At 43.9% G+C, this 72,089-nt stretch overlaps 1 protein-coding gene across 1 annotated transcript; it reads right to left on the reverse strand.

The window, feature by feature from the left end:
* Window positions 1–20,137: 20,137 nt before the first annotated feature.
* Window positions 20,138–49,739, reverse strand: Anxa5 (annexin A5). Its single transcript, XM_052731296.1, has 13 exons — window positions 49,623–49,739; window positions 49,464–49,500; window positions 37,388–37,472; window positions 35,993–36,087; window positions 33,469–33,582; window positions 31,999–32,089; window positions 29,061–29,140; window positions 28,633–28,689; window positions 24,862–24,955; window positions 24,008–24,103; window positions 21,912–21,970; window positions 21,577–21,699; window positions 20,138–20,636 (listed from the first exon to the last, which is right to left on the reverse strand). Exons 2-13 carry the CDS (start codon window positions 49,470–49,472, stop codon window positions 20,574–20,576), a joined length of 966 nt encoding a protein of 321 aa, XP_052587256.1. The 5' UTR covers window positions 49,473–49,500; window positions 49,623–49,739; the 3' UTR covers window positions 20,138–20,573.
* Window positions 49,740–72,089: the final 22,350 nt, after the last annotated feature.

Below are 72,089 nucleotides of genomic sequence, written 5' to 3' on the forward strand. Positions count from 1 at the left end.
TTTTACACATATTCTGCCTTACTTTTTATTCTTATTTATTCATTATTGTAACTATTTCCTCCAGATTGAAGCACTCCCTTGTGGAAGGGCAAAGGAGACTCATGAAGCTCACAGAAAACTTACAAGACTCATGAAGTTTTTCCCTAAGGTTTGTATAAGCAGGAAATAATCAGCTTGGGGAGAGAAGGCTCTGTTTTTCAGGCTGCACAGGGAGGTCCAGAGGTACCACTTTTCCTGAGTCCTCACCTGGGGTTGGCTTTTTGGTAATGTGACTGTAGTAGAGTCACCTATAAGTTCTTGTAAGTAACACCAAGAAACTCATTGGTTCAAGAAGGACTTGAATGAAATGATTTTTTTGATCTGTGACTGCTTTCTCTATCAGAGTTGGATAGAAATAGATTCACCAGGAAAATGCACACAGCCTTAACTGATTCAGAGCCAAGAGAGGAGTTGCATTTCTGGGTGCCAGATTCCTCTATACTCCAGTAAACAGAAAAGACTGTTTGGAAATTGTCAAAATGTTATTTGTTATGTCTGTGTTATCATCTTTTAGATCTTTAACTTTTCAATATGTGAATTTATGATTGTGTGTGTGTTCAAGTGTGAGTGTTCATATATGTGCTTGCCTTAGTCAATGTTCTATTACTGTGAAGAGACACCATGACCACTGCAACTCTTATAAAGGAAAACATTTAACTGGGGCTGGTTTACAGTTCAGAGGTTTAGTCCATTATCATCATAGTAGGAAGTATGTCAACGTGCAGCAGACATGGTCCTGGAGAAGGAGCCCAGAGTTCTACATCCAGATCAGCAGGCAGCAGGAAGAGAGAGAGACACTGGGCCTGGCTTGTGCATTTGAAATCCCAAAGCCACCCCCAGTGACAAACTTCCTCCAGCAAGGCCACACCTCCTAATCCTACTCTTTAAGCATTCAAATATGAGTCTATGAGGGTCATTTTTTTTCAAACCAGCACAGTGCTTGTGTGTGTTTGTGTGTGTGTGTGTGTGTGTAGGAGTGCACTTGTATATATGTGGCCATGCATGTGCATATGGAAGCCAGAGTCCAACACTGGGTGTTGTTTCTCAAGCACCATCCACTGTTTTTTGGGGGCAGAGTCTCTCACCAATTGGATCTAGACTGGGTGGCCAGGGAGCCCCAGGGATCTCTCCATCCCCACAGCTTTGACATTACAAAAATGCACCACTATGTCCAGATTTTTCTACAGGTTCTAAAGATCAAACTCAAGTCCTCATGGTTCCACAGTATGTTGGTCATTTTTTTGTCACTGTAATTCAACATGATGACCTAAAATGAGTTATGGTTAAGGAAGAGTTTATATCAGTTTACAGTTCCCGCAGGAGAGTCTGTAATGGTAAAGATGACATGGCATCAGGCAGCTGGAATGGAGCAGAAAGCTAAGGGATCTCATCTTCAACCATTCGCAGATGGAAGAGAGAGTGAACAGAAAGTGGGGCAAGGCTGTGAAGCCCACCCTCAGTGATGTGCTTCCTCCAGCAAGGCTCCATGTCATAAGCATGCCATAATCTCCCAGAACAGCACCAGCAACAGTGGATCGAGTGTCCGCAACATAAGCCTGTGTAAGACATTTCTTGTTCAAAGCAACACAAATAGCAAATATTGTATCAACTGGGCTATTTCCCAAGGCCCCAAACTTGTTTTATACTATTATAATATTAAGACTGGTCATGGTGGCACACACCTTTAATGCTAGCACTCAGGAGGCAGAGGCAGGTGGGTCTCTGTGAGTTCAAGGCCAGTCTGGTCTACATAGTGAGTTCTGTAACAGTCAGGGCTACATAGAGAGAGTCTGTCTTGGGGGGAGGTATTATTTCTATAATGATTAAATGAAAATTTTATACTCAAAAGTCCTTCGTGTCTTCTAAGTAAAAAAAAAAAAAAAAAAGATTAGATAATCACTGTGTGCTGAAAACCTTGAAAGAATTACCTTGTACATAATCTGTAAAATCAGTTCAGGATTAATTTCCAAATAGGGAAAAATAGGACAAAATACTGTGATTCTTGTGAATCACATTGAAAATCTGATGAAATCCATGAAATAATAATCTCCATATTATAAGGGTTATAGTTGCCCCAGATGGATGAATACAAATTTTAAAGTATGGACAAATGCATAGTATATACAGTAACAACAAACACATTTAAAATAACCATGCAAAACATGATTTTACCTCTTTCCCAGTAGCTTATGCGTATTTGAAAACAATGCAGATTTTATAGCTTTCATGCCAACCTCAGCTGGCTTTGGATCCCTTTTTAACCTCTCTTCAAGAATTTGCTGAAATGAATTCTTGACAATTGATCAACCTCTATGATTCAATTTTCCAACACAAACGCTTGACTGAAGCTGTTTACATAGCATTTGTTGGAGCTTTGATGTCAAGGCTGGTTAAATCATCTCTTTGAAGCAAACTTTTGTTCTTGAGCTTTCAAACAAATGGAAACCTTCACAGGAGACCACGGCTTATGATAAGAATGTATCATATTGAATCATTCATTATGGTATCAGAGGAAACTAGTGTCCCCAACATCTCCCAAGCTCCAAGCCCTAGGTTTCTTTCTTTTATTTGTAGATAAGATATATGATAGACAGACAGATAGATTATAGACAGACAGACAGATACCTAGATAGATATAGATGATTGATAAGATAGATAGACAGACAGACAGATAGATACAACAGCCATAATGGCAATTTTAATAGGCCTTATTTATTTGACTGATATTTGTTTATCTAATGCTTAAAAGAAGATGTGTTAAAAAATTTGGAAAATAGATGAAAACGTTGAAAAGAACAAAAGTCATCTATAATTTTACATCACTTTTTACAAGATATTTTATTTTTTTATGCTGTTTTCCAGTATTTTGTTATAAATGCCATTTATAAATGCACATAATATATGCACAGAATTTAATAACTACTACAAACAAATCCCTTGGTAACTGTTCTCCAGGTCAAGACGGACAAAGCTACCCAGGCCCTCCATCTGTCTCTCCACAGTTGCGGGTTTTTCTTCCTCGATATGGAATCACCAACTTGACATTTCTGTCTGTGGTCACCCTGGCTTCTCATTATATTGCCTCAGTATGTGCTACTAAAAATAGGATTTCAACTTGCCTACTTTTTAAAGTTCATATAAACAAATTTGTACGAATTTTACATCTTTATTCTTACACTAGGAAAGATTAATTCACTGTAGGAGCCAGAGGGGTAGAGGACTCCCAATGAACATGGCCTACAGAATTAACTAAGCGGAGCTCATAGGGGCTCACAGAGACTGAAGCACCAGCCGTGGAGCATGCATGAGTCTCAGCTAGGTCCTCTATGTATGTGTTGTGGTTGTTTAGCTTGGGTTTTTGTGGGACTCCTAACAGTGGGAGTGGGGTGTCTCTGCCTCTTTTGCCTGCTCTTGGGACCCTTTTCCTCCTACTGGGTTGCATCATCCATCCTTGGTATGAGGCTTTGTGCCTAGTCTTATTGTATTGTTATGCCATGTTTGGTTGATATCCCTGGGGCCTGGTCTTTTCTGAAGGGAAACAGAGGAGGAGTGGATCCTGAGGAGAGGAGAGAGAGGAGTGGAGGGAGGGGAAACTGTGGTTGGGAAGAATTAAATGAGAGAAGAATAAATTTTAAAAAAGAAAGATTAATTCACCTTATTTGATGGGACAAGAGTTTATTTTCATTGCTGTGTACTATTCTACTTCAAGAAAGAATGTATTAACCCAATTCTACTCTAGGCAGGTGTATGGGCTTGGTCTACTATTTTTCTCTGTCATTTGCTTTCTTATGGAATCACAGTCTCTCTAAAATTTTATATCTACTTTATCATTTAACATTTCAGTACATTTTTCATATTATAAAAACTTATTTTAAAATATTTTATCTAATTATTACATGACATTTCATTATACATACATATCATCATCTATCCAACCAGGCCTCAAATGGTTTGCTCGAATTCCTTCCAACTACTATAAATAAAATTATAATGAACATTTTATGGTTGGAAATTTTATTTGCATTTCAACATATTTCCTTAGGTTATTTCTAAGAAAATATAATTATCATGTCTGTACAGAGGAATGGTACTAATGTATTCTTATCTTGTGAATAAGATTATTTTGCCTCATTCTAGCCAGAATTAAGTTAGTCAGTTAGTCTCTCTCTCTCTCTCTCTCTCTCTCTCTCTCTCTCTCTCTCTCCTCTCTTTCTCTCTCCAATGATTTTGATTTAAAATTTGACCTTTACTTGACCAAAAAGTATTTTTTAAAAAAGACCTGTTGCACACAAGAAATATCTAGATAAATCACACCTTCATAAAGAGGCAACACGTCCAATTCCCCTGAAATGTGGCAAGGTCTTTGATGCAGCAGGGGATACAAGGCACGAGGTGCTGGGGAATGTTCAGGAACAACCCGTTCAAGTGAGTCGTCCTCAAGATCCCTCCAGCAGGTGACAAACCACCCCAGGGACCCATGCTTAACATGCCTTCCTGTTTCCCACAAAGGAAATGAATTTCTCCCGGGGAGAACCATCTACTGTGTCTTACAGCTGCAAACCTGGGGTGTGGAGCCTCATTGTAGCAGGGATTTTAAAGTCTTTCGTGTCTGGTTTGATAATCATCAGCTGAGCTTCATGGGTCCTATAAATGCTTCAAATTGCCTCATAACAGTGAAATGCAAAACTTCCACGCCATATTATCTTTTTCCTGGGTCACATGGAAATCTGAATTTTAACTCATTTTTCATATTAATAAGAATTCCAAGCTTTAAAGTGCTTTGTGAGTCACACCTCCACTTTTGAAACCACAGGAGACACTTTTAAGGCAAAACAAACAAACAAACAAACAAAAAACAACAAAAGGCGCCCACAGTTTTAGGTTTCTATGGCAAGCACTTCTCTCTCTTTAGGCATTTTTGTTCGTTTTGTTTTGTTTTTAAGACAAGATCTTATCATTTAACTATGGTGTGCCTGAAACTCACCATGTAGACCAGACTGGTTATCCTCCTGCCTCTGCCTACAGAATGCCAGGATTACAGGCATTCACTACCACTCCAGGACAGATAGATGGTCCTTTGAAGGAGCAGCTCTAAAGCATCCTCCTGCCTCATGTCAACTGCTCATCAAAGGCTCTCCCACCTTCCAGTAGCACTCAGGGGAAAATCAGTCCTCTCCTTGCTGGTACCACCCCTCCACTGTCCCCAACCTGTCTCCCCACAGGGTGGACCCAAGCAGTCCCTCCCCTATCTCACCAGCCCAAACTCACAGGGGCCTCCCTCAGCTCGGCCTTGGAAGAACACAAAGTCAGCTGCTTCTTTTTGGGTGGAAACAGGGAAAAATGATGTCAGTGTTACTTCCCAACGAGCCTTCTGTAGCAGCAGCAGCAACCAGGAAAAGCAAGAAAGCAGTGACAAGTGTATACACAGAAACAGAACCCAGCAATAGAGTCTGATAAATGAAAGTGACAATTTCCTTGATTATATTTTAATAAAAAGAGACATTGAGATCAGATATTCTTATCCTCCACTAGCTCCTTGAGAATGGCCTCACAGGATCAACCACATTTGTTACTCATCAGGTAATTGCCATATTCTGCACTTGCCTGTTGCAGCTGAAGGCAGGGGATACCGCAACCCCATGCTGAGCATCTCAAGTATATCTTCTCTATAATTAGCCCATAATCCGAAAGTAATCACACCGTCTTCACTTTGCAGCTGAAGAAAACAGAGAAATCATAACTAGTGACTGATACAGGAGGGTGTCAAGGGAGGTCTGGCTCCAGAGACATGTTCTTACTCAACCCTATCAATGTGTGTTGGGTATCTCTTCTCATAGTTCCCATAGCAGCAAAATGATTGTCAGTCACGGTGCCTCCTGCTGTGAGGATTTTCCTTTTCCGTGACACCCATCTAAAGTAGATACAGCCAGAGTCTAACCAAGACCCTCACCTTCACTTGCAGGTGAGATAAGGACAGTTTCAGTGACATCAATTTATTGGAACAAAAACGTTTTACTCTTGGCCTGATGAAAGTACTTTACTTATGAAAGTACAGGGAGAACAATGAAGGGTTATATAGACTCTTTGTTTCATTTTAGTGTGTCTGTTATGATTGTGCTCACTTGCCGGGTGATGGTGGTGGTGCTTTAGACTATAATAAAGACTGAATTTAGGATCACCTGCATGCCAGTCAAGGACTCTACCACCGATCTGAGATAAAGACAGTTAACACCCTACACAATAAAAATGTTTGATGGGCATCCATGTCCAATATGTGTTGAAAAATTCAACTGTATTTTTTGAATGACACGAAGATATACTGTATAAAAATCACTGCAAATGTTTATTGACATTAAATCAACGTCCCCCTTTTCATCTTCACCTCTCTGCCACCCTGTTTCACCTTCAAGGGCAATCGAGTCCAGCCCCAAAGATGGAGCCTGGTAAGGTCTTGAGAGCAGGTGTACTGCTGGGGGCCTCTCCAGTAGACAGAAAGTTCCTCCTAAACCAAGACTACTCTCTCACTGAAAAAAAGCCTCATTGCCGACTCTTATTTGAAACTTTTTGAAGTTCTTATGATCTCTGAAATCCCTAGATCTTCCCAACAACTTCCATTCTACTCTCATAACATGCACATTTATGTTCATGTGTATGTAGGTGTGTGTGTGTGTACTTGTGTGGGGTTGCATGTGAATGCATTTGTACATGCACGTGGAAGGTAGTGGACAACCACAGGCATCCTTAGGCACTACCCAACTTGAGTTTTGAGACAGAGTCTTTCCCTGGCCTGTGGCTCACCTTGTGGCTGGCTGGGTAGGGAGCCCTAGGGACTTCATGACTCTGCTCGCCAGCACTGGGGCTGCAAGTGTGAACCTCCACACCAGGATTTTTCTTTTCTAACGTGGGTTTGGGTGCTCAAATCCAGGTCTTCATGCTTCTAAGGCAAGCACTTTGGTGATTAAATGATCTTCTCAGCTTTCATGATTATTTTTATTTTTGAACAGAAAAATGGGAATATCAGAATCTGTTTTGAAACGTTTTGTCTTCAAAGTTTATTGTCTGTTTGATGATAAAAGTACACATTTTTCTAATCAGAATGACAACGTGTCTCTCTTATACATAGTTTCAGCCTTGTGTTCATCAAAATGGAAAATAATTAGATCAATTGCCAAAATATTTGGGTTCTCCAATTGCACAGACTGTTCTGGGAAGAGAAGGATGTGCAGCTCAGAAACAGCTTGAAGGCTTACATTCTGCCAGAGGAAAGATCCAGAAGATGATAAAGACTATGGAATCATGAATCCCCGTTTCCTGCAGGGTAGAGGTAGGACACACAGAAACACAGGCTCGCTTTCAGCTGGTGGAGATGGGAACACTTTAGACACAGGACTGAGGCTAAGCTGGATCTTGAGAACTGAACGAATTTTCATTGAGGAAAGAGTGAGGAGGAGGAGGGTTTTAGTAGTAGGCTGGTGAGAGGGAAGCCGGGAAGGGGTAGAGTAGAGGTGGTGGCTGGACTCTGGACAGCAGCGGAACTGTGGTGACCTCAGGAGGAAAGAAGTGGGACACAGGGTTAAAGGACTCTGTGTGCCACAAAGGGCCACAGAGGCAGTGTTAAGAGACTGACCCCCAGAACAAAGGATTCACTGAAGATTTCTTGGCAAATGTAGGCATAATGGGGTGGTGCTGGGTCAACAAACTGGAAAATGAGGGCACAATTTTTTAAAATTTTTTTGTTAGCTCCCCAAATTTTCACAGAAATTCTCCTCAATTTTTAGCTCCCTCCAATTTTAATACCACAAATAAACTATGTATCTTTTATTCTCTGTGTGTGTGTGTGTAAGTGTGCATGCGTGCTTTCTTTATACATAAGAAAAATAAGATTATTTTCAACCACCAAGCACTACTTTACCCTTTTGGGAGGAACTCTGTTCCTGAGATGCTCACATTGCTGATTGTGGAGAGTTGGAGGGTGCCTAAGTGTGTACCACAGAGGCTCATTTACTCTCGTAGGGCTAAGGTGCCAGTGGATTTGAGATCTTGTGCAAATTTATTTTCTGGCCCATTGATGGTGCCTCCTCTCTGCATCCTCCCACAAAAAACAGGGAGCCTGAGTTCACTTGGGCCTATTTTAGGAGAGCTCAGTTCCCAACACCATCACTTTGGGGGTTAGGAGTTTAACGTTTGCACTTTAAGGAATGAGAACGTTCAGACCCCAGCAAAGGGGAGCATACTGTCATATGGGACCATAAACTCCTTCTGAACACCTCTGAGCAGCTCCATCTAGGAAGGAAGGAGTGGAGCGGAAGAAGGCGGCCAGTGAGAGAACCCTGCTGAGGATACAGTGTGAAAAAAAAATATGAGTTTGCAACAGGAAGGCCACAGGGCTGCAGCAGGGGGTCACATGGAAGCGGCCTAAAGTGGAGACTACCTCAGTGGAGATGGGCAGCGGACTATGTTATGAATTCCCAAGGAGGCACATATGTAATCAAAGGGATCAGGGTGGGGGTGACTTCTGGTTGGCAGGAACAAGCCGATGTTGAAGGCGGTAACACAGGAACAAGGAGATTGAATCCCGGGGCCAGCGGGACAGAAGAGAGTCCTATGGCACGAGGACTGATGGCGGCCAAAGAGGAGCACCAGGACCTGGCTGTCAGGACACCCCCTGGTCACATCACTGAGAGAGGCCTGTGATTTAAGACCTTTTGTACATTCAGATGGAGTGACTCAGCAAACAGGAGGAGGGCTGAGTCATCCCAAAGGCAAGGGAGCTGGGTAAGGCTGGCAGAGCTCCTCTGGGGGTGGTCAATGGCCACCTCAGCTCTTAGAAGTGATCTTAGGCAAGGTGTGGTGGCACACACCTTTAATCCCAGCACTCAGGAGGCAGAGGCAGGCGGATCTCTGTGAGTTCAAAGCCAGCCTGGCCTACAGAGACAGTTCCAGGACAGACAGGACTGTTACACAGAGAAACTTGGTCTTGGGGTGTTGCTAGAGTTTTCCTGCCTGGCCCACAGTCAGGACAAATCTCTCTCACCTGCCAGTCCCACAGCCGCTCAGACCCGACCAAGTAAACACAGAGACTTATATTGGTTACAAACTGTATGGCCGTAGCAGGCTTCTTGCTAACTGTTCTTACAGCTTAAATTAACCCATTTCCATAAATCTATACCTTTCCACGTGGCTCGTGGCTTACCGGCATCTTCACATGCTGTTTGTCATCATGGCGGCTGGCAGTATCTCTCTGACTCAGCCTTCCACTTCCCAGCTTTATTCTCCTCCTTGTCCCACCTATACTTCCTGCCTGACCACTGGCCAATCAGTGATTTATTTATTGACCAATCAGCAACACTCTTGACATACAGACCATCCCACAGCATTGGGGGGAAAAAGTCATCTTAGAATGTTCAAGGCAGCGGTCTAAGCTGCAGACCCCACAGTTCTCTAAAATGAGAGTAAAGACAAATCCTGACATCAAAGATGAAGGTAGAGAAACCATCAATCAGTACAGAGACACATCATCAAATTACTGAGAAAGGGAAATTGAAGGCCAAAGCACAAAGAGAGGAGGCCACAAATGACAGACAACTGTCACTCACAGACGCCCAACAGCACAATGGTGAGGATAACAAGTGGAGTCTGAGAGACGGGAACCAACTTAAAACCTGGATATTACACTGTGAACACAGGGAACTGACCTGGGAGCTCAGAACACCCCTTCTGCTAATTCTACCCTAACCCTGGCCAGGGAAAGACAGGGAAGGAGGGATAAAAGAGAAGAACTAAGTGGGGAAATGTGCCTTTTCTAAAAGATTGATCCATCTCTGGAGAACCAGGGCCCTCGGGTATAACCATCAAATGCAGGCCTCTAGAGGCCCAGATGCCACAGGTGTACAGCACGCTGAGTGATAAATCAATCCAGTAAGGGTATGAATTCTCCCGGGAAGAAACCCCAGGACGAGAGTTGTGGGGAAGGAGCCACAGAGTTCCCACTGGGCTTGGCTATTACAAACACTTAAAAAACAGTTAAGACGAAGCCGGGCGGTGGTGGCACATGCCTTTAATCCCAGCACTCGGGAGGCAGAGCCAGGCAGATCTCTGTGAGTTCGAGGCCAGCCTGGGCTACCAAGTGAGTCCCAGGAAAGGTGCAAAGCTACACAGAGAAACCCTGTCTCGAAAAACAAAAAAAAACAAAAAAAAAAAACAAACAAACAAATAAACAAAAAAAACAAAAAACAGTTAAGACAATCATATCCCAGCCCATACCTCTGGCAGAGGCCTCTACACCACCAGAGGCCAGGCCAGAGCCCTGAACACCAAGACCTCCCCCCCCAACCCCCATCTGCCCAGCATAACCTCGGCAGCTCCACCTCTCCTTGTCACTATGTCCTGGCCCACATCTCTGAAAGGAGCCTCCTACCCTACCATAGGCCAGGCCTCCTGCCTGAAAACCATAACACACACACACACACACACACACACACACACACACACACACACACACCACTGCCTGTGCCTGGCCAGCATAACCTCAAATACCCCACCTCTCCTTGTCACTATATCCTGGCCCAACCTCTAGCAGAAGCCTCCTATCCCAGCAGAGGCCAGGCCAGTATCCTGAACCACAGAGGAGCTCCAGCTGGTCAGAGGCCACACAGAAAACCAGAACTCCAGGCTCAAACTTGGACATCATCTCCCTGCTGGACCAGAGGCCATCCAGGCCATCAGAAGTCCAGCTCCCAACTCAGGCAGAGACCCTCTACTCAACTACAGTCACAAGACCAGAGAGGGAACCAAGGAAGAAAACACCCATTCAACAAAAATAAACCCAGAAATTGGCACCTAAACCTATAATCATTCCAAATTCAGATACTAAACTTCAGTGTAAGAACACAAACAACAGCCAGGGCAATGTGGCACCACCAGAGCCCACCATCCCACTACAGCAGGCCCTGAGTATTCCAGCACAGCCGAAGCTCAAGAAAATGATCGCAAAACTACAGAAGGACGATAGAGGTCCTTAAAGAGGAAACAAGTAAATCCCTTAAAGAAATCAAGGAAAAGACAAAAAAATTAGAGGAAATCAATAAATTCCTTAAAGGATGCCAAGAAAGCCAAGAAAAAATAAACAAATAGGTGAAGGAAACAGTTCAAGTCCTGAAAACAGTAATAGAAGCAATAAAGTAAACACAAACTGAAGGAATTCTGGAAATAGAAAATCTAGGTATGTGAACAGGAACTACAGATGCAAGCATCACCAACAGAATACAAGATATGGAAGAGAGAATCTCAGGCACTGAAGACACTACAGAAGAAATAGATATAGTGGTCAAAGAAAATGTTAAATCTGAAAAAATCCTGACGCAAAACATGTGGGAAATCTGGGGCACTATAAAAAAACCAAATGTACAAATAATAGGACTAGAAGGAGAAACCTTGATCAAAGTCCCAGAAAATATTTTTAATAAAATCATTAAAGAAAATTTTCCTAACATAAAGAAGGACATGCTTATAAAGATATAAGAAGCTTACAGAACACCAAATAGATTGGACTAGAAAAGAAAGTCCCCTCACAACATGATAATCAAAACATTAAACACACAGAACAAAGAAAGAATATTAAAAGCTGCAAAGGAAAAGGACCAGTAACAACGTATAAAGGAGACCTATTAGAATCACATCAGACTTCTCAATAGAGACTCTAAAAGCCAGAAGGGCCTGGACAGATGTGCTGCAGACTCTAAGGGACCACAGATGCCAGCCCTACAGAAGGTACTAGAAGGAAAACTCCAACCCAAGGAGGTTAACTACACTCACAAAAACACAGGCAATAAATAATCTCACATCAGCATAACCCAAAGAAGGAATACACACACACACACACACACACACACACACACACACACACACACACACACACACACACACAGACACACACGTCATAAGATTGCTATAGTGGTACATGCCTGTAATTCCACCACTCAAGAGGTGGAAGTAGAAGGATCAAGAGTTCAAGGCCGGTCTAGAACACAGAGAGACTCTGTCTCAAAAACAACAAATAAATGAAAAGCAATTTCTGTGATCCAAATGCAGCAACTGGTTCTGAGAATAGGGGAGAACTGGGCACCCAGCACTTCCCAGGACAAAACTGAATATCCCAACTGGCAAAATAGCACACCTCTAACACCACAATAGATATGTCGGGGGTTAAAGTTTAGATTATGTTCTGTCTGTTAGGGCAAGGAAGTTTTTGTAAGAAAACCCTCCAGTGGTACTGAGTTTCCAAACATTCCACGTAATTGGAAAAGTAGTTTGAAGGCCATAGAAGCAAATTCATGCCAACAGCGCCACCTTCTGGACACAAAATGGACTGCCCAGATGTTAGGAAAACACAGGCCCACACCACAGACACACAGACACAGACACAGACACAGACACACACACACACACACACACACACACACACACACACACACACACACACACACCACAGACATACAACACACATCCACAGAAACACACAATGACATGCCACATACACGCATTCAGACACACACACACAGTAAAAGAATGGAACACTTGTCCAAGAGGCTTTGGAAAATTAAAATTAGGTATAATTTCAAATCATAACAAACTGATCCCTTGCTTACACCAGCTAAATTACTAACTAAAGCCATGTGATTTGGAGGCTCCACTTCCATCTGGAATGCAAAAGTCAATAGAGTCATTTTTATGGTAATAGACCGAGACTGATGTTCCTTACACACAATGAAGGTGCATGAAACCTGTCCTGAGTTGGGACAGGGTCTGCCTACCCTCAGGTGAGCTGCCCTCACCTGAGCTCCTGAAGCCTGTGGATTGGAGACTCCAGATAACAAGACTTCTGCAAAGGTGATCTTGAAATGGAGAGTGCTCGTGAATTATCCCGTGGGGTCAAATGTCATCATAAAGGGTCTTTAAAAAGGAAAATGGAGGCAGGAGGATCAGGATCGGAGGTGGGGAGACTAAATAGTAGAAAGCAGAGGCAGAGGCACAGCTGGCAGCTTTTACAGTGAGCAGGAGGTGAAAGGTCAGAGAAACTGGGTCCCCCAGCAGCCTGGGATGTGCACAGTCCTGTCAGCACCAGAGCGTCAGCCCAGGGGCGTGTATTCTGACCTTTGACTTGCAGGAGTGCAGGAAAATCTTCTGTGTCACTTTAAGCTGCCAGACCGGTGGTAGATATATATTTGATGTTTATATATACTCATTGCTATAGGGAGTGAAAAGGTTCTACCATTTTAGGAAAAAATAAGGAAGTAAAAAATACAGAGGGATCTTGTTGAATGAAAATACTGAGATTCAAAATAAAGGGTACAATATGGTCCCTATGTGTAACAAAAGGAAAGATATTAATGAATGAATTTGCTGTTCAAGAACAGAGCCCGGCTCCCAGCTGGGGAGCTCTTGGAAGTTAATGGCTGCTGGGGGCCTGGCCTTTTTTTTCAGTTGCGAAGTTGTTTATGTTCCAGTAAATGACTCCCGCCATGCTCACATAAGCAACTCTAATCCAGCCTGGTGAATCATTTTTAAAAGCCATGAAGTAGGAGGGGTAATCGCTGAAGAAAGGCTTGGCGGGGTGGGGGGTGGGGGGCATGTTAAAAAGTATAATGAGGTGAATATAATAATAATTCTACATGTATGAAGTTGTCAAAGAATACATTTTAAAAACAACAGTAAAGTCAATTCCCCTCTTTGCTTCAAGAAAAGGAGCTTGCAGTGAGCTGGATACTTGCTGACATCTGTGTGGTCTGCTTACTCCAAAGAGTTTTCACAATGACAGTTTTCTCCTGGAGACATATACTGGGCTTGACTATTAGAAAAAGCAGCTTGTCACAAAAACATTGACATAATAGGACCTATATAAACTTACTATAGGTAAGTTTCTTATCCAGTCTTCTTCCATTTCTAATCAACGAACATTATGTAGAAACTAGAGATGAAACAGAATGTTTTCCACATTAGTACGTGCTGGAAGGCTCTTGCTTCCTACAGTTGAGTCCACAATGTCCCCAAAGGCCGGTAGACCTGAGGCTTGTACACCAGAGCGTGGTGCTACTGATAGATGAGGGAGCCTCTAGGAAGTGGGGCCTAACAGAAGCTAGGTCACTGGGGGTATGCTCTTGAAGAGGATAGGGGACTCTGGCCCTTCCTTCTCTGTTCTTGCTTCCTGGTGGCAGTAAGGTGAACCACTTCTCTGTCACTCACTCTCTCTGAATGTACTGGTACCCATGGGTCCAACTGGCCAACTGACTGTGGACTGAGAACTCTGAACAAACACAACATACTTAAAAACTGACTGTCTTAGGTACTGCCACAGTGAGGCAAAGTCTTCCTCTGGCCCATGTGCGGGTGTTGATGGTATGTGTGGAAAGCATCCACCATGGCTTTATCCTCCAGGATATTTATGGTCTGAAGACTGCTCCCCTACAGAGACAGGGATTAGCCAAACCTGTCCCTCTGATCCAGCTGTGTGTCTTAAAGCCTCCCAGTTTATGTGCATGAATAACCACGCCTGTGGTTCACTCGTGTATAGTAAACACTTTAAGCATCTGGGGGCTGCAGTTTCTCCATTGCAGAGCCCAGGCCACCTGGCCCCAGTGTTTCTATGTATCTGTGTGTTTATCTTTTCTTCATGCCCTCACCAGCTGCCAGGCCCATCCCTGGAGCTGTGCAGGGCATGGCACACAAGGCCTTTATCCACACCTATGGGATCTTTGCTAGATTAAGTGAAAAACTGCTCCTTGCCATTATTTTATTTTGCATTACTAGCATGAATGTTTTTATCCATCATTCCACGTTTCAAAACTTATTTCACCTACTCTGTAAATTATTTTTTCATGTCCTTGGCCTTCATTTTCCATGAGTCATGGTCATTTTGCTTTCAATGTGAAGGGATTATATATAGGTAGTTAATGGTTGCTGGGGCAGTCAGTGATCACCCAGTTACCTCTACACAAGCTATTTTTAAAAGGAACTGCCTGGTTTATGTGTGTGTGCACATACATATGCATATATAATATATGCCTTAACATGTATTAAACATGTAATATATATAAAGGAAATTATGCCTTTGAGTTATAAGTATTTTACTGGTGGTTTACTTTTAAGCTTACCTGTTGGTGTAAGTTGCATCCACATCAGTTTAATAATTGAGCACATTCAGACTTGTATCACCATCCTACTGAGAACACTTCCTCCAGATCCACTCCACACAGGGCTTATCTAAACAGCACGGATGAGCAGAAGGTGGAGCTGCCTACAACTGTTTAGGACTATGCGCATGAACAGACTCTATCATGAGCAAATCAGATTGATGCTCTCCTTTGCCTATACCCAAACAATTTCATTGATGCTTCAAGTATCTTTTCAGCATTTCTTTGTGCAGACATAAGCTAATATATGGTTTTAGTCCCTTCCTTATAGCCTACTTTTCAAACATGAGTTAGGAAAAGTTATGGACACTCTTCTGAACCCTGAACCCTGTTTCCTCACCTAGGGTCTTGGGGACTCTGCCATAACATACATAGAAAACTGTTATAAACCCCATGCTCTAGTTTATTTGAGCAGTCTTCTGTGTGTAGATATATAGGTCATTCCCAGTCTTTTGCTAAAATAAACAGTATCACGATAAGAACCTTGTGCGTGTGTCGTTCATAAACAGACAGTGGACTAGTGCCCAGAGTTGTTGGTGGGTAGACGGTAGTGGTTTTATGGCGTTGATAAGTACTGCCAGTGTGTGTTGGCTCACTTCCCATCTCTGTCACGTGAGAGTTCCTCCTTCACCAGTGTGCCAACACTGTAGCACACCGCTTTTGAATTCCTGACATTCTGATTGGCAAAGAAAGAAACTGTGACGTAACTTGGATCTGCCTCCCTATTAGGAGCTTTAAGCACCTTTCATGTGCTGAAGGCCCATCTATATTTCTTATTCTGGAAACCCTTTCTTTTTAGTTTTTCATTATAGTAGTGGCTTCTTCTGAGACAGGGTCCTGATACATAGCCCAGTCTGTCCTCTGAACTGACCGCAATCCTTTGTCAGCACCCCAAGAGCTGAGATGACAAGTGTCTGCAACCACACTTAGCTCTGCTCCTTTACTTTCTGGGCACTGTTTGTATACTAAGCTCTTTGTTATATAAAGTAGGTATTTCTCGTTTTTCTCATCTTTTACTTTTTCTTGGACTCATGATGGTGTTTTACCTTTCCACCATCTTTTGTAATGTCCATCCCTCCTTCCCCCCTCTTACCTTCCTATTGCTGTGAAGAGACACCATGACCAAGGCAATTGGGGGCTATACTTTGAGAAGACTGCTGACCAATCCTAACAGCACCTTCACCATCCTCAGCCTTCAGGTTGAGCCACTCCTTACCAGCAGACACCTTGCCAGTGATTAGGCAGGAGGTACAGACAGGCCAGGTACTTCTTCCATGGGCCTCTCTCCTGAGGAATGCACCCCAAGCTTCATGTCACATTAGCAGGTACTTGTGAGGTCCACAAAGCAGTCTGATACCTGACCAAGTCTGCCTCCTGCAGGTAGAAATGCCTGGCCTGTCTGTGCCCTCCTGTATCCCTAATTCCATCCCAGCACCTACTTCCAGAGACTCTAAGTGCTGCGGGCTGTAGGAATATATCATAAGAACTCAGCTGGTTATGGCAAAGTCACTACCTGGAGGAATCAAGGAATTCCTCCAGAGGAAGCCAAATTCCAAGGAGTTTTTGGTGTTACTTAGCTTGTTACATATCAGCTGTATTCTGTTATGAAAATCATGTGTGCCTTCATAGTTTTCCCAGTTGATTTTTCCCTAAGAAGGGCTAACAGTGTGGACTGATCACTCTCTGGACATACACATTCAAGGTATTTGGAGAACAGCCTTGGGAAAGGCTTCCTCTGGAATCAGGTATCTCCCTTAGCCACTTTCAAGGACTAACAATAATAGCAGTCCACATACAAGTCTCCTGATTTAAGGTAAATTCCACAAGAAGACACCACCTAGGTCAGGTGGACATTAAGTAATAGCTTTACACAATTTAGCTCAGACCCTCCTTTCTTACAACCTTACTAGCTTTATAGACCTCTAACCATTTCTAGGAATATTTAAATAATCTTCTGTGCTGACAGCTATGCTCAGACCGAACCCCAATTCAAGCCTCCCTGTAATTATCATCATTGGCAGCATCTGGCCAGTTTCATCCCCAGACGGAGGAAAGTGCCTTATCAGAGATACCTCTGTACTCTCTAAGAACAGACTTAAGCATCCAGACTACCTGTTTGAGAAGAAGGCCTGGCGATGTACCAATTAAGCTTACCTTCTTCCTTTCCGAAACCTTACCTCTAGTTCCAGATTTCCCTTTTTTTTTTTTTTTTTTTTTTTTTTTTTGGTTTTTCGAGACAGGGTTTCTCTGTGTAGCTTTGCGCCTTTCCTGGAACTCGCTTTGGAGACCAGGCTGGCCTCGAATTCACAGAGATACGCCTGGCTCTGCCTCCCAAGTGCTGGGATTAAAGGCGTGCGCCACCACCGCCCGGCCCAGATTTCCCTTTAACTATCACCAGAGGCATCTACCTGTACACAGGTTGCCTAGTGACTGAGCACACTTTCCCCCACCCTGCAGAAAAACGGCAGATAGCTTGGACAGATAGGAGCCACAGGAAAAAAGAAGGCAGTTTTATTTTCTCCCATTGACCTAGCAACTTATAAATTCTTAACATTTTCTACCAATCACGCTTAAGACTATAGTTGAGCACATAAGATTCCTCTTCTTAGATATTACCCGAATTTAGCCTTTAGTTAATTCACTTCCCCATTAGTCACTTCCCTTTTGGGTTGCAAATGATAATTAACAATCACTGCCCCTCTATGTGACTCTTCTCACCCCTCCGTTTGACCCTGGAAGCCTGGCTTTGCACTGCTAAGGGAATACTGCCTGTAAGGGTATGTATACCAGGACTTCCGGGGCACAGAAGGACAGAGAAGAGAAAAGAGAATGGAAGAACTAGATGGGTAAGAAACTGAGAGGAACAAACTGAGACGGGGAAGAACTAGGTTGAAGGGCTAGAAGAGAGGACTAGAGGAATGAGATGGAAGACGAGGAAGAGCCAGATGGGGAAGAACAAGATGAGAGAGAAGGAGATGGGAGAGGAGCTGACATGGGAAAGAACTAGATGGATGAGAACCTAGAAGAGACAGAACTAGATGAAGAAATTAAGATCAAACCTAGAGGGGACAGCAGATAAATGTAAAGAGAAATTGGGCAAGAAAGGAGCCAAAAATGAGAGCAGAGTATAAACTTGTAGAGAGAGAACTGACACAGAATAATAAAGTGTATGGACTAAAGAGTTTCATGTACATAGACTCATTTCTTTTCATCAAAGATTAATTATTAGCTGGTTGTAGATTCTTCATGGACTCTGGGAGGGGACTATCGAGGGCTGGACCGCCCTAGTCCCCAATATCTAAGAGGCAACTCAAGGAAATGTCTTACTTATGATGTACCACCTAAGTTTATTATTTTGAGATTTACCCGAACAGAGGAAGTTCAGAACTAATCTTATCTTTTTTTCCCTCAATGACTGCCAAGTTGTCTCCCCATGAATTATTTTTAAAGGAACTGCATTGTTGTACAGTAGATTAAGACCTACCTACTCCGGGCACTTTTCCTATCTGCAGTCATTTATGAATGATAAATGCACAAGGTTCTTATTGTGATACTGTTTGAAACAAAAGACTGGAAAGAACCTAAGTGTTTCAATATCGGGGCTTACTTTTTCATTCATCAGTCTATTCATGCGCCAATTTTGCAGAATTTTAATGACTCACCAGGGCTTAGCTCAGTGGTAGAATACTGCTCAAGACCTGCCTGAGCACCAGCACCATGTGAGAGAGAGAGAGAGAGAGAGAGAGAGAGAGAGAGAGAGAGAGAGAGAGAGAGAGAGAGAGAGAGAGAGGTAGAGGTAGAGGTAGAGGTGAGGCTGGCTTGGGGTGTGTGGTAAATGTGGTAAGAGCCTGTCTCTACAATGAGCTACATACCCTCACTGCTCTCATTTAGATGAACTGATGAGTCTCTTTGAACATGACCTAGTTCTGAAAACCCCCACTGTTTTCCCAGTGAGTTCACAGGGAGATCTGACGGGGGTTACAAACTAGATAAATACAGCACAGGGTAAGGCATTCCCATCTGTATTTAAAGCCAAGTGAGCTATTTTTCTTTCTCTGACATAGTTTCACACCGCAGTAGTCCAGGCTGGCCTGGAACTCCCAGCAGTCCTCTTGCCTAAGGCTTCTCAGCGTTGGGTTCCAGGTGTGAGCCACCATACCCAGCCCCGAGCTTGGGGGATAAATCCAACTTTACATCATCTCACACCCAATTTTTACAGTTTCCTTGCTGATTCTGTAGAGCACTGAGGGATGTGAAAAGATCGCTGTTATTACTTAAATTTTTTGAAGGGAGATTAACATTTTACTTAGAAAGAAAAGGTAACCCTGAGTATGAAGTGTAAGTACAAATAACAAAATGACTCCCCTGGAAAGGCACCCTGAACCCCGGAAACTGGAAGGCCAGTATTAGGAGAGCTGAAGACATGACTTCTAAAAGATACTGTCTGTGTTATTACCTCAAAGGGGAGAGACGGCAAAGGTGAAGCGCAAAAGTGAAAGCTAACACTCTGAAATTTTAGGTTGTGCAAAAATTACTTTTTCTGCTAGTAAGAAACATACACTATTGCCTTAGCTGATGAAGAAATAAACCTCTTTACCCTTCCTCACCCGGAAACTCTTACACACACATACACACACACACACACACACACACACACACACACACACACACACACACACGTGCATTCCAGTGCCACTCCACCCCACGCCCAGCTAGGACACCTCCCCCATCCCCCATCCCTTCACCATCCTTCACCTCACTGTATTAGGAAATTTGGTCTGCAGCACTGTATTGTATTTTTAGTACCCCAAGACCAACTATAATTTTAACTTTTACTAATGCCACTGCCAAATGCCTGGTTTCAAAAGGATATCATTGCTAGGTAAACTTTCTAAACACATACAAGAGTCTGAGGGAAGGGAATGTTTATTTGTCATTAATCTTTTTTGATACAACCGTCATAATTTTGCAGGTCTAATAGAGCAGTAAGCTTGATTGACAGCATTTCCAGGAGTTCACAATTTCATGGCTAAGGTTCCGATCAAGGTAATATGATTATTAACTTAATATAAATGAAGCTTTAAAAAAAGGTTATAAAAAGCAACCTGACCTCTTCATAGAGAATATTAATAACTCAGACATTAGACTTAGAGGCACGAGTGAAGGTCAGCACTAAGGTGGACAGGGAGACCACAAGGGTGTGCCGCTATTGTCATCTATGACACATTTGGTCATTAGCATACTAGTGTGAGTAAGGCAATGTGTCGGGCGCGAGAAGACAAGCATGGCTGCATGTGCTGAAGGAGCTGGTGGAGGCGGCAGGCACGGAGCACTCCAGCCAGCCCCTCAGTCATCTTCTCCTCCGCAGAGCAGCAGCAGGGTTTTCTTATAGTCTCCAGACGTGTCGCCCTGGAACCCAAACACAGTTAACTCAGTGACTCACAAAAGCCATAGGAAATGAAAGACCAAGACCGATCTGGGCACGAATTGTGTTCCTATGGCTTTCCTCCCGACTGGGCAACTTCTCTGCATGACTCTCACAACAGAAATGTTGCACAGGGAAGTTCCTACCAGCATCGCTTAGTTTAACTTTCTAATTTTACCCCTCAAGGGCCATTCTCTTAATGACAGCGGAGTATGTTCTTCCAGCTAAAACAGAGAGGGCAAGGAAACTTTTCCAAGTATGTTAAAATCATCAAGCTTTCCAAACAGACTCCCAGTTTCTCTTAGGCTAACCAAGGTGCAGGGCCACCTGGGTGCTGTGGCTTTTCCTCAAACACAAGCACAGAACATGCTTTTCTCAACCTTGCTTCATACACCAGTATGTGTGAAATACTAGTGTCTTAAGTGTGCCAACTCTCTAGCGCCCTTCAGCCCAAGCACACATACCACATACATTAAGTGTGAAGCTTTGCTCAACTGAAACCCTGCTCTACACACGGTCCGCAGTAACTTTTATGCCCCCACAAGAAAGGCTGTCAAAAGACCAACTGCCAAATATCAGGGTCACAGAACGCTTTGCTTTTACAGTGATGGCGGTGTTGGCCTTGACCCTCCCTGCGGACAGGACCTGACACCAGAGAAAAAGTGACCCGAGAGAGGCATTCACAAAGACAGCTGGTGCTGCAGAAACACAGAAGAACACAGTCTAAGCACGGGCAAAGTCTTGGGTCTGTTGGGCCTTGCCGTGCCTGTAACCCAGCTCTCCCTTTAGCCTCCTCAGAGCCCCCTAGCTCTGCTCCTATGACTAAAATGTTTAACTGAGCACACGAACTGGAGGATTCTTTCATCCATCCTGCATGCTGCCCACTGTCTGGCCCTGGGTTTCCAACGTAAGAAAAAGTTCTACCTTGATCATAGAATACAGAGAAGTGGCGAAGTTCTTCCTAAACTCCTTCCTAATGTTGAACAGATCAATCTCACTCCTCGACACCACGACTCTGATGAGGGTGTGGTCGTCCGTCCCGGCACCCTTTAAAGGAGAAAGAACATAGATGTTGAAAGTCTTCACATACAGCAACAAATGTCCCTGGTTTGACTTAAGTCACTTCGGTCTAGCAGTTTAGTAGAAACAGGGTACACATTGGAAGAAGTAAATTCCAGGCTGTTGTCATAATCATAATCAGCATAATCAGACAGAGAAGGATGCATTCATTAGACAGTAGGTTCCCACTGTCCACTCACCTTCATAGCATAGTAGAGGGTCTCTGCAAGGTAGGCAGGTATGCTCCGAATAGACTTCACTAAGAAAACACATAATACAACTGTCAGGTGCTATTCTGACATGAGAAGAATGACGTCATCACAATTCAAACACTGTCTCGTGTTCTTAGCTCTGTTTCTAAGTATAAAAGTGAGATGCGCAGCGGGGCGGTGGTGGCGCACACCTTTAATCCCGGCAGGTGTGCAGGAGGCAGAGGCAGGTGGATCTCCGTGAGTTCAAGCCAGCATTGTCTACAGAGTGAGTTCCAGAATAGCCAGGTCTGTTTCACAGAGAAACCCTGTCTCAAAAAACAAAACAAACAAACAAAAAAAGTGAGATGTGCTGGAGAACGGCCCACCCGCATGCTGCTAGGGTTCCTCACCAACTATTTTCTTAGACGATAGCTTGGTTCTCTCCAGAGGTCTATGCAGGCACAGAATGGCACTAGGCCAGAGGCTCGAGTCTTCCCTGCACCTCTTTGTTCTCTGAGGTCTTTGCTGGCACCTTAGCAGTTATCATACCACAGCCTTCATCACTGATAAGGTATACAAGTAGCTTGGAAGTTTCTGTTCCAAGATGTTCAAATCAAATGATACAAGAAGACTACTACACTCTCTGGAGGCACTTGGACTGACTTCCTGTGTTCTCTCCTAATCCTCCAAACTAAAAGTCACAATTCACATAAGCAGGCTGGATGTATCCACTGCAGTCCACACTCTGGGTCAGGCTGACAGGGAAGCATCTCTCCTCCTGCCACATACAACTGACACCGTTAAGGCTGTGCAGGCCGCAGTCCACTCAGCAAAGGACACCTCGCATAGAAAAACTTTGTGGTAGAAAAAAGACAATCCTTCAGCTGTGAGATTTCTTAATTCTTCCTTTTCAAAGATGAAGAAAAACAGCTTTTCAGGCAGAGTCAGAAATTATCATCTGGCTAGGGGAAAACAATCCGTATCGTTGACATGTCAGGAAATGGAATGGTGGTTGTTTTCAGGTTAAATAATATAGAGTTTTAAATAAGTGCTCAGAATAACTGTGACTTCCATGTTTGTCTCCATCATGAAAGAGCCAAGGTTCCAGCTCACAAAGTTGGCTCTTTCGTAACTTTTGCTCATTCTCCAGAAAACAAACAGCTGGAATGAGCTCTATGTCAAATGCTCAGAACAGACAGACAGACAGGTTGCCTTCAGACCATGTGAAACCAGGACCTCACAATTTGGGGAATGGCTAAAAACAAAAAACCATAGTTGACAGCAAGCTGACTTCTCCAGTTCTTCTGAGCACTTAAAATTCCAAATTATTTAACCCCAAAACAAGTACCATCCCATCTCCTGTCACATCAAAGATATATACTTTTTTTCTAGCCAGATGATAATTTCTCAGTTTGCATGAAAAGTTGTGAGGACAGTATTCAAAAGAATTCTAAACCCCACAGAAAGGCAAGCCTCTGTGATAATGTCCACAGCATCAGAGGACCATAGTATTATTTTTCATCTATTTGTTTTTCTGAGACAGGGTTTCTCTGTGTAGCCCTGGCTGTCTTGGAACTCACTCTGTAGATCAGGCTGGCCTCGAACTCACAGAGATCAGTCTGCCTCTGCCTCCCAAGTGCTAGGATTAAAGGTGTGTGCCAACACATCTGGCTGTACTTTTTGTTTGTTTGTTTGTTTTGGTTTTTTTGAGACAGGGCTTCTCCGTGTAGCTTTGGTGCCTGTCCTGGATCTCGCTCTGTAGACCAGGCTGGCCTTGAACTCACAGAGATCCACTTGGCTCTGCCACATGGGTACTGGGATTAAAGGCTTGCGCCACCACTGCCCAGCTGGCTGTACTATTTTCAATGTGATTTGAAAATGAGTCTTACTAATGCTCTTAGTATTCCACATAATCGAGCAAATAACCATGTATCCACAACATCAACCTAGACTTCCCAAAGGAAATAGCACGAGTTTGGTTTATCCAATGTCGTATCATTCCTTTACTTTCCATGAAGAAACGTGATGATTTTCAGATTTAGCTTCAACTGGATGAAATCAATTCATATCACAATAAATATTGCACACATTGTGAATTCACCTACCCACAGCCAGGAGCAACTGCTCCAAGTTCCCTGAAGTCTCTCGGTCAATGGTTTCCTCAATCTGAAATCCTGATATTGTCATGTACTTGTCAAACACTAGAAAAATAAGAAAGAACATGCTTCCACACTTGCTGAAGAAACCCCGCCTTCCTTGCTGTCAGGGCCACCGTGTGCTAAGCCCCAAGCACCATGCTTGAATTCCACACATTGTTTCATAAGTGCTGATTTCCTGGCCTCTTGCTGGTTGTCATCAGTGAGACCAACAGGTAAATCTGCTGTGAGAGATTCTGAAAAGCCTGTTTCCTTCCTTCTAAAAGGTGATCAACAAATATGACCGATTTAACTTTTTCTCCTCTTCCTGCTATGAAAATGAGGCTTGACGCTACAACAGCCATCTTGTGATGATGAGGTAAAGAAGGGACATGCTAGCACAGAGGGCAGTGTGGCAGGAAAACAGAAAGATACACGTCCTGCCAAATCAACTTCATTGTACCCGAGGAAATACAGCCCAACTGTTAAAGCCATGATGAGGGGTTTCTGTCGCTTGCCATCGAACTAATTCTAAACTGACACTGGCATGGGAATTGAATGGATGCATATGAAGTCTTAGGGACCAACGTGCAGGGAAATTCTTAGAGTGAGACGCTCCTTGGTGTCCCTCATCACCTCTGAGGGTGAAAGGACTGCTAAGGGCATCTAGCTTTGTAAGAGCTACTGTAGCAGGTCAAGAACTGTGAGATTTCTCCAGATCTAAGTGAAAACTGATTTTTCTCTGGGGCAGGTATCTTCTCAGACTTGCCCACACACTTCCCAGATTTCTCAAAGCATTGGTCTCAAACAATGTTTTTACTTACCTCTTCTCAAATGAGACACACTGCGTGTCCCAAGGATGGTGATAAACTTTTCTTCATCTGTCCCCCACTTCAGCTCTCCAGCCTGGAACAAGGCCTGCAAGCAACCACCCTGCATGAGTCAGTCACTGTTCTGGTTTCCCAGCGCTCCACCCCTTCCTGAACAGTGAATCTGCCTGCCTGTGTGCCAAGTTAATGGGTCACATGCAAAGCACAGAAATGACAGAAATAACACAGGAGCTCATGCATGTTGACAGGAAATCTCGTCTTCCAGGAGAGGTGCCATGGTTTGGGAAAACTCCTGCCATCTCAGTGTTAAACAAGGATTACAGACAGGAAAGCAATTCCATGAGAAGTTGTCTGGGCTTGGCTTTGCTCAGCCTATAGCTGCTGGCATGTCTATAGCACACGACAGAAAGAAAATGCCATAATTCCTTCTTACATCTGTGATTTAAGCCAAGTTAGTTATAGAACACCTTGGTACACAGCCACACAGATCATGGTAAAATGCTCAAACGTTGTAGGTTAGCACCGTGGTTGGCACCGATCGGGCACTTAGTAAATACCCTTGAAACCGCTTGAGTACCCATACTCACTTTTGACATGAAAAGCACAAATGCTCACAAAGTTCATGCACAAGCTTACACAACTTATATGTGAACATTATGAAACCTGAGGCCACCTGAGATGTGGCCAATCTTTACGATGTCATACAGTTACACATTTTTAGTTACTGTTTTAACAGACAGATCCTTGTTGGGCCAAGAGGAATGTAACTTGCCTGGAGATGGTCTTCTTCCACAAGGACACTCCAAATAAAGACAAGACATGACAGTGCCTTGCCTGTGCGTATATGACTCCTGATCTTGGCAGGCAAAAGCATTTGGAATATAGTAGTCTAGAGCTATTTTTTATTTTACCAACAGACTATTAAAAGATAAGACCCCTCCCAACATCTTTGTGCTAAGTAAACACAATTCCCTTTTCCCTCTCCCTCCTTCCTCTAAAGGTCCAGTCCTTTGTCCAGAACAAGCCTTTGGCAAGAAAGATGATAAACATCAGTTTTAACACTCTTAAAATAGTAAGTCAATTTAACACATTTTAAAACGTGAAACCGGGAGCTGGAGAGACTGCTCATCGAATAAGAGCATTGGCTGTTCTTCCAAAGGACCTGGGTTCAATTCCCAGTACCCACATGGTAGTTCACAACTGTCTAATTCCAGTTCCAGGGGATCTGACACCCTCACATAGGAATACATGCAGGCAAGACCCCAATGTACGTAAAAAATAAATGAATCTCAAAAATAAAACATTTTTTAAAAGGTTAAATTGATTTAAGATGTTTAAAATTATTTTTAAAAAAAATGGTGAAGTATTGTCTAGGAATTCAGTTCTCAAGCGAATGACTCACTGTGGCTTATCAGATTCCCAAGATAACAGGCCTGCCTTGGTGCCAAGTATCAGCAGAGAAAAAACTCAGAGGTTTATGCAAAAGCCCTTCGCTGTCTCAGCTGCCTCTCCACCAAGAAATCACAGATGCTCCTAGTGAAGACAGTCTCCCTGCCTTTGCTACAAGGGACAAAGGGTGTGCGCCGGCCCAGACCTGAGAGAAGCAGTCTGCACAAGGCTGGATTACTGACTCGAATAGTCAAGAGGGCGTGGCCAGTGTGGCTTGTACTCTGCTGCTCCTGATCATGGCAAAGGGAGAAAATCTGGGGTTCCATCAGGGGATTTTAAAGTCCCCCCCACCCGCATAAGGCAGTATTTACACATACAAAATCTCGCTTTCGGTATTCTAATGGTCACATCTGCTGCATGACTGGTAAGTGACATGTCCACAGCCTGGGTAATCAACACAGTCCCCAGATAAGGACATCAGTGCCTAGGAGACTATGAGAACCCCACCCAGACCTGTAGGCCCAGAGCTGAAGCCCAAGATCTGCAGGTGATCCACAGGCCCATGGACCTGAGAGACGGTTCTGTGCAACAAACGGTGAGAAGAAAAATCAATGAGAAGGTTCAAGGGGACGGCTTTCCCTAGGCCTCACACAACACAGTGCCGATTACATCAACTATGCTGGCAAGTCTGCCCACAGGGCCCTCACGTAGGCCTCACCGTTGTCATCTGAGACTGCACTTGGCTTCCCTCGCTGTAACCACTGAAAAGCTTCCAGAACTCCTAATCCTGAGAGTAGGAATGTGAGAACAGTACTATCTCTCACAAAAGCCCAAAGGAACCAATCCTGGAAAGCAATGTGATCATCTGAAACCAAGCAAAGCCCCTAGTTGGGGGAGAATGAATCAAGAGGTCTCTTCTTGCCCTTTCTCTGCAAAAACATGGAGTTAAGTTGGATCTGAGCTTTTAACCTGCATTTAGTAAACACTTCATATGATATAGGAAATCAGAACAGGGAGCTAACATTGAACATGAGGCTTGTTTGGTGGAAGAGAGAGGGTGTTCGAGTCCCAGAGTCAGGCTGGGGATTGGAGTTCCATTGTTACTCAGAGGGCCTGGGCTTGTTCCCTTAGTCACAGTTGGGAAAGGCCTCCTGGACCTGAGTGCAGCCCTTACTCACGCATCAGTTACTGACTGAATGCCAGCAGCACTCCTGCAGGAGCTGAGGCCGGAACCGAACTGACACAGTACCCGGAAAAGCAGGCCGAGGCAGGAAGCCAGGGACAGGAAGCCTGGGGTAGGTGCTACAGTTTTGTGTGAGGACCACCTGACTCATGGCTTGAAGGTCAGGAAGGGTCACACAGGAAGCATATGAGTAGGACTGACCTTTGAAGAGATGGGGTAGGAACAAGAGAAGAAAAGAGAATTCAAGCTGGGGAGAAAGGCCTAAGATACAGATTACAAGGTTTAAGGAAAGCATTCAGGGGCCTGGACTTTATCCTGAGGAGAGTAAAACACAAGTTTGGAGGGCTTAGAGAGGAACATGGCACAGCTGATATTTACAAGGCAGAATGGGCATGAGTGAACTACTGCACAGTGATCCCTCAGTAAATGTTTCCTGTCTTCTCCAGGGAGGCCAGGACCACAGTGATGGAAGCTGTTAAGAAATCAGCCACTGAAAAGATAACTTTCCTCTCTTTAGCAAAGTCAGAGACATACTGCTGGCAACTGCAGAGTGGACAACCCGTGTCCCCTTTCCAATGGCACCTTAACTGAAGCATGACCAGAGACAGCTACAGCGGGTGATTCTAGGAACCAAGTGCTGGAGGACCCATTTCCAGGCTTCAGCTCTCATGTATCACATTTCCTAATGCATATTCCTTACGGGTGACTGTTTTATAAACCACACTGAGATTGCACTGGGATTCAGAAGTCCCTGAAGTGAAAATTTTCATTTGAGGGTTGATAAAAAGTAGCTGTCAGAAGCACAATCATCCTGATTGGAACACTGTCAAAGGAAACAGAGAATTTCCTAATGCTGAAATAAACTAACATGTCACTTCTTTTGTAATAAAATGCCATTTAAACCATAAACACTTTATTCATTCTTCCTTATTTTATCATACTAGGAGACCTATTCCATCATGGCAATAGAACGGTAAAACAGGGTTTTTTTTTTAATTGTCCATTTTGTGAATGATAATAAAGAACATGCCTAGGTGTAATTTGCAATATAATTTGCTTACTTTTATTTCAGCTTTGGATGAAATTATATTTGTTGGCCAGATCAAAGTAAGAAAAACTTACCTATAAGGGTCATATGTTTTAGAGGGAGCTGCTAAATACATTTTTTACAAAATATAATAGACCTTACTCACCTGAGCATCCAGTTCAACTTGAGCATCATCAATTGCAGTATCGGGGTCTCTATTTGCCTGTAAGAAACGACATCACACACTGGATGCACCTGATGCCAATGCACTCTCTCCCCAGAAAACTGTGCTTGGGCTAAGATCATATCACCCCTGCTGCACTACCACACAGCAGCGTGCACCAGCACAACCCTGCTGATTCTAAATTCTGTGAATGAACGGGCTGTATACAGCTGCCCGAAATGAATAATGAGTTGGCTATTTACAGTCTGAATCAGATATTCTGAGGCACAAACAAGCACAGGCAGCATGTGGCCATCACAGTGGGAATGGGCACATACCAGGAATTATTGAAAGACTTTTGAGTGGCCTTAATAGAGGTAGGTCATTCCACCCCAACTCCTTAATCAACCATGTTAAGTCTCTAGCAGTACCTGAAGGAGGACCACCAACATCCTCTGGTAGTACCCTGAGGTATCCCCCACCACATCATCTTCCAGGCTGGAACCGTATTCTGCAAAACAATGATTTCACACTTGTTCATAGCATCTCTCAACTAGGAAAACCCTGCCCTGTTAATCAAATGAACAAGACATACAGGAAGACAGGTTATACTTGATTAACAAAAATCTTCTCTAGGCCATCTCTGAGTGCTCTAATTCAATAAGTGAGCGGTTGGATGAAAATGGGCTACATTAATGTCCCCCAAAAGCATTCACTCAAGCCTAAATTATGACAGCCACTTAGAAATGCTCTCCCCAAATGTCATTAGTAATATGCAGACACAGAAGGACAGTGTAAGGCTTCGAAAGCGTGATAATCATGAAGCTCTGCTTCTCTCAAATGTTTTTGTGATTTGTTTTTTGCCAGATGTTTTCCATCCTCTGAATTCTTGTCTTTGCATGGTCCTATCTCCACCAATAAGATATTTTTCCTTTGCAGCAATTAAGTTACTTCTGACAGACAGCAATGACCGTTTAAAGTATGACCCCTCCTTCCTCAGGTTCCAACTCCTTACCTCGAGGTCATAGGAAGGGGAGAGCTGAGTGCTACTGAGTCATATACCCTTTCACTAACTCTCAAACTGCTATTTTAAAATGTTCCTGCTATAAGGCATTAAAATACTTAGTCATTGTTTGAAAGCAGGACTATTTTAAAAGCCTGGTGCTTCTTTTTTTTTTTGCACATTAGAACCACTTACCCAAATACGAAACCTGTAGGCATCTGATTCCTTCCTCTACTCCAACACCTGCAACTAATTATCAAATCCCCCCAAACATTTGCTCTCCTGGTTTGTACTCTTCATGCCCCCACCTCCCAGTAACCTCAGTGGTGCCATAATTACTGCACAACCTCCTCATTGCCTCCCTACAGAGCTATCCATCCAATACACATCTACACTCAAATCTCCTTCGGTCCTTCAACAGATCCTTCAAAATTCCATCAGCCATTATACTGCTGACCCAAGGTCACGCTCATCATCCAGGCATGCAAATTCCCTGCACTGCCCACCTACCTAGCGTGGTTTATCTCCATAACAGACATACATTTGCCCTTCCCTAGAGTCATGCTCTGTCAGCTCTCTCAGTCTACTGTCCTTGACGCAGGGTCCACGTCACTGATGATCAGAGTTACCTTTGGTACTGGACCCATCTTAGCCTTTCCTCCTCAGTTTGCTGAGTTACAAGGAATAAATAAAACATGGATGTATTTATGGTATACATCATGCTTGATACACTGTGAAATGGTTACCACAGACTAACTGGTACCACCATGTAGTTTTCTATGAATGGTGAAACAATTTCTAGTTTCTTAGAAAATTTCAAGTGTACAATATAATGCTATGAATAGTCTCCATGCTACAGCCAGATTCTCAGAACCTGTGCACCCCACCGCACTGTGCGGTGAGCACCATCATCTTCTCTCTTCATTGTCCCTCCTGTCCAGCCTTGGCAAACACCATGTTACTCTCTCTACTAACAGCTTTATCTCTTTTATCACTTGGTTGGATTCTCTCCAAGTGAGGTCATGCAATGTTTGTCTTTCTGCTCCCGGCTCACCTCACTTAGTTACGTAACGCCTTCCATGTTGACCTGTGCTACTGCAAATGTCAGAAGTTCCACGTTTAAAGCTAAACAGTGCAGCACTGTGTATGCATGTGTGTACACCCAGCCCGTTTCTTCCACGCATTTTTCAATGGATGCTTAGTATGTCACTTACACTTGAAATTCAACTATCTTGTTTGCATTATGAAGCCTCGCCTAAGACCCAAAGCTACGATGCCCTCTCCCTCCTGTCTGCATCCTGAATTAATACTCTTCATGTATGACTTTTTAAATTTCACCATCTTTTAAATACTGACTATAATCTTATTGAGGACAAGAACTGTGCTGTGCATGCCTTCTATGTCTCTCAGGGCAGCAATGGACACAGAGCCATGCCCAGTAACACACCCAGCAGGATGCAGCATGCACATTTACCGCAACACAGATGCTCAGCCCTCAATATCAACACCCCTAGATAGAGAGCTCTGAAGATCACATCAAATAAACTGCCACTGTGAGATATGTGTATCACCTCTGCCATAGTGGCAGCAACCATCTTGATTACAAGGAGAAGCTAGAAAGAGAGACTCTGGTAGTTATTTAGTTATCCTAAATTCCTAAATTTCATACTGATCTGATCATGTGGGTTAACAACATCACATCTAAATTCTATAAGCTAATCCTACGGGAGAGCCACAGTCACTGGCTAACATTCCAAGCTGAGTCCAAAGACAGAAAAACCTGACAAGATCAGAACTCTCTTCCTTCACTTTCATTTCATGGACTTGAATACATTCAAGGCATTGAAATATGGACTAGACTAAAATACAGACTTTGTTTTCACACATACACACAAAAGTAGGTCACACTAAAAATAACAACTAAAATACAGGGCACGTTAGCCAAGCACTCCCAGCAGATGGACAGCCTACCTTTATCAATATTTTATCAACTCCAGTCTGGAAAAGGGTTTCAGTCTTTCTTCCTGTTCCCCAAAATGTCTTCTATATAGCTCTTAATGTCCAGCATAAAATTGAATTTATTTGAAAAATCTTAATATAGAAGAAAAAGCCAGTCTATTCCTATAGTGTCTGCAAGTCCTATGCAAAAAGAAACTGCATCTCCCTTACAGGTGTTGTCAATGACTATATCAAGAGTAAAAGGACTGAGTGTGTTCCTTTGTTATTTTATTTACTGTCTGCTTTTTATTGAAGAAGAATAGCCTGCTTGACTTACAGTTCATTCACTCAACAATCATGTACAGCCTGTTCTACACAGGACTGCATCCATGTAGACAAAGGGAAGGCAATGAACTCCAACTGCTCACCTTCCTCATAAACCTGTTTTATGGCCGTTAGTTCTTCGGGTGTCCTTGAAGCAATAATTTCTGTCAGTACTTTTTCATTGGTCCCAGCTCCCTGTTGGAAGATTTAGTTTTAGTGGAGAAAACATGTCAATAAGATAAAAAAGGAAAGCTATTTCCCTGGATGTTATCCAAATTACATAATTACAAAAATATCCAACATAACATGGATTTCTTTGTATACATGTTCTATTATTACAGAGTTAAGAAATTCCACACTAATTTTCTTTCCAGGGACAATCCAATTCTATTTTACTTTTTATTTTGCTGAATGAAAAATAAAGTTTACTTTTCTATGTCCATCAAACATACCATTACAGTTGAGATCTTTAACGCTGTCCCCCTAAAAGCCCAAACGTTGAAAGTTTGATGCCCAGAGTGGCACTAGGCACTGCTAACCAAACCTTTTAAGAGGCTTTTAGGTCACCGGGGGAATGTCTTTAAAGGGGATGGTGGGACCACAGTTGTTTCTTCTCTATCTCTGGCTTCCTGCCTGGCTATAGGCCAAAAGCCTTGGGGCCAGTTATTTATGGACATCAGCCAAAGTAAACCTTTACTGCTTAAGTAGGTCATCTCAGGTAGCAGAACAGAGAGATGGCTGACAATGGAGACCACTTGCTGGAACTCACTTTCTCTTTCTGAAAAATAATTCTAGCTGTACTTATAAAATAATTTATAATTATTATTTATAATTTATAATAATAAATAATTCTTTTCTGTACTTATAAAAGTCATGCCTGCACTGCTACATCAGAACATATAAGCAGCAATACAGCTAGCTACATTTAGGTTTGTCTGTTTAAGACAGCATATTTTCTATTTCTGCTTCTTTGTAAAAACTCAAGCACTAAAATACCTAAGTTCACCCCTATGAGAAAATCTGAGTTGCTAACAATGCTTGAGATGTATTCGGTTAAAAGGCCCCTTTCTCAAGGTCCTCAGGTCTTATTTACTTCAAAACTGTAATTGCAGAACAGCACAGAGACTCAGAAAATGCAGTCTCCTGACTGGATAATTCCCATTCTTCTGCTGTGTGAGCAGAATCCCTGAGCTGCTTATTTTGTCTACTGATTCAGAACCCACCAAGGACAAGCCACTCCTGTCACCGTCCGAGCAAATGTGTCAACACAGTCAACTACCAGCTTTCTTTTTCAAAAGTTAAAATATCTCATCCGTAACATTTCCATAGCTTAAAAGTGAACTGAAAGTATAAAATTGCAGCACACTAAAATTTTAGGCAATATTTTTGAGTTTAACTCTACATGAAGACTGAATGATACATGTTAAGTTGGTTCCCCTTGACCCCTTATTGACTCCCACAGTTTTGTCTCCTGAGCATCCTTTGCTGAAATGAGTCAGATAAAGCACAGGCTGATTACCAGCATAAAGTAGCTCTATGCACGACAGGAACGCCCCTCGCCTGCCCCCTGTTACCTTCAGAGCATGCTTCAGTTCGTAGGCATCATAGAGCCACGAAGGCTTCATCAGAGCCACAATTAACTTCTCAAACTTTCCAGTTAGTTCAGACTTCAGGTCATCCAGAAGGTCCTACCTCAGAAAACACAAATTTGGTGACCATGGTCATCCCAAATAGAAAGGACGGCCCTTTGCTCTAGTCAATACTCTATGGTGCTTCTTCAAGTATTACAGAAGATATTTGTGCTAACCAACGCCCTAAGGAGTGTACCTTCGACATTTGACCCAAACCTCAAACGGCAATATATACTGACTAAGGTGTTTAAAGCTGTTTTCCTTAACTTCAAGAGTTAAAATAATATGGAAAACTTTATAGAGCAGGCTAATATTCGTGGTAGCATATGTTTGTAATTCCAGTATTTGGGAGGCTGTGGCAGGAAGTCAGCCTGGAAACATGACTCTTTAATGTTGGTAATAGGATAAAACCCAGGGTCGCCTCATGCCAGGAAAACACCCTACAGCCAGTCTGCATTCTCAGCCCTTTAAAATTTTGAGGCAGCTGTCCAGACTGGTCTTAAACTCACTCTGTACCCCAGGTAGGATGATGATGATGATGATGATGATGATGATGATTTTATTACTATTATTTCTTCTTCCTTCCTTCCTTCCTTCCTTCCTTCCTTTCTTTCTTTTTTTTTTTTTTTTTTTTTTTTGAGACAGGCTCTCTCTATTATGTAGCCCTGGCCATTCTGGAACTCACTATGTAAACCAGGCTGACCTCAAACTCACAGAGATCCACCTTCCTCTGTCTCCCAAGTGCTGGGATTAAAAGCCCACCCCACCACACCTGGCTCCAGGTGGACTTTGAACTTGTGATCCCATCTTAACGTCTGAAGTACCTAGAATTACAGGCTTACAACACTATGCTCAGCTTTATATAGTAATATTGTACCTCAGAATCCCAAGCCTCCTGTCCTGACTCACCCACACACCCAAAAAACATAACTAGCAATGTTGCCCTGTGGCAGAGCACCTGGGCCATGTAAAGCATATATTCAGCATACATATTTTTCCAGTATTCTTTCAGAAATATCCTTATAAAAGTTCCCCCAAAGAGCTAGAACGTATCTTAGTGGCAGAGCACTGTGTCACATGTGCAGGGCTTTGGGCTGGACCTCCAGCAGCAGAAGGAAAAAGACAAAAAAAAAAATCACAAAAAAAAATTTCAAAAAAAATCTCAAACTCACAAATACATTTTTAAGGGCAAGATTTAGCCTATAACATCCAAACAATATATTTTCTTTTACAATCCAATTCTAATATATAATATTAATGTTCCAATACATAGTTGATGAACATTGTTATGCTTTGAGAGGCATATGCTGGCGAGAGGCATCTTTAGTGTGGGAGCATGTGCAGTCATTTATGAGAAGGAACACAATGTTTCCCCAGCACGCCAGGCAGCAGGATAGGAATTAGACATCTTCTACCAATGGGCTACACTGCAGCTCTCTGGAGAGCGCTGGCCCTGGAATGTGTCCCCAGCAACACAAAAGGACACTCTCTGGTTTTCCAATGCATCTGTTTCTCAGGGAAATAACAAATGTAAATTGTCAGAATAACAAGACTACATTATGGTATTTCACATGTCCTCTCATTCAGTAAGATCTCAGTTTTTACTTTGAATTATTAATCAAACAAGAACTGAAATCAAATAATTTAAAATTTATTAAAATTATTGTAATAGAGGCATATACCTATTATTACAATACAGGCATGTAACTGCTGTGGATGACTGATTGATAAATAAAACACTGATTGGCCAGTAGCCAGGCAGGAAGTATAGGTGGGACTAGCAGAGAGGAGAATTGAGAGAACAGGAAGGCAGAGAGGAGATGCCAGCCTGCCGTCCAGGGAGCATCATGTAAAGACAGCAGGTAAAGCCACAGAACACGTGGTGACATATAGATTAACAGGAATGGGCTAAGAATAAGAGTAAGCGCTAGACAATGGTAGGCCTGAGCTAATGGCCGAGCAGTTTAAATAATATAAGCGTTTGTATGTTTATTTTATAAGTGGACTACAGGACTGCTGGGGTTTGGCAGGACGCGGAGAGAAAAACTCTAGTTACATATATCTAAATAACAGATAATGGACCAGAGAGGAAAGAAGAGGGCAGTGATCAATATGGGGCCGCTGACACCTTACACCCCAAAAGCATGATGCAAGGAAACAACTGTGTGAGGCTGTTTTCCATTGTCTTCTAAATCATACGGCATGACAATTTGTTGGTACAGTGCATGTATTCTATTAGTCATCTATTGATCTTCTAACCATCCAGGAATGGTTTAACCTAGTCAGAAGAAGGTAAGCAAGTTACAGAAGAGCACTGTGCCACTCTTGAGGACATGGGCATCTAAGGATTCTCAGAGGTGGAGAGGAGGGTCCTGAAAAAATTCCTTACAGATTGTTTGACTTCTCAAAGTCTTTTAAAACTCACAGCTGGACTCTCTCTCCTACCTTGGATGGGCTGTGGTCTTACCTTGCCAAACAGAGTTTTAAACTCCTCGGCAATTTCCTGGCGCTGAGCATTGCTTCGAGATGTGAGCAGGGTTAGGATGGTCTCCTCATCGGTGCCTGGAATTGATGGTTAGCAATGAAAGCTGGCCTCCCACACACCTACTTTCTAAGCAACCTTTCCAATTAGCTCACCAGCCACTCTGTGCTCTCAATGCCCTCTATGAAAACATAAAACACAGCTTACACAAAAGAACACATAAAACTGAGAATTTTTAAAGTACTATATTTCGCATATATTCTCATATATATATATAACATGAAAACAACACACACACACACACACACACACACACACACACACACACACACAAACTTCCTATTTTCAATTGGACTTAAAGTGGATGGACAAACACTCCTGGCTTTTAAAATCTTGGTGTGCCAATCCTTCATGCAAAGTTACATAGTTACCCCAGTAATAGCTACTCACAAAGTATAATGTGTTGGGTATTACAGGAGGTTTTTACTATTTATTTATTGTTATTATAAGAGAAGAAAAAAAAAACATAGTGCCTGGCTTCGAGTTATAGATAATTTAGGGTGGAAACTTAAAAACCTATAGATAACTAAACTACAGCAGAATGGCAAGTTCCTTAGGGAGGTCCAAGTCTTACATGAGAGGCAAAGGCGAGTCTCCTGGCTAACTAGAGAAGAAAGGAGTTTGGGGGAAGGGGGGTACCCAACAGTGTCTTGAAAGATGAAGACTTCTGAGGGGCAGCCACATAGGGACAGGCTTAGAATGAGGACAAAGCTCACAGAATAGAAAAATGTGGGACTTGCATGTACAGCAGACAGCCAGGCCTGGCTGGACCAGAGATATCAAACAGTAATGGGAGATGAGTCTGAAAAGGGGCCTGGGGATGCCATGGGCAACCTCTCAAGGTAAGGAGAGTGACAAATCCGGTGTAGGAGCCTAAGAATAGATCAGTCACACACAAAAACCCTCAAGAGAATTAGCAACTGGGGTGGTGGTGGTGGTGGTGATGGTGGTGATGGTGGTGATGGTGGTGGTGGTGGAGGGTGACGGTGGTGACGGTGATGGTGATGATGATGGTGGTGGTGGTGGTGATGATGATGGTGGCGGTGATGGTGATGATGATGGTGGTGGTGGTGGTGTAAGAGCCCCTTAAGCAGGAGAAGTGGACATGTGATGGGCAAAACTACTGAGTTTGCCTCACACTGTGTGTAAGCTAGACTGGTGACCTCAGAGCACAGAGCTGATGTCACTTGTCTACCCAGTTCTAGAGAATGAATCTAGAGACTTCAGGATGGTCTAAGATACCATGTCGTCATCTGAATGCATTTGTACCCACTTCCCACCCTATTTTTTGGTCTTTTAGAATGAAAAGGTTTAACTTACCTAGGCCTTTCATGGCCTTCCGAAGAGTTTCTGCATCAGCCCTGCTATCAAATCCAGGGAAGTCAGTCACGGTGCCTCTGAGAACCTGAGACAAACAGAAGGACAGTATTATTCACACTCTGACGAATGCCAAAAAGCCAGTAACATCGACAGTCCAGTCTCCCTTTGCTCAATGTTGTGTTTGACCTCTAAGTAAATTTACCATCTGGTAAGACTTGTGACCCACCTGAAAGGGGAGGAAGCACTAGGGGAGAAGTGGCAGGGCCCATCAAGGGGAGGAGACACCCAGAGCCACTGGCAATAGCATCGAGGGCAGCTCCCTCATCTCCCTCACGCCCAACCAAGGCCTCCTGCTTCTCAGAGGTGTGCCTGCAGGCTTCCTTCTCTGGTAAGTCTCTCCCACTTCAGTCTTGAAGCACACTGAGCCTGCATTAAAATGTGATGGCCCACTCTAACCACTCAGTTGGAAGTACACAGCCTTCATACTGAGTTCTGGTCCTGTAGAGCTGGGGATCTTGAGACGATTCAGCAATTTCTGAAAAGACCTGGCCATTTGTGTGCCAGACAAGAACCGCGAAGGATACTCTTCTTTATAAGCCCTCCTGCTTTGAGTTACCACATGGAGTGCTTCTACTAATCTCTCATGATTCCCAAAGCAGGAAAATCAGACACGTAAGTAACCAAGTGCAGCGGAGCAAGCAGGTGCAGAGGCTGATGAGGGCCACACATGTGAGCACAAACATGAGAGATGGGAGAGGGAAAGCACAGAAGGGGTTGGAGAAGAAACTGAGGGGGCATAACCCAAGACAGACCTAAAGGTTGCCTGTAAAGTCGCCACCATCACAAAAACAGACAACTGCAGGGGTTACCTGTCAGCATGCACAAAAGCACATGAGAATAAAATTATCTGTTACTTCAGATAAAGGGTTACATGCCACAACAGACTGGAAAAAGAATCAGGTTGGAGAGAGACATGGGAAAGGTCTACAAACGCCACACAACAGGCACAGAGCCAATCCTGCAGCCAACAAGGAACACTGCGGCAATGGAGCCAGGAACAATGCCAGCTCTGCTCAGCACTGTCGCTGACAGTGGTGGGGACAAATATATATATATATGAGCACAGCCGAGACTGTCGGACACTAACACAAGAGAAGGGGAGAAGAAACCGAACAAATGCAGCTGGCAGTAACATGAGAGGGGAATGAGCAGGAACAGGGTCAACGAGCAGGAACAGGGTCAACGAGCAGGAACAGAGTTGGAGCCGCTGGTGCTGGTTTGAAACTCAGACCTGGACAGCCGACTGCATCTGTCCACAGCAAGTACACCGGGAAAGGGCAGGCTTGAGTGACAGGTCATACAGCATCCAACCACAATAACAGGTGGGAAGAAGTCGGTGGAAGAAGGATCTGGATCAGAATGGCACCAGCTAGCTGCTGAGGGCAACCATGAGCCAGGTGCTGTGCTAGGTCCCATAGATGGTCTCAGTGGGACCCAACTCTAAAAATGACTCCAGCTCGGTAGATCACTCACTAACCATCAAGTAAGTACATAGCAGTTAGGACTTGACTCAAGTCACGGGCCTGGGGCTCCTTAATCATGTGGTATTGCGCTGCCTCCCAAGGCAACAAGATGGAGGGAAAGAGGCTCCCAGAACATTCTAGATAGGGTGTGATGAAACACCATGATCAAAACAACTTGAGGAAAGGGTTTATCCTGCTCACACTTCCACATCCCTGTTCACCACTGAAGAAAGAGCAGGAACTCAAACAGGGCAGGAACCTGGAGCAGGAGCTGATGCAGAGGCCGTGGAGGGTGCTGCTTACTGGCTTGCTCTTCATGCTCAGCCTGCTTTCTTGTAGAACCCAGGACCACCAGCCCAGGGACAGCACCACCCATGATGGGATGGGCCATCCTCCATCTATTACTAATTAAGAAAATGCCCTACAGGCTAGATTACAACCCCATCTTATAGAGGCATTTTCTCAATTGAGGTTCCCTCCTCTCAGATGACTTTAGCTTGTGTCAAGTTAACAGAAAACTATCCAGCACACAGAAGAAAGGAGGCGGGGGGGGGGGGGGGGGAGACCAAAGAGCTGCCCAGAGGAAGGGGACAGGAGGTGTGGCAGGTATATCCCTGTGGTAGACAAAGTATGCTGCAAGACAGTGAGGTGGGCTGTCTCAGGAAAACCACCTCTCACAAACAACAGTTTGTAAAATACACTTTGAAAAGAAGAAATGTTGATCTGCTTTGCAAGTTATGAAGAAACTGCAAGGAAACAGAGTTAAAAATGGGCAAGGTCGAAAAAAAGAGATAGAAGTCACTTGTTGCAAAAAGTATATCTGACCCTAAGGACTGAAGGAAACTTCTTGAGAGGTGTAAGGAAGAAAACCATCCTTAAAGATTTCAGCTATTAGCTAGAAGAAATCACTTCCTGCCACATATTCAAGAGCTTTCTAGAAATTGTGATGCAGTTTTGCTGTATTCCATACAGGGCTAGCAAGGCCACATGGCAGCCCTAGGAGACCAGACGTGAGTCACACAAATGAGTAATGAGGACAGAGCCCTGACTAGGGCTCTGCCTGCCCCTTGCTACCCATGCAAACTGCAATGTGATTCTGAGTGACTCATCCAGGAGGCCCCCATTTCCTGAAATCCCCACAGTCAAGCAGAATAAGCTTCGTCTGTGGGTTCTGGTGCCTCACCCGCCTCAACTTATCCTCGCTTCTCTTGCCCTCTCACCACCAATTCCCCTCAAAGGGAATTACTCGAGCTGCTCGGACAGCACCTGTTCAAAACAGAAAATTCACTTTTTAACTCTCATCTTTAAAAATGTCCACTCTTTAGCTCGATAATTTTGTTGCCTGGAAAGGTGGGGGGACAGGAAGACAAGGCTAGCCCAGGTGACTTAGTGAGAGCATATCTCAAAATAAAAAACAAAAAGAGGGCTGGGGACACAGCTCAGTTGTAAAGCATTTGCCTATTATATACGAGGACTTGAGTTCTGTCCCCAATACCAGTTTTAAAAAAAGAAAATCTTTGGTATGTATTTCCTTGATGTTATGTGTTTTGTTTTTAAATTTCCCTGCCAGTGAAGAATGTCGTCCATGGGCAAACATCAGTAAAATGAAAGGAACACTGAGTGCCCTTAGAATCTGCCCACAATAGGGATGGCTCCTCCTCTGCTCTTGTGTGCAAGAGCTTCAGCTCCCATGAGCTCTTGAGGTTGGGGAGAGTCTGCTGCCCACAGTAAGGATGGCTCCTCCTCTGCTGCTGTGTGCAAGAGCTTCAGCTCCCATGAGCTCTTGAGGTAGGGGAGAGTCTGCTGCTTCACCTAACTGTTCAGCAGGGCATTCTGTGAACAACACTTGAAAGCAAGCAACAACCAACCAATTCATGTGCAGGGCAATCAGAAAACAATCGGTTTATAGAAGAGTCAACAGCACGAAGCTTTATTTCCTCTTGTATTGAAGAAGGACAAATCTAGTGAATATGACTTAAACTATGCAAGGGTAGAAAAGAGTCAAGTGCTGTTTGGTTACAGGCAGAGATAAACAATATCAAAATCAACCCAAGTGAGAGGACTGAGGGGTGTGAGTCCTCTCCCTTGCTCTGTAGTGGGAAATGCAGCCTAAACAGTTCTTTAAAAATTATGTATATGAGTGTTTTGCCTGCGTATATGTATGTGCACCACACAAGTGCCTAGTGCCTACAGATACCAGGACAGGGCATCAGATCCCTGTGAACTGGAGCTACCTACAGATGGCTATAAGCAGTGTGAGTACTGGAAAGCAAACCCGGATCCTCTGCAAAAGCAAGTACCCTTAACCACTGAGCCAACTCTCCAGTCCCCATTGAAGTGTTATTTGTTGTTGTTGTTTTTTTTTAACTTATGGGTATGCCTGTAAACCTGTGTGAGCCTATATGCATCAGAGGAGTATGGGTGCCCAGAGGCCAGAATTAGACATTTGATCCCCTTGAACTAGAGTTCAAGACAGTTGTGAGCTGCCTGATGTGGATGCTGGGAACCTAAATATTTAATAGGAACTCAAATTCAACAAATCCACTCCTCTCTTCTCTGTCCACACCCAAGCTCAGCAAGCCAGCCGTCCTGATCTGCACCTAGCTCTTCATCAAACATCACCTCATTCACTTATCAAAGCCATCCCCTTCTCCCATTGGTCCCTCCTATCCAGTCCCAGCTGTGCCCTGCATGATGACTAATGGCTGTATTCATAGGACTCTGGAGGCTGATGCAGGAGGATTGTTGTGAAGTCAAGGAAAGCCTGTGCCTGAGTCAGACCCTGTCTTTAAAAAAAAAAAAATAATAATAATAATAATAATAATAATGAAATCCTAGCCACTGCCTAGTTTACTTCCTTGGTGGTAGTGGAGCACTCCCCAGGATTATCAGAACAGGTTCCTAAGTGATCCAGTTTCCCTCACAACTCCAACACAGCAACCCGTCTACTACAACCCCCAGAAATGCAGCCACCATGCTAGCACCAGGACACTCTTCCTTAAACACAAATCTGGTCCAGGGATACTCACCTTTAACAACCCTTTGAAGGGTTCTCCATAACCTAGAAAGCAATTTCTACTACTTGGGTCTGGCTCTGCCTAGCCACCTGGGATCCCAAAACAGGGAACCACTGGCCTCCCTTACCACAGTCACTCTGGCAGTGCTACCTGAAGTTACAGACTGCTGAAGTCTTAGCCATGCCCTAAGCATTGGCATTTGTTCCTGCTGTGGCTACAAAGGATGCCTGCCCTCCTTTATCCCACACAAATCATGCCAGCAAAGCAACCTCAAATAAGAGTAATACATATTTCCAAAACACATCACAAGTACTAGATAATGCTTGGAAAGGGTTTGGCAATGCATCTATACTAGCAACAAATGTTAGTCACAGTTCCTTTCTACGTCTTACAAGACCCAGGACAAAGTGGGAAAACAAATATCCAAACATTCAGGATGCACACACAAATGGAAAATAAAGACAACGGAAACAGGAATCCAAAGAAATGAAGCTAACTACAATATATGTTCCTTCCAATTAATTAATGGCTTATATGTTTACATACTGTGTAAACCACTAGATAAAAAGGATGGATCCAAAATATATTTAAAGCAAAGATCTTAGGAGTACTAAATTCTAATTCAATTAATGCTTTTGTGCAAATTTAGAACAGTAAACAGTTACACAATCAAAGTGTCTTTCAGAAGTGGATCTATGATGTAGAAATACATTTATTCTATTTCGTACTCTGAAGTCATTATAGGAAGAAAATCACAGACCGCACATTGCTAAGTCACTTAAGCACTGGAGCAGGTCTTCCAAGGAGCTGGGAAAAGCGGTAAGGAAACCAGGGCTTGCTGGAGCCAATGAGGTGAGCAGTAGCTTGCAAAGCAGCCAAGTGGCTTTCTCAGAATCCAAATCTTAGAGTCAGAGGGATCAGGAACTGCACCAGACTGAGCCAGGGCAGCAGAGGCCATGGGTAACAGGCAACCTTGATCCAGGGTCCTGAGACCAGCTATAGAGATAACTGACCTGGATCTGAGTCAATGTCCAGAGACTCCTCTGTAATGAACTCATGGAAAATTTCATTGTTTACCTTGATCCTGCCAGCTCTGCAAAGGGTCTTTGTAAATTATTATTATAAGCCCACAATTCTAAACTAACCCCCAAATTTTCAAACCAATCCTTACACAATTTAAATATATACCACCGAGGTAACTGATACTCTTGAAGTTTCTGCTGAAGATTTATGCAGCCTGGTTTTGTCTTCATGACATTCCTGCTGTTGTGAATACATTAACTCTTTAAGAACAGCACAACTAATAAAACTAAGTTCAGACTGCTCAAAATTAAATTCTTAAAATTTGATTATGTGAAAATTACATTCTTAAACTGAATTAAATTTATGAAATGTTTCATTTGCGTATGAAATACAGACAATTCTTTTTCCAAGCCAAAGAAAACAAGCCCATGAACTTTTAAGTATTTAAAGTAAATTGGAATACCTATTAATTTGGCTGTAGCTAGACAATGAAATGAAAAACTAGCTGTGCTGTTACAGAGAACTGTGAGTGAAATAAACCCTTTCCTTCCCACATTGTTTTTGGTCATGGTGTTTCATCATAGCAACAGTAACCCTTACTAAGACAAGCTGGTACCAGGATCGCTGTGACAGACCTGATGATGTTTTTGGGAGAACTGTAAAAGGACTTTGGAACTTTGGACTAGAAAAGCCATTGAGTGTTCAAAGCTTGGTGAGCTTTCTGTAGGAGCTTGGAAGATAAGAATGTTGAGAGTAATGCAGATGATGGAGGCCTGGCTTGTGACGTTTCAGAGGGAAGTAAAGACTCTACTGGGTAGAAAGTAGAGTCTGTGATGTCTGGTCAGCTGGAGCTGAAGAACTGGCTGTGACTAGCAAGAGACCAGAACCACTGAAGTAAAACCTTGCTTTGCAGGGGCAATGGATGCTGGTCAGCTGGACATGAAGAATTAACTGTGATTAAGAAGAGACCAGCATCACTGAGGTGAAATGTTCTAGAAGTGTTTCCGAAGGGTCAGCATACTGAAGCTCTGGTCCAGAGGTGGCCAAGGTTATACCTTACACTGGCAGCCAAACTTGGTAATATAAGAGTTACCCAAGTGGTACTGGTTTTGAAGGCATACGTGGATCATGGAGGGCAGCTGAGGCTTGGTACTTTGTGGCATGGCTGGAGTGCTGTAGAGAGCCCAGGAGAGGCTATTGGTGAAAGTGCAGCCCAGTTGCAGCAAGGGACTCCCTTATTTCTGGAGATGCCAGTACCACAGGACAACAGCAGCAGAAGTGGAGTGGAGCCAGCCAGAGCCTGGAAGACAAGCTGTGTGTGCAGGAGAAGTGACCTAAGCCCTTTGGAGGAGCCCAGATGATCTTGAGTGGATCCCAGACACTGGACATAGAGTTATTTATACTTCTGGAGCTTGGTTTTACTTTGTTCAAATTGTCTGTGCCCTGGTTCTTCCTTCTTTAAGTGAGACAGTATTTAACTTATTTTTATTTTTAGATAATCCCATGGTTCAGAGACTTTTAACTTTTAAAGAGATTTTGCAGTTTTACAGACTTTGGCTTTTAAAAGAGACTAAGTTGAGTTTTTGTTGTTGTCATTGTTTTGGGGGGTTGGCTTTTGTTGGGGGGTTCCAGACAGGTTTTCTCTGTGTAACCATGGCTATCCTGGAACTCACTCTGTAGACCAGGTTGGCCTCAAACTCAGAGATCCACTTGCCTCTGCTGGATTAAAGGTGTGTGCCACCACCACCCAGCAAGGTGTATGTGTGTGTGTGTGTGTGTGTGTGTGTGTGTGTGTGTGTGTGTGTGTGTGTTTCGAGACAGGGTTTCTCTGTATAGCTTTGGAGCCTTTCCTGGAACTCACTCTGTAGACCAGGCTGGCCTTGAACTCATAGAGATCCACCTGGCTCTGCCTCCCAAGTCCTAGTTAGATTAAAGGCATGCGACACCACCACCCGGCAAGACTGAGTATTTTTAAATAGATCAAATTTGTTTGAATTTTTATCAACTGTGAGATAAAAGATTTTTTAAATCTGGAATGTTTATATTGTAATGTTGATATTCACGTGTGATCTTTCGGATGAACAAGAAAGGAAAGATTGTGGCTTAATAATGATATGTTTGTGTGTCAAGTTGACAAGGGGTCAGGTGTGCTGGCTAGTTTTGTGTCAACTTGACATAAACTAGGGTCATTGCAGAGGAAGAAACCTCAACTGAGAAAAACCCTCCAAAAGATCAGGCTGTAGGTTTCAGTGCATTTTATTAATTAGTGGCTGATGTGGAAGAGCCCAGCCCATTGTGGGTGGTTCCATCCCTGGGCTAATGGTCTGGGGTTCTAGAAAAAAATCAGGCTGAGCAAGCCAGTAAGCAGCAGTCCTCCATGGCCTCTACGTCATCTCCTGCCTCCAGGTCCCTGCCCTGTGTGAGTTCCTGCTCTGACCACTTTTAATGATGAGCTGTGATGTGGAACTGCGAGTGAAATAAACCCTTTCCTCCCCATGTCGCTTTTGGTCATGGTGTTTCATCACAGCGATAGTAATCCTACTAAGACAATAGCATACAATTTAAGAAAAAGAAAAGCTTTGGAACCCAATTTTTAAGAATTGTTGAGACCAAGGTTGGATAAAGCACAGGGACAAATAGCCAAATGAATGGAAACACATGAACTATGAACCAATGGCTGAGGGGTCCCCACTGGATCAGGCCCTCTGAATGGATGAGACAGTTGATTGGCTTGATCTGTTTGGGAGGCATCCAGGCAGTGGGACCAGATCTTGTGCTCATTGCATGAGTTGGCTGTTTGAAACCTGGGGCCTATGCAGGATTGTTTGGTTCGGCCTGGGAGGAGGGGACTAGACCTACCTGGACTGAGTCTACCAGGTTGACCTCAGTCTGTGGGGAAGGCTTTGCCCTGGAGGAGATGGGAATGGGGGGGGGGGGTTGGGGGGGAAGGTGAGGGGGACGGGAGGGGGGAGAACAAGGGAATCCGTGGCTGATATGTAGAACTGAATTGTATTGCAAAATAAATTAATAAAAAAAAAAAAATTTAACCCAATATATGGTAAGTCTAACCGAAGAAACATTACTAAGATGTAAAGAAAAAATTACATTTATATAAGAAGTTGGATATAGAAAGAAAAAGATAAAATGATTCATATATATCCTACTACATAAAAATAATTCAGGCAAATTTAACAGTTTTGTTAATTCTTAATAAATAATTTGAATTAGTTTGCATTCAAATTTACTATAGTAGAAAATGTTACTACTAATCCAAAAATCATAGTAATTTATGAATAGCATAGCAGCATTGTTATACTAAAATAACAGGGGGCATTGCAGTTTAAAATCATATACAACTCATTCAAATGAATACTTTCAAGCATACATTTAAAAATAACTACTGTCAACTAATTGTTTATAGGTATATAGAAGTTTAAACTTTTCCTAGGTATCATAGAAAACACAATTAGCAACTGTGTTTTCTTTGAGGAGGACTGAGAAAGCCATCATTAAACTATTTCCTCCGTCAAATAACCAATCCACTGATGCTAAGGGACCGGGAGCAGGACCAACTAAAGAGAAGGTCCCATGGTGTTACTCTATGGATTCTTCCAGTTCTAAGTCTATTTGCTGAACATGATAATAGAGATTACACAGCTTTCAGTATGATCTTCTGCCTCAGTTTTATTTCCTATTCTGATACAACAATTGAGGTAAAACTATTGAAAAAGAAAATTACAGTGGTAAACCCACCAGCCTCCATAGGTTGTTACAAACTCATGTCCACACAGACAGCCCTGGTTCAACTCACTGGGTCACAAAACAAGACAAAAAAGACATGAATGTGGGAAAAGGACCTGTGGTGAGGAAGTGGGGTTGGGGAGGGTTGGGAGGGAGTTCAAAGAGAAGTAAGAATAATCAGAATGCACCATGTACATTCATGAAATTGTCAAAGAAATTTAATTAATAAAAAATAAAACATGTAACTGAAAAATTAACAATACATATATAAAGGACAAAGAGGAATGTGGGGAGGGGAGGGGAATGGAAATGAAGGGGAGGGATGGAAGTCCAAGGTACCACCAGAGATCAACCAATTCTTTGTCCTTAATTCTTAGCAAGATGGTCATCCCCATGTTCTGCCTAAACACCTGGTTCTGGATTGCTCCACTTTCGTATATGGTGCATTCCCAACACAAATACAGGGAAATTGTTAATACAGAAGATATAAATACATAGTCCAAGTTCATAAATATGAAGAATTACTGTAGTGGGAAGCTGCATTTCAAGTTTTCAATAAGCAAGAGACATTAATGTTTAAACAATGAAATTTTCATTGCTGAAGCACACTCCTTTAAGATAGAAATCTAATACCATTGCTTTCCAGATGCCATGGAATGTCTCTGGTTCCCACCCCCTTAGGTCAACAAAAGTCCTTCCATAGAAACGCCCTGAAACCTAACACGAAGCTCCAGCTTTCCTACAATGACACGAGAATCTAAAGGATTTAGACAGCAAAGCGCAGTTAGAGCCAGGCATGGTGATGCACACCAGGAATCCCAACACTTGGGAGGTAGAGGAGGAAGGATCAGGAGTTCAAAGTCATCCTCAGCTACATAGTAAGTTCAAGGCTAGAGTGAGCTCTTTGAGCTCTACTCCCTAAAACCACTAGGGAGAAGGAGGGATAGCAGTTACACAATGTGGACATTCTGCGCATCACCAAATGCAAATGTAAGCTACCAAACACTGTTCTAATTTGAAATGCTTTAACAAAATGGTTTACTTCTCTGGTTTCCACAGATTGCAGACAAAGCTGTGAAAATGTCAACATGCTACAATGTTTCCAATACTACCCTGGATAAAGAGTGGACGTAACAGAAAACTGATGTAGAAACTTCAAGCTGACTGTGGTGGCACATATTTGTCATCTCCACACTTGGGAGTCTGAGGCAAGGGGATCTCAGAGAAAGAGGAAGCCCACCCTTAGAGTACAAGCAAACTCCAGTCCAGTCTGGGCTACATACACACAGAGACTTTGTCAAAACAAAAACACTTGAGACATCACTGGGATATTTACAAGAACAAGCCAAATGGGCAAGGACAAAGAGAACTGCTGTGAGAGGCTTGCTAATCACCATGCCTCTCATCACACAGCTTATGAAGACAGGAGAGACTCCGAGGAGTAGAGCTAATCCCACAAACACACACTTTATGCCGAGGAACCTAAGTCCACAGTCCCCTGGAGGTAACATGAGAAAACCAAAGCGCAGAAGCAGAAGAATGGCAGGACTGTAGAAACTTAATGAAGGTCCGACATCATCTTAATCCCTCCATTTTCTCTTGAAAGGGCCAGGAAATCTTACCCGATTGTACCAAAGCAAATGACTACTGAACTAACAGGAGAGTGTGTGTGTATGTGTTGGCGCATTGTTTGAGTAGGCTAACGATAGTCTGGACTCTGACAAGCCAGTTAGATTGGCAAGATGTGTGAAATTAGTTTAGGGGTGGAAACTTTTTGTTCTTTTGGTTTTTGAGACAGTCTCCTATAGCCAAGGCTCTTGATGACCAAAGATGACCTTTAACTCCTGATCCCTCTGCCTCTACCTCCCAAGGTGTGGGATTCCAAGTATAACCACCCTGACCTCAGGGTGGAATATTTTAGGAATGATAACTTACTCACATGATCAACTTTTAAAAATTAGTATACAAACCAGGTGGTGGTGGCCTTTACTCCCAGCAGTTGCGAGGCAGAGCCAGGCAGATCTCTGTGAGTTCGAGACCAGCCAGGTCTACAGAGTGAGTTCTAGAACAGCCAGGGCTATACAGAGAAAGTCTGTCTTGAAAAACAACAAAACAAAAGACAAATTACTATATAAACTAGTTTTTCTTTGGTATACCTTGATAAATATTAAGAGTTTAAAAAATCAAATAACAACAACAAAAACCTATTAGGTAGTCAACTTCTGAAAGAGTCTCAAGGCAAATTCAATTCAGAACTCGTTTTGCGAGTTCATTACTTTGGAAAACCAGCTCTTTGGTTCAGTGCCTTTAGCAGAGAGGGGTGGGGGGAACAGTTGGTTCCTTTTAAATAAACTGCGCTGAGTGCTGGAAAAAGCTCCCCAGAAGCACCATGGAAACCGCCAGCGCACACCCAGTATTCAAACACAGGAAACTGCGGGAAAAATAAAAAATAAGGGAAGCCCAAGGGCGTTCGCCTCACATGACCAAGAGAACTGTTCCTGCTCGGGTTCTAATTTTGGCAACTCTGGATTTGGGACGGCCCGATTCACATGTACCGAGAGAAGCACCAGCTGGTTCCGGACACTCTGGAGAGAAGGAGGGCACAGGAGAGCAGACACGGAGGGGGACACCAAGAGGTCACGGAGAGGGCACAGAACAGGACGTGAGAGGGGAAAGCGGAGACCAAGAGACTCCGAAAGCAGCGTCACCTCCCCTAGCTCTGCTGCTTTTGGAGAAGGTCCCGATCGCCCTGGTCGCAGGCGCACGGCTTACCTGGGCCATGATGCTGTCGGTCAGGAGCGAGCCGGGACTGCGGGGGGAGAGAGAGAGAGAGAGATGGTCACCAGAGCCCCGGTACCCTTCCCCCAAAAGGGCCCCGCGCCACCCCACGCCCACCGTGGAGGAGCCGCTCCCGGGACCACGGCCACTCACCGAGAAGGTAGAGCTCAGGCTGCGGGCGAGAAGAGGACCGATGCACACGCCGAGGGACAGAGAACGACTCTCCGTGGCTCCGTGCAATGGAAACGCCCTGGCCAGCCCAGCCCAGCCCGACTTGCCCCGCCACACCACGCCACGCCCCTGCAAGGCCGCACACCCACCAAGGCCCCGCCCCCAAGTACACCACACTGCAAGCTCCTCCTTGTCCCAGGCACTGGCCGCACCCCAACTACCCACCAAACTTTCCTTGCGGGACCACGTCCCCAGGCAAGGCCACGCCCCCACCACGGCCACGTCCCTCTCAGGCCCGGCCACGCCCCCTATCAGTCCACGCCCTGCCACGTCCTGGCCTCTGCTCCTGCGCCTGCGTGGGGCCCGGCTGGTCAGTCTTCCGCTGTGCAGGACACGCTGCGGGTCCCGCGGCCAGGGTGGGGCTGGGGAGCCGGGGACTGTCACAGCGCAGCCCACAGCATCTTCCACCGCACGCTGAGCGTCGGTCGGGCACTGAGGGCCTTTCCCAGATTGTTTTCAAGTGTTTAGTGCTAATGAGTGTTTCCAGATGGCAGTGTCGCAGATGTAGTTTTGTGTAGTTTACATGCTATGTCAAAGCCTCTGGAAACAGTTTCGTTTCCAAGCCCAGCCTGTAACTTGCAGCCGGTGCCGTTCTTAGGTTCGCTGGTGTGGGAGGGAGGCGCCCGCGGGGCCTGCCGATGAGGCAATAGGACAGAGGCGTCCTAGTCACGGGTGTTCTAGAAGGAAACGTCAGGATCAGGTCTTGAGAAAGAAGAAGCCGATCACGTGGAGAAGGAATGTGATTGTGCAGGGCTTGTAATTTGCTGTGCGCCACATGCTTAGTCTGGTCCTGACACGGTCCAGTAGATTAATGGTTTTCTGGTAAAGGAGACAAAACTGCCTGCCACCCTTCCCATGGCCATACCCCTGTCCCATTGCCTTCCTCTTCATGACCTCGGTGGAATCCCTTCTCCAGGGACCTAGCCGCTCCTCATAGCCTCCATTTCAGCACCTCTCCCAGGGAATTGTTCTGTTGTTGTTGGGTTGTTTATTTTTTTCATAGACTACTTTTGTTTTGTTTTGTTTTGTTTTGTTCTTTTCCTGGACTCAGGTGACCCTCCCGCCTGACTCTTAAAGGACTGCAATGATGTCAACGCACCCATTTCCCTGTGTCCCACCCCTGAGCATTCTTTTAAGACCCACGTCTCCTTGGTCACTCATACTTGTCTATTTTCTGACCACAAATAATAGCATCTCCTTCTATCTGACCTAGGCATTCTTTTTCCCACCCACATCTACTCAACTGCATTTTTCTCTTTTCACTTTCTACTCTGGAGTTAGGACCAGAGGAGCATGTTTAACAATGTTGATGTAGAAAACTATGCCTTGCGGTGGGTAGTGAATAGTGCTCTGCCCTGCAGTCAACTTGTAAAGCATGAATTAGTAGACCCAGAATCTTGATCTTCCCCAGCAAATGTTTCTTTTACTTCCAGTTACAACTAGTTTATTCACCCCAGATAGCTCTAAGCCCTCATTTTGAAAGAGCAAGCCGATTTTCCATATCCAATATGTCCAATATGGTGAGTCCTATATAGAAAATAATGCAGAGCTCATGGATGAGAGATTATTCCTGAAGAAGGTCTGGAAGATTTTCCAACTAAAGGAAAAGCCTGAATTAATACGATTAAGTGTGCTGAGCACCTGGGAAAATGTGCATAAGACAGCCCATCTTAAAATTCTAAACATAGCACCCATACAGACACTGAGGAGACAGCATGCTGTGAAAGAATGCACGAGATGATGTAATACAGTTGTCATATAAGCAACAGAATTTTATTTCTCAGCTATCTGAAAGCTGGAAAATTCAAGATCGAGCCTCTGCAGATTCAGGGTCTAGTGTGACTCTGCTTCCTGGGAGAACATCATCTCACCCCTGACATGGAACAAGATGCTCACGAGCTCCTTGGGGTCTCATTTATAAGGGCACTAATCTCAATCATGAAGTTAAATCTTCATAATTTAATTGCTTCTTAAAGGTAATCCTATGACCTTGGAAGCTGGGTTCTCAACATATCAATCTGGAAGTGATACATCAGATCACAACAAGCCTAGATACGTTTTCAGAATGTTGTCTGGCACCACCATGCTAATAGCCTGTATATGTGTTGTCCAAGGACTTAAAGTCTCTGGAGATTTACAATATTAGATGTCCTTCCAATGGTGCCTAGCCCAATTGTCATCAGAGAGGCTTCATCCAGAAACTGATGGAAACAGAGACAGAGACCCACAGCCAGACATTAGGTTGAGCTCGGGGAATCCTTTTGAAGAAAGGGAGGAAGGATTGTAGGAACTAGAGGGGTCAAGGACTTCACAAGAAAAATCCACAGAATCAATTAACCTGGGCTCACAGGGTCTGAATTGACAGCCAAGGAGCCTGCATGGGACTGATGTAGGCTCTTTGCATATATGGAACAGTTGTGTAGCTTGGTCCTCTTGTGGGGCTCCTAACAGTGGGAGCAGGGGCTGTCTCTGACTCTTTGGCTGGCTTTTGGGACCCTAATTCTCACACTGGGTTGCCTTGCTCAGCCTTAATACATAGGGAGGTTCTTAGTCTTACTGCAACTTGATATGCCATGTTTTGTTGATCTCCATGGGAGGCCTGCCCTTTTCTGAACAGAAATGGAGGAGTACATGAGGGTGAGGGCAGAAGGATGGGGAAGGGGCTGGGGAGAGAGAAGGGAGGGGAAACTGCAGTTGGGATATAAAATTAACTAATTAATTAATTAAAACAACAAACAGGAGACTAGAATGTGATGCATCTTGGATAAGTAATTACAATATTTCATAGGAATCTTTCAGAAGGAATGTTTGATCTTTAAAAGTCCAGCCAGGCCTAGGGATGCAGGCCTGTCATTGTAGCTACTTAGGAAGCTAAGGCAGGAAAATCAAAAGTTCAAAGTCAATCTGGTCTACAGAGTGAGTTCAAAGTCAGCCTGGGAAATTTAGTGGGATCTTGTTTTAAAATCAAAAGTAAAGTGAGGAATGGAAGCATAGCTCAGTGATGAGAGTGACTTGCCTGGTGTGCACAAAGCCCTGTATTTAACCATAGTGCTGCAAGTAGAGAAATAAGCAAATAAACCCCATAAAATAGGCAATACAAGTATGTAAAATAATCTACAAAAAATACTTAGAAAAGGACAAAGGTCCTGTCTGAATCTTGAACACCTGACACAGGGCCAGCACTTAGTGGAAGTGACATTGGTGTGGCTGTGACTAGGCACCTGACAGAAATGATTTAGCAGAGGAAGGACTTCTTTCAGTTCACAGTTTTGGAGGGTTTGGCCGACACTCTGGACAGAATGTCATGTCAACAGAAGTGTGTGGTAAAGGATAGCTGGAAAGCAGACCAGATATCATCTTCAAGGCAACCCCACCTCCTAAAGTTTCTGTAATCTCCCAAAATGGCACCACCAGAACCATTAAACCCAGAAGCCTGTGGTAGACATTTCATGTTTAAACCATACTAGTAAATTGCATGACTTCAGTGTAGAATGGGGTTTTGACTTAGTGTTCTTCAACAAGACTGCTGTTTAACATAAACAGCTGGTATCCAGAAGGATCAAGAGGTATCAAATGAGTTCAAAATAAACTTTGAGAGAATGTTCCTAGAAGAACAGCTGTATTCTCAGATAGAGTCTGAGTTTGGAGGATAACTCATTCCTGATTCAATTAAAATTTTGTCTTATGATCTTATTAGTATATGACCTTGGACAGTGACTTGATCTTTGTACCATTTTGTTTTGTTTGTTTGGTTTTGGTTTTTTGAAACAGCGTTTCTCTGTATAGCCCTGGCTGTCCTAGAACTCACTATGTAGACCAGACTGGCCTCAAACTCAGAGATTCGCCTGTCTCTGTCTCCTGAGTGCTAAAATTAAAGGCATGTGCCACCATCACTTGGTTTTGATCTTTCTTTATTTGGTATGGTGACTCAGATTGCATGAGCTGCCTTGTTCAATTCCTAAAATAACAGAATGACTGATTTCAATTTCTCATGCCTCTTTCTCCCTCCAAAAAACTGTTGCTACCAACCCCAACCCTCATTTTCCTGTCGATGATTCAGTCTCCACCCATCCCACTCAAAAAAAGAAAATGCAGTCCCCATCCTTCCCACTCAAAAATGAAAATATATCTCTCCAAATCCATTCATAGCTCTACAGCTGTGAGCCTAGCTACCAGCTACCACACATCCCTGGCACCCAAACACCCCAGCTCATTTCAGCTTCTGGGGCCTGTTTGATGGTCTTCTTAACATTATTATGATTCACTCATTGCTCATTCATTCATAAATTTATGGTGCGCCTTGCCATTGACACTGAGATCACAGGGGTGGGAGGAAAGGTTCATGGAATCCAGCTAGCTAGCACTTGGCCTGACAGGGTGAGATAACAGCAGTATTCTGTTCAATAAGCTGCTGGGGAGTGAGGGAAGTCAGTGAGGAAAAGGTCCTCATGGGGATGTGAAGGTTTACATGTTAACCTAACTGGGCTCCAGAGTACCCAGATGTCTGCATAGGTGTTGCTTCTCATCATGTCTAGGAGGTTATTTCTGCAACAGACTGGCATTGAATCGGTAAACTGAGTAAAGCAGACTCTCCTCCCTGATAAGCCTAACCCTGTTTGTTAAGAACAAAGGGCCAGGAGGACCTGGTTCATTTCTTCATGACAGCTGGGGTAGTCTTCTGCCCACTGTACTTCAGGTTCAGGCCTTCTGGCTTGAATTTGAATCTACCCATCCTCTTTTGTGCTCTCCCACCAGCCTACCTTGGTCTACTGTGTACAGATGGCAGATGGTAAAACCCTTAGCCTCCCCAGCCACATGAGCAATTTTTTATTAGTCTCATGGTGTATGTGTGTACACATATGTATTTCACTGGTCCTATTTTTCAAATGAATACAAAAGGGAAAAAACAGCTTGTTACTACTATGTGAGATTTTTCCATTCACAATAACCAGTTCTCAAACTCTTCTGATACTAACTATATAAGCTTCAATTTAATTTTGACTCTACCTGGGGTAAAGGTCTACCTGATAGACTAGGGGCTTAGTCTCACAAGACCATGCCCATTTCAGACACCCACTGTGAGTCCTGAGTGGCAGTCTGCACTTAAAAAAAAAAGAAATTTAAGTTTTTACTCTATGAGTATGAGTGTGTTGCTTACATGTATGTATGTATACCATGTGCATGCCTTATGCCAAAGTAGGTCAGAGTAGTGTGTCACATTCCCTGGGACTGAAGCTGGCCTTAGAGATGGTCACGAGTCACTCTATGGAAATCAGGTCCTCTGCAAAAGCATCAAGTGCTCTTGACTGCTGAGCCAAATTCTCAGCCCCTTCATCTGCATTTCTGAACGAGGGCTATAGAACAGGTTTCCCAGAGCCTCTTCCCCAGGTGTCATCTGTAATTGACAAAATGATTCACAAGATTGAGTAAGACATTTACATATGCTTATCAATTCATTATAAAGGCTATTACAAAAGATTCAGAAGAAGAGGGCTATGGGACAGGCACAGAGCTAACAGACCTCAGCCCCACCCTCCGTGTGTGCTGGCAGCTTACTAAGGAGTGGGACCTCAGGAATAGTCATTCCAACCATTTCCACTTTAGAAACACACTGTTCATTTATGAGCGAGAAGTGTGTGTGTTGGGCCATCCCCCGAAAGAGGATGCTTTGGGGCCAGCATTTTCGATGGGCAAAGGGAAGTCTTTACCTTGCCCAGCTGCTGCTGTTCTGGTACCTCAAGCATGACACTTGATTCCCAGTGGTGCTCCCGCTGAGGAGCCGCTCTGCTGGGCAATCCTATCTTAGTGCTTTGACTGCAACTCATGGAAAGCCCTGAGTCACACAACCCGGAAAGTCTTCTCTGAATTCCTGACCCATAGATATGGTGAGATTCTCTTGCCTTCAGGGTAATCTGTTACAAAGCCATAGCTAACATTCAAACAGTTTGTGTCAGAGGTCAACAGGGCAGAAATTCCAGGGCCAACTTCCAAGGTCATGGTATTCAGTCTTTGTGCATTTTGAATGATATCCATGACCTGTTTTTGATTTCTCCCCCTTCACTTTGAAATAAGGTTTAAAAATTATGCTGAAGAATATTTTGAATGGGTTTCCTGGGTCTAGTGTGAAGGTCTAGACTTGATTTTACAGGCTCTATCTTAGGGAAAGGGCCACCATCTCAGACTACCTGATGTACTCAGTTCCAGGAAGGACCTCAGGAATATGCCATGACAACTCGAACGGATACAGAGCAGTATCCTCCTGCAGACATCCTGTCTGCAGTTTATGGCCCTTGAGGATATCTTGATAATTCTGCTGAGTAGTCCAGATAATCCTGTTCAGTGGATTGTGGTTCCTGCCAAAAGTCAAACCCAATGGTTTCAAATGTGGTTTCGCACCCAAAGTCTAGACCAATAGTTTCAAAAAATCACCATGCCCCACATGCCTTCTACCCAATCCCAAGCATGCAATTTCTGGCTTGTGGTTTTTCCCTATAAAAACCCTCTACACCTGGGCTCATGGCTGCTGCCACATTTCCTTCCATCTGCCTCGTGGTGGCACAGGTTGAACCTGAATAAAAGGACCCTTATGTGCTTGCATTGGAACCCGGCTCCTTGGTGGTCTCTGGGGGTTTTGAGAAACGGGTACAACACTAGCTTGAGTGGGTCATCTGGGGATAGCTTAAGTGGATTGTCTGATTGATGCTCACAGAGTGTATGCAAAGAACAGTTCTAAATTCCTATCACCACTTCCATGGCTTTAAAGACTGGCATGGGAATTCAAGTTCTTACCTTTTAGACTCCATCCATGCGCTGGAGTCTATCAGAATCTCTAGGAAACAAATCAAGAATTCTAAGTCACATTTTTATGATCTGCCAGGCCCTGGTTTTGATCTTCTGCACTAGAAGAAGGCAGGGGTGAGTGGGTGAATAATATGTAGTTGATTTTTATTCAGTAGCTAAAAAACATAATAACATGAAATAATCTCAAAAAACAGTTGAACCAAGGGAATGAGACGTAGGAAGGAAGGATCCATTCTTTTTCCATGATGAAGTTTAGGAACAGGAAACCTATCTTCTGGTGATGAGTCAGGAAGCTTCTAGGATTATTTTAGGGGAGAACCTTTCAGTTTACTAAAAGCAGGAGAGAGGGCAGTTTTTGAGGTGATGGAACGTTTATGGACCTTAATATAATCACACAAGAGAATATTTTTATTTTTTTATTTTTATTTTTTTTGGTTTTTCGAGACAGGGTTTCTCTGTGTAGCTTTGCGCACACAAGAGAATGTTTTCAGAATTTACTAGTAAATAAACTTCTGTTCATTTCAATAGATGTGTATGAATAGACAATGCAAAGTAGTTTACAATTCCCAAATTAAAACATGTTTTAAAAACTGAGCCTTCAGAACTCATGAGTTAAGCAAAGCCACTATTTCCAAATACTGTGAGCAACTGCCCTTGGGAAGGGCAAGCCGCTGGCACTGGATCTGAGATACATTCTTCTTGCCTCCCCCTTCTCCTGGCCACGAAAACTCAGGCTGCCCAAGAAGGGGCCCTCGAGGTTAGGAAAGGCGCAGCAGGGACACAACCACAGTGGCCTGCAGGAGTCAGCCAGTTCCAGAGTGACTCATCGTCCAGGAATGCCGGGAGGCCACCCGAGGAGGGAAACTGAAGAGGGAAAGCATGCTAACAAAGCCCTCCTCCCAGTTCTAGTCTGAGGCATCTCAAGGGACACATGTACTGCAGCTCTAACAGAGGGGGACCGTCACGTTAGCTAGAGAGGTGGCCTGGGGGGGGAGTGAAGGCCAATGAGGTGTCCTAGGACAACTGCACGCAGGACAGAAAAGGGAAAAGCAGTAGCTCCAGGAGGCTGCACACCAGCTGGGCTCACAGGTTGTGAGTCTGCCATGCAGCCTTTCTAATCAAGGTCTGAGAACCGTCCTCCACAGCAAGCCCTGCTGCTGGCTGAATTAAATAGATGTAACTCGTAAAGGCCTCTAGTGAGGAAGCTGAGTCTACCTGCTCACAGTTTTTCCATCATTCTCAAGACTTTCATTGACGTCTGTGACTTTCTTATCTCTAAACTCTCCCCTAAAAGAACCCCTTTCAACTCTTCAAAATTCACCAGGAAACCTGTGCAGGAACCTTTCCCTGGAGACATCTTGCTCCTGTCCTGCCACCTCCTCCCAGCTGAGGTTTCCAGATCCAGCAGCAGCACCTTGGCTCATGCAGCCTGGACAAGTGCTCGCCTTCTTAGAAGTTCCCCAGCTCGTGGATCCTATTTTCTTTTTCCTGATGCATTTGCTGACTTTGTAGAGTCCATTCTCCAGCATTTTCCTGAAAGAGATTCAAAGGATGGTAAACGTTTTAAACTTGTGTCTCTGGAATGTCTTCAACCCACCTTTATTGCTTTCTAGGAAACCAGGCTTGAAGTCATTTTCCACCTGGGTGGTAAGGGGAGGTGGTGAGAAGTCTGGGCTGCCCAGGTTCTTGCTCTCTTTAATCTCCGGAACTTCTCAGGATCTTTTCTTTAGCTCCAAGATTGGAAAGTTTCACACAGCACCCAGGAGTAACTTTTTAAATATTTCTTTGAAACTATCTTTCTTTTTTTATATTTTCTGGAACTCCTATCAGTGTTAGGCTTCTTGAATCCTAATATTTCCCTTGTTGATTTTCTGAATGATTTCCTTAATTTTATCCTCTAAACACTCTCCTGAAATTTTCTGTTACATTTAACATCAGAAAGTAAAGCATGATAGAAATTACCAACACACCCCCACGGTCAGGCAGGGTCACGCATGCCCGGCGGGACACTTAGTCATTTCCACCTAGTCATTTCTGGGTCAAACGTCCTGTGTGACCCATGACCCCATGGCTTTGTGGTTGCTTAAAGCATGCAGCGCAACCATGTGATCTATTCACATGCATGGAATAGCCATGTGGGCCTGTGTGTGCAGGCATAGCTTAGCCTTTATAAGACGGCGCCATGTCTTTTCCCCACCCACCCATCCACACACTCTCCCCCCGCCCCCCCTTCCCTTCACACACTTGTCTTTCCACAGCCCTGATCACATCTATCCTTCTCTCCTCGTCTTAAGAAAACTTGTTAGTAGATTCTGTCGTGTTTTGTGACTTTTCCTCACAGGGTAAAAGAGCACCACTAAAAACCAACAACGAGTTAGTCCCTGCACAGCTTTGTACCACACCTTCCTCTCATTTCCCCCAGACACATCTCTGCTTACCCACATAAAGTTATTACACTGCTTTCGAGTATTTATTTTATTTGTTATATTTACCAAGATATACATTCAGTTTGCATGTCTGATGACTCATGCCAGTCTGCCCACATTTAAAAGTAAAAACTATGAGCGGCAATACCTTCCTGTGATATCAGCTCTCAGACGAAGTTCGAGATCAGCCTAGGTTACATAGCAAGACCCTGTCTCAAAAGAAACAAACAAATAGACAAACAATAGGGAAAGAGGCTGGGACACACCCCTGAGAGTGAGCTGGGCAGTTTTACTGTTAGATTCTTCTGGTTTTGCTTCCAGACAGCTTCCCCTGAAGGGCTCAGCTGTGCTCCCGTCTGGAATGTAAATGCTCAGCTGCTAATCCACAGACATGCAATACATCCTCTTAGTCAACCCTTGCTCTAACATCTCTAAACTATTCCTGGGTTCCCTTGCTTCAGCCTTCCTGGTTCCAACTGTGGTTCCAACTTTGTCTGCCTCATACCATTGGTTTCAAAACTAATCCACCTCTTCATTTCCAGAATTCCACATATGTGTCATACCTACCCTTATGACTACACACCTTGCTAGTTATAGAAAGTCACTTTACTGTCACTTTTGATAATCTTGGAAGGAATGGTGATGAACATGAATTCACACTGCAGTTTTTAATCTTGAACTCTTTCCCCATCTGTGTTTCTTGTTGACTCTGGGGTAGGCTGAGGTGAGGACTCTAACTGTTCAGTCTACTGTCTAGTGCAAACTCTAACACAGATTAGGAGCTTGCTGGGCATGTGAACACCCCAATCCAGTTCAGTGATGTTTCCTGAACACTAACCAGGCTTGTGTTCCTCTGAAACATTTTACATCTTCCCATTTCATCTGCTCTCTTAGTCCTTTAGGAAACACATAGGGCTGTTCCTAGTTTGAGTGTCAAAAGCTTACATCTTAATGGAAACTAAAAATCCTCATAGCATAAAGAAAACACTGAGGTCAAACACTGTGATAGCATTGCTAGGCAAACTTGCACCATGCCTCTAAAAGCAGAGCACTGACCTGAAGGCCCTGAAGGACAGGCTACACTTTCCCCTGAAGAGACAGCAAAGCCCTATGGGGAAAAAGCCCATTAGCTAGTGTGTCTGGACAACTGGGAGCATTTTACAAACTGGGGCTAGACCCGGGGCCATGTGTGTACAGGGTTACCATTCCTGCTAGGCCACATGCAGTTTCTTCTCTTTAGTTAGGGTCAGGAGCAGAACACTTCCTTTGCATTCATGAATGAAAAGTACTCAGAGGAAGGCAGGACTCTAAAGAAAATGCAGGTTATGAGGAGATAGGAAGTGCCCACGCTGGGGTTCATCTTGGACAAATGGTCCCTCACCCCAGCCTCGATGCTTTGCCACTTGATAAGCTTCTTGATGCCAATACACAGTCTAAGAATCCTCATATTTCCTGAGCCTAAGTTTCATTGCCCAGGTAAAATGTAAATTTAGAATTAAAGCCTTTAGTTACAAACATCATGTTTCCCCAATCTCTTTATCAGTTATTTTATTTTACTTTATTCTTTTCTTTTGAGATAGGGTCTCACTATGTAGCTCTGGCTAGCCTGGAATTCACTATGTAGACCAGGGTAGCCTCAAACTCTCAAACTTATGGTGATTCTTCTGCCTCTGTCTCCCTAGTGTTGGATTACAGATTTGAGTTATCATACCCAGCTTCAATTTCACATACACTATGCAATATGATGGTTCTGATCACTAAGTAGTCATTTTAAAATCCATAGAAATTTGGCTGACAAGATGGTCTTCTTAGTTTCTATTGCTGTGAAGAGACACCATGACAATGGTAACTCTTATAAGGAAAGCATTTCATTGGGGCTGAGCTTACAGTCCAGAGGTTCAGTCCCTTATCATCATGCTGGGAAACATAGTGATGTGCAGGCAGACATGGTTCTGGAGAAGGAGCTGAGAGTTCTACATTTGGATGGGTAGGCAGCAGGAAGCAAAGTGCCATACTGGCCAGGCTTGAGCTTCTGAGACCTCAAAGCCCACCCCCTAATGAAACACTTCCTCCAACAAGGCCACATCTCCTAATGGGGCCACTCCCTATGGGCCTATGAGGTCCATTCTTCTTCAAACCACTATAATGGCTTAGCGGTAAAGGTGCTTATTGCTAATTTTGAGTTTGATCTCTGGGACCCACAGAAAAGAACTGACTCCCACACTTTGCCATCTAATCTCTATACTTGTTTGACATGGTGTATTAGGGTTCTCTAGAGTCACAGAACTTATAGAATGAAATCCCCCTTCTCACATACATACATACATACATACATACATACATACATACATACATACATACGGAATCTATTGGAATGACTTACAAGCTGAAGTCCAGCAATGGCTAGTTGTGAATGGAAAGTCTAAGAATCTAGTAGTTGTGCAGTCCCATGAGGCAAGGTGTCTCAGCTGGTCTTCTGTATTTGCTGGAATCCCAAAGACGAAGGCTCCAATGCCAGTGAAGGAATGGATGTGCTGACATGGCGAGGACAAGCAGGCAAAACTGAGCAATCCCTTTCTTCTTCCATTGTCCTCACATACACTTCCATCAGAAGGCGTGGCCCAGACTAAAGGTGTGCCTCCCCCTCAAGATCCAGATTGAAGACATGTTGTCTTCCTGCCTCAAGATCCGGATCACAAGTGTACCCTCCATTTCTGGATTGTAGTTCATTCCAGATGTAGTCAAGTTAACAACCAAGAATGGCCATTACACATGGCACACACACACACACACACACACACACACACACACACACATGTAAATGAATATGATAAAAATTCAATTCATAAAGTCACAGAATAATATTTAATAACAAGAATCATCTGTAAAAATAAACACATGGTCAATGGGACATGCAGATTTCTCACCTAAAGTTTATATGGATTATTATAAATCTCTTTGGTTGATTTGGCTTGATGTTTCTTGAGACAAGATCTCATATAGCTCAGGCTGCCCTGGAACTCCTGATCTTTCTGCCTTTACTTCCTAAGTGTTGGGGTTGGTTACAGCCATTATCACCAGGCTCATTTTATTAATCAATAGAGAAGAAGTAAGGACTAACTAGGAAATCATCTGTCATGAATGTATGTCAGAAAGTCTTTCGGCTGAGATGAAACTAGGGTTAGAGACTTGCCGAGGCCTCTGGGAAGGCTGGCTGAAATCCGCAGATCAGGGTGGGTCTGGAAATCTGGAAGGATTTCTGAGATGTCTGCAGCTGGGCAAGAGGATCCTGGAAAAAAGAGGCAACTTGGAGAGGAAAGTTGATGTTTTGAAACTGGCTTTTCCTTTGGACAATTGCTCACTCTGAGCACTGGGTGAGAGGTCAGGAAGCTAGGCAGTGACACAGGGAGAGCCACTAAGACGAGGAGATGGCAGAACTGCAGCCTTTGGGGACCAAGGCATCTCCTGAGCAAAGGTCCAAACAAGGTGTCAAGCTCGGTCTGATCAAATTCTGAAGCCTCATTAAAAATCCAGCAGAAAGCCTCTGAAAATGGAACAGCCGGGCTTTTTAGTTTGTTTTGTTGTTGTTTGCTTTTTGGGGTTTTGTTTGTTTGTTTGTTTGTTTTGTCTCAAAAGACTCATCCAGAAAAAAACCCATAGTGAGCACCCTGGCCCTGGAAGACCCTCTGGTAGAACTAATCTCCAAAACCAGGCTGAGTCCAAGACAGAAGAGAGCCTCCCGGGGCTTACAGAGCAGTGTCCCTCCATGACGTTCTGGCAAAGGTAAAGCTATAGACACCGAAAACATTGGAAGTTTCCAAGGCTTGGGCAAGAGGGTGGTCTGGTGAGTGAGAGCAGTGTTAGGAAAGGAAGCTGCTCTGCTTGGTGCTTTAATGTGACATGTGTCATTTGCTGGAACACACAGTATACACACCATCAAGAGTGTACCAAGGCCGGGGTGGTAAGCTTTGGACATTGGATGGTAATGGTGCAACGCAGCAGCTGGCAAAAGTACCCCTCGAGTGGGCAATGTTGATAGCTGGGGAAGTACCCCTTGAGTGGGCAATGTTGATAGCAGGGGAAGTACCCCTCGAGTGGGCAATGTTGATAGCAGGGGAAGTACCCCTCGAGTGGGCAATGTTGATAGCAGGGGAAGGTTGTCTGTGGAAGAAGACGGAGATCTACGATTCTTCTCAATTTTGCTATGAATCTATGACTGCTTTGAAATAAAAACTACAGAAAGAAAAAGAGGAAATAAAAGAAAGAAAGTGAGGAAAAGGAAGGAAGAAGTGGGGGAGGGAGAGAGGAAGGAAGGAAGGAAGGAAGGAAAGAAGGAAGGAAGGAAGGAAGGAAGGAAGGCAGCAGGCAGGCCAACAACCTTCACTGCACCCTGGAGCTGAGTCGGTCTCTGGCTGTCCTCAGATCCTCTGAGAGAAAAGATCTGGAGGAAAGACAGCATAGACATCTAATCCAGAGACTTCAGTCACCACAGCAGTGTGACTGCTAATTTGTCGCCTTGACAAGATCTAGAATCACCACAAGGAGCCTCTGGGTATGCCTGTGAAGTGCTTTCTTCATTAGGTTCTTTGAAATGGGAAACCCCATCCTTAGTGTTGTCTTTCCTTACATCTCCCTCCAAGTTCACCAGCTGCCCTTCAGAAACCCCAAGGCCTTAAGCACCAGAACGGGACCTCGGAGTCATCTAGGTGTGTAGGACTGAGACAAACATCACTGGATTACCCAGGCTGTATCATAGACACCAATTAATTGAACAAATCCCTATTAATAGGTCTCATTCTGTTGGTTTTGATCCTTTGGAGAACACTGATGCAAAGAGTAACTATGACAAATATATATGTAGGAAAAATTGGGTGTAAAAAATAAAAGGTATGTCAGTATTTAAAGGCAAATATATATTTGGAGCACAATATATACCAAAGGGTGTAACATCTTATCACATTTTTGAGTGTTTATTGTATGTAATTGTCCTAAGTGCATCTAATTTCTTACAACACTCCTGTGAAATAAATACTATTATTGTCCCCTCTTTATGAATGAAGAAACTGAAGTACACGATGCTTAAATAAATGGTTGTAGTCAAAGATTAGTAAATAGAAGAGCTAGAATTTAAGCTCAGGCAGTGTCTAAGTCACTGTTCTATAGCTGTCAACTGACACCCTGACCAAAGCAACACCTTTAAGAGAAAGCATGTAACTGGGGGCTTGCTTAGAGTTTTAGAGGGTTAGTCCACAACCACAATGTTGGAAAGCAGACAGGCATGGTGCTGGAGCAGTGGCTGAGAGCATTATATCCTGATCTGTAGGCAGCAAGCAGAGAGAGAGAAAGAGAGAGAGAGAGAGAGAGAGAGAGAGAGAGAGAGAGAGAGAGAGAGAGAGACTGTCCTGCTGTGGGCATTTGAAATCTCAAAGCTCACTTCCAGTGAATCACTTCCTCCAACAATGCTGCACCTCCCAATCCTTGACAATCAGTTCCATTAAATGAGCTTTCAACCACATGAGCCTATGTGGGCCATTCTCACTCAAACTCCCACAGGCAATGGCTCTTCGGAGCAGGAGAGGTGGCTTTTCCTCCCTTTCACCTACTTGTTTTTTTAAATGCACGAAATCCTTTCTCATCCCTTTCCCTGTTCCCTATCTAATTCTTCCCCCACTTCTCTGAAAGTTTCAGCTACTCAGCCTACAATTGCTTTCGGTGCAAATATGACGACGTGTGTCAGTCTGGTGTAGTGCTAAGAACCTGTCTGCACAGCAGACCTCTGGGAAGTGTCACCCCCGTGGTTTTCCTCCCCTCAAGTGCCCCAGGCTTATCCCTCATCCTTCCTCCAATATATTGTCACATCTCTTACACACTCTCTCCTCTCAGAACACAAAACACAATTTCATGAAGAAGCCAGTTCCAACGGGCTGGGAATTCGCTATTACTGGCTTCTGCGACAGCTTTTTGAAATGCTGTTTACTCTGCCTATCCATTCTAACATTGGTCTCAAGGAGATCCGTGCACAAAGCCTCCATTAAGCTCGTACCTCTGAGTGGGGAGCACACAAAGCAACGATGAAGGGTGAAGTTAGCTCCTAGAGACTGCACTCTGTGGGACCATCAAAGACACTGAATGGAAACTCTGATTTCCCATCCCTTAAGTAATTCCTGGATTGAAAGCCACGGAGCACTACAGATGGGTGTTTCCAGGCCCACGGCATTTCTCCAAGACCACAGTTCTCTTCTAGCCCATCAGCGGAGATGAGGAGAACACAGACATGTGCTCGGTGGGAAGCCTGCCCAAGGGGGAGTCCCACCACCTCACATTTTCCCTGACAACACAGAAAACAAGTATTCAACACAGAAAGTGGATCCTTGGAGGCAGGGCACAGCACCAAACATCTCTAATTACTTCCAGCTCAGAGTGAAACCCGAGACCATCATCTTAAAGCTGATGCTGAAAGCGACTTCTCATCCCAGAACAGAAATGTCAAACCAGCACATTGTCTTTAGAGGACAGGGCAGAGTCTGCCAATGGCGTATCACTTTTATTGGTTTTACTGATAAGGACAAATACTAGCAACCACTTTGCTTCAAGTCTAACAGCATTTTTATTATCTTTCTTTTCCCAGAGATAATCCTGGTAATAAAGTAATGGGCTGAGTGACTAATGACAACTTAAATCATATCTCAGTAGGTTTTACTATAACCTTAGCAGTGGAAACCTCGTTCAATCTATGTCCTATATTCTAGAGCAGCCTTGTACCTTTTCATTCATTCAAGGGCCTCTTTATCTCCCTAAGAAAAGTACCCAGAAAAACCATCATTGCCCTGTTCGTGTTTCCACGGTACCAAACACTGGCCTTTTGTTCTCATAATGTCTCATGAACATTCTTTTATGCATGTCTGTGTCACCTGCCATATCACAAGCCTTAAATATGTCGTATTCATAATTCTCCGAGTTTCAAGCACATGGGGGGAAGTATGAGTTCAGCATGTGCTTGTTGAGAGTGGGGCTTTATTGGTTAAGATGTCCTTGCTCTAACCATATCGCTTTACACAGAATTCGTTTTCATCTCAGTCCACGGAGTTAGATGCCTCCTTCACAGGGTGTTGAGTATGTTGTTATTCAATGTGTGTTCACCCTGGCTGTCCTGTCCATATGACCATTATTTCTCAGCAGCCTGAAACACCATTCATAATGCTGGAAGAACTGCCACCTGAGCTCATGGTCCTTTGTAAACAGAGCCTCTGACGGGGGGAGAAGTAAGCTAGTTCTATGTCACATGGCATACAGACAAGAGAATGATCGTTCAGATGCTCTGTTGGCCAGGAATGAAGCTTGCACTGCGTACGTTTCCTCATTTCAAAGGTTTGACTTTATTTCATCTTCATACGTGGGACAGAGAAGTTCTTATTATTCTAATTCCTGAAGATGAGGAAAATGAGCCAGAGGTTAAATGACTGAGAATTACGCCCCAGTAGCTGAGTCACTGGCCACAGACCCCATGATTTTGTTTCGAGTTGTAATAGAGAACAGACGAAGCACAGGCTTGGCATTAAATGTTTCTTGGAGTTGTGTCCAGTTCATCCTCCCAAGTCACCAGTATCTCCAGGTCTCCTCGGTCTGTGTGCTACCGAGGGACCAAGAACAGTGTTCCCCAAACCATGTGGTTGTTGGGGTTCCCTCAATCCATCAGCAGATCTTCTAGAATCAGTTCTATAAGGTACAGGATACAATTTCTTTTTAAAAGACTATAAGCCAAGCCATTATTAGATATCATACAGTCATAATAAAATAGTAATGCATACAATGTCCTGGGGCAGTCTCTGTCAAGATTGTCCTATATCCAGCCACAAAATATAAATGAGGGGTCTCAGTATATTAGAGCCTACCATTAAACACAGATCAGTTATCAAATAGACATGGAAATAAGCATGTATTTTTAAATTTCATCAGAGTGAGGTGAGGGAAAGTTGCTTCCGGCGTCTGGGGAATAGAGGCAGAGGAGGCTGCCAGCAGCCCACCCTGGCAACAAGGAATTATCCAGCCCCAATGCCAGTCAAGCCAGCCCCGAGTAGTTGGGAAGCTGCATTTTCCATTAGGCAGCAAGCAAAGTCCAGAGAAGTTCTCTCTGCTCATCCTAGACCCAAACCAAAGCAACAAACATTTCCACGCCAGAAGCCTTAGCCCTGTGGTGGTGACCTCCATCTTGTTTCATAATACGCTGTCAAAGAGGTTGCTGTTGGGGTAGAGGAAAAGTAGGCAGGTCAGGGGTGTTGAGAAGTAATGGTATCGCTTTAAAAATAAACCTGCCCTAATGGCTAATTGAATAAACAAAGTAGTTGGGCTGTTTGTAAGGTCTGCACCTCCTTCCTGTACGTGGCACAGAGTCACCAGCTAATGCGTTCATTAGCTATGTTTACTTAGTAGTGATAACAGCCGCAGTCATGGCTGAGCATCTCCTAACTGCCTGATGTGAGTCACTTCAGCAATGCACTGTTAATCCCGGGGCTGTGCCCTCTTCTTTCCAGGGGCCGTGTCCTCTCTTGCTGGAGACACAGTCCTATTGATAGGCAGCAGGAAGCAGCGCCACCTGGTGGATTGAGTGTGTAGGAGAGTCAGTTTACAGAATGCTCGCAGTTCAGTGTGTGCAAGGGCTGCGGTCAGTCCTGCCTGTGCTGCTCCTGCCTAGGTTCCAGAGAAACTCAGGACACACTGGCCGCCAGGCTCTCCCAGCATTGCAAGTACCTGTTACAGAGTCCGGGCTCTTCTCAGCCCTTCTCGCCACCCTCTGCCCTCCACCCCCGCCCCCTACACTAAACCTCTCCAGCCTCTGAGCTTCCCTTACTTTCCCCAGCTTCTGTTTCCTACATAACCTAGCCATTTTGGCAGCACGTTCTCATGGATCCTCTTTGTACTTTCGGCCTCTTGGTTCCTCTACTTCTCCCAGTCCCTTCTCTTGAGCCTCTCTTCTCTTCTTGCTCTCCACTCCCCCTTTTCCCCTTCTCTAATGGCTGGTCTATTCTGCTGGCCATGTTCAGTCTGGACTCTTCCAGATGCCTCTGGCTGTTCTCTCCCTCATATCTGCAATAAAAACGTTCTCCATACCTAGGAGCAGGAGCGGTCATATCCTCATTTTCATTCATGACCCTCAAGGAATTTGTAAAGAAAAATAAGTTATATTGTTCTTTTTCACTAACGCTCACATTTCAGACCCCCTCTCAGGTAAAATCAGATGCTCCATTTTCCCAGGGAATCAAGACCAGAAAAAAGGGAACCCCGCCTTGCTTGGCAGCTTCAGTTGCCAGTGAAGAGGGCCAGAGCCAAGAACACCCGCTGAATTTGGTGACTTTCTCAGGCCTAGACTTTCAGGTAGGTGCTGGGCCTGCAGAAAGACAAATCTTCAGCTGGAGCCCGGATCCCAGCAAGAAATGCACAGTTTGTCTCCAGTAAACGTTTCCCAAGACACTTCCCGGATGTGACTTTCTGCAGCTGCTCTTTGGCCACCTTGCTTGTCAGATGAATCCTGTATTCTGCGCGAGCATCGATGGCTCCCCTTGTTCAAGGAATTGAATGCATAGCCCTCAGCCCAGGTTTGGAGATACCTGCTGTGGAGAAAGAGGTTTCAGACCCAGCATTCAGGGCCCATGGCTTTCACCAGGAGGGAAGAGGCCCAGGCAGAGCAAGAGTGGGGCCACAGCTCTGGAGCTGAACCTGCTTCTCAAACTTCCTTAAGTGTTTTTACGATGTTGGGCCCCGGTGCTTTGCCCAGGTCCTCAAGAGACCGCGAGGAGATGTCCTCTAGTGGCTTCCTAGAGTCATGACTTAGGTTCCCTTTCTAACCTACTACAACCCCAACAGAAGAAGGCTTTGTTCACAGAAACCGTGGGGCTTCCTAACACGCGTGGAGGCTGTGGTACATAGGTTACAGCAGGAATATAGCAATATCAAGTAGTTTATGATTGTTTTTAAACTCAGAGTGAATAAATTAATAATAATTAATTTTTATAATGTCTATCTAAAATATTCTAGAAATAAAAAGTTGTTTATTCATAAGAAAAAAGGTTTCTTTTAACTTAAAAAAATATATGTAGAACTGGGTGTGGTGGTGCACGCCTTTGATCTCAGCACGAGAGGCAGAGGCAGGAGGATTTCTGAGTTCAAGGCCAGCTTGATCTACATAGCAAGTGCCAGTTAGCGTATGCTGCGGGCTGCAGGAATATCATAAGAACTCAGCTGGTTATGGCAAAGTCACTCCCTGGAGGAATCAGGGAATTCCTCCAGAGGAAGCTAAATTCCAAGGAGTTTTTGGTGTTACTTGGCTTGTTATATATTAGCTGTATTCTGTTATGAAAATCATGTGTGCCTTCATAGTTTTCCCAATTGACTTTTCCCTAAGAAGGGCTAACAGTGTGGATCACTCTCTGGACATACACATTCCAGATGTTTGGAGAAATGCCTCAGGAAAGGCTTTCTCTGGAATCAGATTCTCCCTTGGCCACTTTCAAGGACTAGCAGTAATAACAGTCCACATGCAAGTCTCCTGATTTAAGGTAAATTCCACAAGGAGACACCACCTAGGTCAGGTGGACATTAAGTAATAGCTTTACACAATTTAGCTTGGACCCTCCTTTCTTACAGCCTTACTAACTTTATAGACTTCTAACTCCTTACCTAACCACTTCTAGGAATATTTAGATAACCTTCTGCGCTGACAGCTATGCTCAGACCGAACCCCAATTCAAGCATCCCTGTAATTATCATCATGGGCAGCATCCGGCCAGGTCCATTCTCAGTTGGAGGAAAGTACCTTATCAGAGATACCTCTGTACTCTCTAAGAACAGACTTAAGCATCCAGGCTACCTGTTTGAGAAGGCCTGGCGGATGTGCCAATTAAGCTTTACTTCCTCCTTTCCCAAATCTTACCTCTGGTTCAGATCTCCCTTTAACTATCACCAGAGGCATCTAGCTGTGCACAGGTTGCCTAGCGACTGAGCACACTTTCCCCCACCCTGCAGAAAAACGGCAGATAGCTTGGACAGATAGGAGCCACAGGAAAAAAGAAGACAGTTTTATTTTCTCCCATTGACCTAGCAATTTATAGAGTCTTAACATTTTCTACCAATCACATTTAAGAGTTTTATAGTTGAGCACATAAGATCCCTCTTCTTAGATATTACCCGAATTTAGCCTTTAGTTAATTCATTTCCCCATTGGTCACTTCCCTTTGGGGTTGCAAATGATAATTAACAATCACTGCCTCTCAATGTGATTCTTCTCACCCCTCCGTTTGACCCTGGAAGCCTGGCTTTATATACCAGGACTTCCAGGGCACAGAAGGACGGAGAAGAGAAAAGAGAATGGAAGAACTAGATGGGTAAGAACTTGAGAGGAACAAACTGAGATGGGGAAGAATTAGATTGAAGGGTTAGAGGAGAGTACCAGAAGAACGAGGTGGAAGATGAGGAAGAGTCAGATGGGGAAGTACTAGCTGGGTAAAAACAAGATGAAAAGGACCTAGATGAGGCAGAGTTAAGACAAGAGAATTAAGATAGAACTTAGAGGAAGCTGTAGATAAATATAGAGAGAAATCAGCCAAGAAAGGAGCCAGACATGAGAATAGAACTGAAGCTGTGTATAAAGGATGTTATGCTAGAGGAATTAAAGCAAGTGGACTATAGAGCTTGGTGTGCTGAGATTCTATTTCCTGAAAATAGTCCTCGCCGTTAGTAGTTCTCTCTCCTGAGCCCCTGGGATGTATAATATTAAGGCTGGCCTCTCTAATATTATACAAGAAGCATACAAATGAAACTGTCTGAAAGGGGGAACTGGGGGCTGGGGAGATAAGTGAGTGAGACCCTTGCCATCAAGCCTGAGGGCTGAAGGTCAGATTCCCAGAACCTACATAAATGTCATGTGGGTGTGATGGCCCACCTGTAATCTCAGTGCAGAGAAAGCAAAGAGGAGATCCCTGTCTAGCTAGACTGGCTGAATCAGCGGGCTCTGTGTTCAAGTAAGAGACCCTGCCTTGATATATAAGGTAGAAATGGAGGAGGCAGACATTGCGACCACCCTCTGGCCTCCACATACACATGGACACATGTGCAATCTGCACATATGTGTGGGATAATGCTCTTGTACACTGGTTTAATAAAAATTGGCCAGTAGCCAGGCAGGAAGTATAGGTGGGGTGAGCAGACTAGGAGAATGCTGGGAAGAGGAAGGGAACAGTGAGGAGTCACCAGCCAGACACAGAGGAAGCAAGATGACAAGAACTGAGAAAAGGTACCAAGTCACATGGCTAAACATAAATAAGAATTATGGGTTAATTTAAGTGCAAGAGCTAGTCAGTAATAAGCCTGAGCTAATGGCTGAGCAGTTACAATTAATATAAGTTTATAAGTGATTATTTCATAAGTAGGCTGCAGGACCACAGGGCTGGGCAGAACCAGAGAAAACTTTCAACTACACACGTACACATGCACCCATGCACATTCTACTGCATATACACACCTGCATGCACACCATACATACATACCAAGAAGATAAAATACATGTATTCAGGAGTACAGAATTCTCAGCAGTCTTCATGTGAGGAATGTTTGGGTTGAAACAACTTAACAACACTTAAGCATTCCTTCCTATAGAAAAAGAATTGTTATTAACCATTGTTGGTTATTCCTCTATATAAATTTTACTTTATGTTGTTCCTGCCTTAAAATTTGTTTGAAATGAATTAAATCACATATACTTTGTTATAGATGCTCCAACTTAGGAAGACCTACTTGAGAGAAGCCTGACCCATACCCACCACCTGTTTTCATTGCATTTTTAAAAAGTGATTTTCACACTTGTCTTAGTTAGGCTTTTTTCTTGCTGTGAAGAGACACCATGACCACGACAACTCTTAAAACACTCAGTTGAGGTGGTGGCTTAGAGTTTCAGAGGTTCAAGCCATTATCATCATGATGGGGAGCATGGCAGTGTGCAGGCAGATGTGGTGCTGGCTACATCTTGACCAGAAGGCAAGTAGGAAATCACACTGAGTGAAGCTTGAGAAAAGACCTCAAAGCCCACCCTCACAGTGACATACTTCCTCCAACAAGAACACACCTACTCCAGCAAGGCCACACCTTCTAATAGTGCCACTCCCTTTAGGGG

This window comes from Peromyscus californicus, unplaced genomic scaffold (assembly GCF_007827085.1).
Source record: "Peromyscus californicus insignis strain IS unplaced genomic scaffold, ASM782708v3 Scaffold_9__1_contigs__length_137607984, whole genome shotgun sequence".
Lineage (NCBI taxonomy): Eukaryota > Metazoa > Chordata > Mammalia > Rodentia > Cricetidae > Peromyscus > Peromyscus californicus.

What these genes read in the sequence shown, in the direction of transcription:
- Anxa5 (XM_052731296.1), bottom strand. An exon ending in TGTGTCTCATTTGAGAAGAG is followed by an intron (nt 24,104 to 24,861) that starts GTAAGTAAAAAC and finishes TTATTTTTCTAG; the next exon opens with TGTTTGACAAGTACATGACA. An exon ending in CCCTCTACTATGCTATGAAG is followed by an intron (nt 21,700 to 21,911) that starts GTGAGTGGACAG and finishes TCTCCTTTAAAG; the next exon opens with GGTGCCGGGACGGACGACCA.